The sequence below is a fragment of the Peromyscus maniculatus genome, chromosome 10 (assembly GCF_049852395.1).
Source record: "Peromyscus maniculatus bairdii isolate BWxNUB_F1_BW_parent chromosome 10, HU_Pman_BW_mat_3.1, whole genome shotgun sequence".
NCBI classification, from domain to species: domain Eukaryota; kingdom Metazoa; phylum Chordata; class Mammalia; order Rodentia; family Cricetidae; genus Peromyscus; species Peromyscus maniculatus.
In genome coordinates this window covers 85,820,595-85,892,683 of record NC_134861.1, presented here as the reverse complement: position 1 = coordinate 85,892,683, position 72,089 = coordinate 85,820,595, and the positions used below count along the sequence as shown (strand labels likewise).

General features: G+C 39.9%; 1 protein-coding gene across 1 annotated transcript; it reads right to left on the bottom strand.

Moving 5' to 3' along the window:
• Window positions 1-32,005: 32,005 nt before the first annotated feature.
• Ereg (epiregulin) lies at window positions 32,006-49,692 on the bottom strand. The gene is made up of 5 exons (XM_015987004.3): window positions 49,523-49,692; window positions 38,411-38,497; window positions 37,318-37,441; window positions 36,583-36,732; window positions 32,006-35,354 (listed from the first exon to the last, which is right to left on the bottom strand). Exons 1-5 carry the CDS (start codon window positions 49,569-49,571, stop codon window positions 35,273-35,275), a joined length of 492 nt encoding a protein of 163 aa, XP_015842490.1. The 5' UTR covers window positions 49,572-49,692; the 3' UTR covers window positions 32,006-35,272.
• Between the last annotated feature and the right edge of the window lie 22,397 nt (window positions 49,693-72,089).

Below are 72,089 nucleotides of genomic sequence, written 5' to 3'. Positions count from 1 at the left end.
CTGTGGCCAGAAAAAGTGATAGGACAGTGGAAAAGTCATCAGTTTTGTCTTATTAAATAAATAATAAGTACTGTCTAAGCAGCTTCCCCGATATCTGTGTTTATGACTGTGGGTTATTACAGTGTCTCATTGGAGATTTTCCTGTTTGACATTTTCTGTCTTTTCTTCTCTTGTGTCTATAACAGAGAAAATTCCACTGAGATGTACTACCAGCCATGTTCTAGAAACAGAAATAAATAAAGAGATGTGAATGTTTGGTTCTCTAGTAGAGTTTTTTTTTTTTTTCAAAATAATCATATTTATTTGTCTCCCCATTCAAGATACAGGAATAATGATTAAGAGAAGGTAGGAAGAATGTAAGAGCTGGAGAAAGGGGTGAAGTGCTGTGTAGCAATTTCCTCCAAGATAAAACCTTCCATCCTACTGGGTTCCACTATGTTATAAAGGGACATGAAACATTCCATTGTCCAAGGGAAGTTCCTTAAGACTCAGGACGTTCTAAAGGGAGGCTCCTTAAATCAATAGGTAAACAATTCCAAAGCTTCAGGAAGTTCCTGAAACTGACAAGATGCTTTAGGTCCCTCTTTCCCTGAGCTTAAGTAAGCAGTAAAGCCTGCCAAGAGGCATTCTTGGACCAACCAAGTTGCCTAGAAGAGGTAGATAAATCAGCCAAACTTCTTACAGAAGGCTCAGACCAGCTGAGCTGCCTGTTAAACGTGTTCCCACCTATTGAGGTGCCAGCAAGTAGCTTTGTGAGCTTCAGGATCACAACTTTTGTGAGTTGTTTTCCATGTTGGGGTGGGCTTTGGTGATGCAGCTGTATTTGAGTCATTCTGATCCGGTAAGTGACCCCAATAAACTCATTAGTTCACCAAGTAGGACCTTGGTGCTATCTCTACTTGGATCTGTCATGTATTTCCTATCTGAGATGGATAGACCTCTGTTCATGTCTCCCAGGAATAATGTCACACTTCAGTCATTCAATGTGGATCTGCTTTCTGGAAGTAAAAGAAGGTCAGTGTTGGAGATATGGTATCCCTGGCCTTTCTGTGGCCTTCCACTGTAAAATATGTTTTAATGATATATTCCTGCTACCTTCACAAATACTCAAAATGTTCAAAAAGTACATCCTGGGAAAAAATTCAAAATGTTTATAAATAAAGAGAAAAGAACTGTAATAAATATAGAATCAAAACAAATAAAAGGTTCATAGGCATGCACTTCCTTAAATTTGTTTGACCATTTATAACTGATGCAGCCTCCAGCTCTGGTGGGGCCAGACAGCATTATGAATTCAAGCCTCTGAAGAATCCAAAGAACAAGGAAATCTAACAAGAAGAAGAGAAGTAAAGGGATGATGAACATGGTCATGATTAAGCCATATCATGTGTATATTTGAATGTTGTAACAGAAGCCATTATTTGTACAATTCATATATTCTCTTGAATAAAAAGAAAATAATAAGCACTTGTGTGTTCAATCTTGAGTTTCAGTACAAATGATTGTGACCTGTTAGGACATCACTTGAGGTGGATTCCCTTCAGATGTAACAATTCTTTCCCTGAACGATTGTTATTTCCACCTCACCCATTGCACGTATTGTTTTCTCCTACATGTTTCTTAATTTGTTTTCATCACAGAGCTTCAACTGACTTCAAAAGGAGGAACTACGTGGGATTCAAAGAAGGAGCCAGCCTAGGATTTCTATAAACATGCCCTCTATTGTGTCTGAGTCATGGCCATGCTGTTGACTGTTTACTCTCTCTGTTGTCAGCACTATGGCACTAGAACCAATGACTGGGAAGTGAGCTGCCTGCTATTCTTAGTGTATTACAACCAGCTCTCCATGACTTGGGGACTCATTGTGCATTATGTGGTTTCTTTACCACAAGGTAGCCTAGGAAATGGTCTCATACTGGAGCATTAAGCCCTTTAAAACCCAAACTTTTATCATGGTATCAAAGCATGAATGCAGAGAATGAGGGAGAAAAAAAACATCATTGAGAGTGTAGGAGGGTTGTTTGCTGTGGTTAAAAGATTTGCACAGTCTTTGTGGACAGAATTCTGTAACCTCTGTGGTATCTTCTAACTGTTGAAGATATTGATGATATTACTAAGCGAGAAAGTTTAAACATGTATTGCATTTCTGTGGATGACGGTTTGAAAGTTTGTATTAAAGTTAGGGACATCTCTATTGAAGAACAAAACTCCTACTATTGTGTATTTTCCAAAGACCATACACAGGCTGTATATCATCTTCTTCCCCACAATGACCTTGAATTGAAAGAATCTCAAATATACATGAAACATCAAAATAATAAATTGTGTTACAGTTCTATAATTGAATTGTTTTCAGAAACAAGAATGATATACCCAATAACAGGTAGAATCTCACATGAAATGAAAACAACCAGGAAAATAATAAACACAATGTTTTCAAAAAATATGACATTGAAGAGCAGGCAAAGTGAATAGATAGTAGAAAAATTCACCAAGTGCCTATTATTACCGTAATGGTCTGAGTAAGTGGTGAACTGATTGAAGAAGAAGTCTGCAGAACTTTCTGATTCTAGAAGTATTTTATGTCTGTTTTTGAGTAGAGATAACACCGATGTACTGTCTATGTTGAAACTTTTCACACTGAGGCTGGAGTCCAATAGTAAGACTCTTGTGGAGAATACAGCCCCAAACAGGCTCGGGGTCTCAGTAGGAAGAACAGAGAAGTCACTATATGCTAGAACTCTGTGAGCTCATATTTACCAGATCGCAGAGGAATAGAAGGAAGCACCATTCAGAGAAGGGCCAGCCCCAGTCATGGGCTGATGTTGATCTACCACACAGGTGGCTGTTAACACTTTATTTAAAAGAAGAGTTTGAATATTTCCGTACACTTAATTATTTATTTGGGGGGTGGGGAGTACACACCAGACATGTCAGAGGACAACTTGAAGGAGTCAGTTTTCTCTTTCAATCATGTGAGTTCTGAGGATCGACTTAGGTTATCAGTCTTGGTGGCAAACCACCTTTACACAGGGAGTCTTCCTGTGGGCCCCTCAATCCCACTAGAAATGCAGCTAGTCTGGGAAGCAGGGTTATGGAGAGGGCAATGTGAGCCACAGCCAGCATTTAAGTACAGATCCAACCTCAAAATGGCCCATGTTACCCTAGAAGGCCCTGCCCAGCAACAGCTACAGGCTATCTTGCTTAGCACATTATCTTTCTGTGGACTGAGCTCATGAATGAACAGGATTACACCATCTACTACTTTAATGACTTCTGCTTATAATTAAGTTCCATGCCTTCTTTTCTCATCCCATCTCCATACCCCAGTTTGCATGCTGCCTACTTTCATGATGTATTTCCTATAAAAGGTATACTGGTTATTCAATAAATGACCCCATTTCCGTCCATGGTCGCAGCAACTTGGGTTGTCAGGCCATCATGTTTAAATGTGATATGAAATGTCCAATAAGGAGTGGAGGAAATGCCAGTGGAACTGGCTCTGCTTTCCCTTTGTCATTGATCACGTGGAACATCATCATGTACCAGAAAGCACTGAATCTGGAATAAAAATAAATTTCTATGTTTTATGATCTTAGGCTCATCAAAACCCATTCTCAGTATCATCATTGGGTATAATGGTGGCAAGGAGTGTCTAATAGGGTTCTGTTTTGCAGCAGCGATTACACTATATCCATGGTGGATACCATTGAAGCTTAGCTCCTTTCATACACTGTATTCTGAACTGAGTGTATCTATCAGTTCAACCACATATAACCATTGCTTTTCTCATCTTAAAGAAGGACAGAGGGGCTGTGGGGATGGATAAGATGATTAAGTGCTTTGCATGTAAACAAGAGGACTTGAGTGCAATCATACAGAAGAATCTGGTCATAGCTATACATACTTATCCTAGCATTGGGGACAAAGGGACAGAAATATTCTTTAAGCTTGACAAGCAGTCAGTCTAGCCAAATCAATAAGATCAGGTTTAGTGAGAAACTATGTCTTAAAAAAAATAAGATTGAGGGTGATTAAGGAAGATACTCCTTAATTGACTTCGGGACTCCAGATACACACATGTATTCATATCTGCACACACACACACACACACACACACACACACACACACACACACACACGAGAGAGAGAGGGGGGGGGGAATTAAGATAGTTCCTGGTGGTACAAGTAAAAATGTTTTCTCTAGAGAAGAGAAATGGGTAAGCAGCTAAAAGAGACACTCATCAGAGCTTACCCATCTTCTGAGTTATAGCTAATAAAGCCACCAGACTACTTTTACTCACCTCAAATTTTCTGCTTGCATTTGTGGCAGCCTTCAACTGGCTGGTTAGATAACTGCAACACCTTAAGCTTTATTTGTTGCTTCCAGTAAAATAATGTTATCAGCATAATATATAACTACTTTAACTGTAGCTTAGATCACATTTGCTTCACTGGTACATTAATGCAACAAACATCAGCTGAGTACCTACTATATGCAATGAACTTTTATAAATGAAGATGAGCTGTAGAATGGACAAATATGGTCCTTGTTCTCATTGTATGGACAATAAAAAAATTAAAGACAATAACTTCACTTGGTGATAAGACAAAAAGGTCAACTGACTTACAGGGCCAAGGAGATGATGGCCGTGCTTGCTGACAGGAAAAGGGGAGCTCGCATGGGCTGGGTGAATGGTGAGGAGACAGCTATGTGATGGTTTAGGAAGAGAACATTCAATGTGGAGAGAACAACAGGTACAAAGCTTTGAGCACGGAATTACTTCAGTGTGCATTGTGGTTTCCTAGGATTCCTTAAGAGCCTGAATGTATGGAATTAATAGACATGGGACTATACAATGAGTGGGAAATGTAGTGTTGTAAACATGTCTGGTCACCTGCACTAGATACACAGAATGAACCAGATCCCTTCAGAAGCTAGTGAACAGTTACCTTATATGTCCCCATAAGAAAGTCAGTAATTGAGTTCTCATAGTGAGTTTTAGTACATTGTGTCACATGGATTTCCCTATCACACAGGAAGGTACCACAGAAGCTGCAGGGATAAAGGGGTCCTGTGCAGACATCATCCTTTGTTCTCACACACTGACCTTCCTGTCTGACTGTCTGCTGAGGCAGCTGTGACATTCTGCATGAACACGGAAATGACGTCTTTCTTCTACACCCACTTGGGAATACTATGATGCCATTGGCTTCAGTTGTTTTTCTTGCATCCCTACTCTAGTCTCTGGTCCTGCCCACCCAGGATGAGAACATAGAAACTCATTTTGGAAAATGCGACCTTTGTGATCCCTAGAGCTAACTTTGCTCATCTCTGGGTGATTCCTGTTTTCTTCCCTGTGTTTTACTGTGCTCCTATTTTTGCAACCAATATGAAAATTTACAGTTTCTTATTAACGTGTGGCCTCACAGAAGTAGATAAATCAGAAAATAGTCATCATTTTCTCCCAGAGGTGAACCTCATTATTCGATGCTAAGAGAGCTTGGTATTTGAGGTGGCCCAGGAGTTTTGTCTTCTACAGGCATACTCATTTTAGCAAACAACATTAGTAAAAATCTTTACTTTGTACAACAGTGTTTCAGTAGGAATAATTCTTTACTTCATGTTCTTTATTGCACATCATTCTTCTGAGGACTATCATCATTACCAAGATGTCACAGTGCATTTAAAGTTAATTTGATTCAATGACAAAAGTTAATGGCTCCTCTCTCATACAAAGGGAATTAGACTTGCTAGATGCATCATGCATTAGGGATAAGATAAACAGTTTTAGAAAAGGATATGATATCACTCTTCTCTTTAGGAAAGCATTTCTCTGTCTTAGAGCTAGAGCTCCAGGCAGAGGAAATGGGAAGGTGGGAAAAAACATGGACCAGATCCAGAGGAGACAGTGGCTTCTGGAGAATGAATGAGTCAACTGGCATCAGAGAGCATGCCGCCCTCGATTGGGGCAGAGGGAGAAAAGCAAGCCATGGAGCTTTTAAACCCTCTCACACCCACACCCATGGATACACACCGGGCTTTGGGGGAGCAGAAACAGTCCTCAGTGTCCTGACAAAGTGGCTGTGTTCCCTGAGGACCAAATCATGGCTAGAAACAGGCTTGGTTCTGGAGGAGAGCCCAACATACCGAAGTCAGGGAGAAAAGAAAACACAAGACCTACTCAGGTTGAAGAGCTTTGTTCATTGTTGGAAGCTGGGTCATTAGAAAGGATGGGAAGGAAGAAGTTGCCACCGGCAGAAAAGAAATACAAAGCTAGTTAATTTAGCTGTAAGCCTAAAGTTGCTTCTTTGAACTAGCTATAGGATGCAATCTTAGTTGCTTTAGGAGATCCGAAGTTTCTGTATGTTGTACGAATTATTTTAATGTTTGCTAAGCAAATGCTGGAGAAGTTTTCCTGACAAGTCCCTTCTGCACATCATCATGCCTCTTCCACAGGCACCTGACATTTTCAGTAATCTTTTGTTGTGACTGAATTCAAAGTTACATCTTCGGTGTCAAAAATTCTTTGAAGTCATATTACAGTTTCTATACAAAGGACATTAAAAGTATCAAAGAACTTAAAAATCATTAGTGCATATTAATTATATGTAGCAGTGGTTTCGTTATGACATTCCATACATCTATCTAATGCACTTCAGTCTAACGCCCAACTACCTTCTCTAGTCATTCATCCCACGACTGCCCATCACTTCCTTTTCCCAACCTAGCCCCACTTCCCCTTTTCTGCCTCTTTTCATGTATGTGTGACCTAGTGAGCTCCCTTAGGGCTGACATCAGGGCCGGCATCTTAGCAGTTGCTACATCACTAAAGGAAATATCTCTCCCACCCCATTGACTATTATCTGTGTATGAATCCTCAAGGAGGGATAGGACCTTAAGAGGCCCTCTCCCTAAAGGATTTTTAAATGTAACGCTACATCCTCTCAATGAAAAGAAACAGCAACACAACATGAATTTGCATGCCATGTATAATAATTCAGTGGTGTGTGTCACATGAAATGAATAAATGAGCAAGGTAAGATATGGATTGAATCTTCCCCACTTTTAAAAATCAGCATGAAAAGTATTAGATATTATTGTGGCATTTCCAAACAAAGTGTGTTTTATAGATTCTCCTTCTTCTTCATCTCCCCCTCCTCCCTGCTACCTCTGCTCCCTTCTTGTATTCTCTCTCCCCGAGGTTCCTTTTCCTTTCTCAAGGCCCATGACCACCTCCTATCTTTCCTCACAATCTTACCCCTCCTTTGTCTATTTTTTAGTCTAGTTCTTAGGTTTGACTTACAATTAACACTGTTTACCCATATACAAATATAATTTATAGGCTTAGAGCATCATATAAAAGAGAACGTGTGTATCTTATCTTCCTGAGTTCAGTCACCTCATTTAATATATTTTCTGGATCTACTCATTCACAATAACAAGGAAATGGAACCAACTTAGATGCCCATTAATGGATGTGTGGATAATGAAATTATCATGTTAGACATAATAGAATTTTATTAAGTTGCAATGCTTTTCTTTTTTTTTTTAAATGCTTGTTCTAAAACAATTCAAAAGTACTTGGAAATAAAGAGAAAAAACCCTTTGTTTTCAAAATATACATCTATAACCTCCAGAATAATCTCTTATGCTATAATTGGGATAATGTTACTCTAGTAACTAGCAGATTTTTCTATTGGAAGAAACAATGACATTTTAACTGAAGATTTGATGTTTTTTGGCTTCTATCTGTCTGCAATAAAGAGGCGACCACACACCTTGGTGCTCCCTAAAAGTATTAGTAGAGGGCTGTCCCTCAATCCCAAACTCATCTTTCAGCCTCCTTCTTCTCTTTACACTATACTATAACTACACTGGCTACCTTCCATTTTCAGGGGGGAGTTACACCTTGCCATGTCTCTGATCTCTGCCAGAGACATCCCTTCTGCCAGAAAGTACATTTCTCCCCTCATCTAGTTAGCATGTGGGCCCCTTCAAATGCACAGCAACTCCCTTCTGTGTGCCTCATTGTAAATCTGTGAATATCCTCCCCGACACTGCAGATGCAATAATATTGAGTTCTGTAGCTACAGTCTGGTGTTGGTTTATTTGCTGTAGCTTAATGTGTTGGAACTTGGATCCTGGTTGAGGTGGTGGCACCTTTAAGTGTTGGTTCTGCCTATAATCCCAGCACCTGAGAGGTTTAGGGAGGAGGACTGCCATGAGGTCGGGGCCAGTCTGGACTATAGAGTAAGACTGTGTGTCAACAAGGGAGGGAGGGAGGGAGAGAAGGAGGGAGGGAAAAAGGAAAGGGAGGAAGGGAGGGAGGAAGAAAGAGAGAAACAGAAAGAGAAGGGGCCTAGTGCGAAGTTGTTCTATTATTGGGGCAATAGCCTTGAAGAGATTAATACTTATCTTTTGTAGTGCTTGTTTTTGTCATTAAATGAGAGTTCCATGTATTTGGCCCTTTATTCAAATGGCTATTCTGCTTTCTACCTTGCTGCCCATTGTGATACAGAGAGTGGAGGCAAACAGAGGCCAGATGGAGCTACATGACCTTAGATTCTAATCTCTAAAATGTTCTTTATAGAGTATTCAGCCTGAATATTTTGTTATAGAAACAGAACCTCTGTCACCCCCCCAGTTTCCTCAGTATCTGTCCTCAAACATTTGAGACAAGAACATGGCTGCTCTTCATCTGACTGCCAGTGAAGGGCTGTACAGGTTCTGACATGTCTTAATCATAACGAATATCTAGAATATAGCAGGTTCTTGATGCATCTTTTCAATAAATAAAAATTTCATTCAACTCAGCCTCTGCTGAACTCCTAGTCTCCGTAAGTCATAAGTGATTGGCTCACAGCTTGAAAAAGGGGCAAATGAATCTCAAGTCCAAAGCCACTGAATCAAAATGAGCTGCCTAACAAGATACACAGGAAGTTCCAATTATACTTCTAATTAAAGTCTAATTGCTCTAACTTAGTGCATATTTATCTAATGGGCCTGGAAAAATTAAAAACTAAATGACAACTCATGCTCTTCACTCCTGGGCAAGCTTCATGGCCAATTATTATTTTAGTAAAAACTGTTGGGAATTTTCAGTTATTCTAAACTTCAAACGCTATCCCTTTTCTTGAAGATCACGTAGAAAAACAGATAATTTCATTCTCATGGAGCTTCTGGTTTCCCATCTGGCATAGCTCTATAATCTAAGCAAGAAGAGTCAGAACTGGAGTCTAAATTAAACAGAGAAACAGAGTGCTAAAACTCCAGGATGATTTCAAAATAAACATAATTGTTCTATATAAATATATTAACCATCAGAGCTGGGGATGAAACTTCAGTTGGTATAGTGCTTGCCTATCTATCATTCAGGAAGCCTTGGGTTCTACTCTCAGTCTGCATAAACTGGTGTGGCGGCACACTCCCATAATAGTAGCATTTGGAGGGAAGACAAGAGATACAGAAGTTCAATGCCATCCTCAGCCACGTTGTTAGGTTCAAAGCCCACCTGGGCTACATAAGATCCTGTTTCAAAAAACAAAATTCACAATGGAAGGTAAAATTGTAGTGATCCATGAGGAACTCAGTCACATTGCTGACTCACTTTTTATGCATGTCTTCAAAGGTACAGTGGACTTTCACACAAAAAGAACTCTTGCCTTTCACTGACTTCAACCATTAGTTTCCTGTTAATCAAGACTATAAACGTCACCCATGGTTTACTTTACATTACACTAGCACAGCGCAGGAGAACCAAGGCCAATATCCGGAATGCCAGAGCAAGCAATGAACTTTGATTCAAAGCAAATAATGTCATAAATTCTGTTGCTGATCTGGCCTTCTCAGGGTTGCAAGCTGTCTTATCAGCCTGAAACCAGAAGAAGGGCAGAGACGGCAGATTCGGGGTACATGTCAAGGCATGTTGTAGTCTAGCGCTTCAGGTGGCAGGGCAGACGTGGCATGTTGAGGATATAAATGTGTGGCTGTCATAGCCATTTGTATTGTGGACTCAGAGAATTGGGAAAATAAACTAAGACAAAGTTTGTCCTCTAAGGTCCTAAAGCTGGGACCTGGTTGTGTGTGTGTGTGTGTGTGTGTGTGTGTGTGTGTGTGTTGGGGGGTTGCTTTTAAGTATTACTAAGTTGAATTTGCGCTATTTAGATAACTTAGCTTCTTTCCAAAGACCAATAAACAGACGACAACAGCAAACTCAGGAATCCCCCAGTAGAGATAGGAGCGCTCAGATCTTGAAGGGAAGGGAAATTTAAAGGGTTCTGACATGGAGAGCTGTCCAATGTGGAGGATTAGGCCTGGAAATCCACAGGACGCAGCACATGCCCTAATTCGTACAATGAGTAGTACACCCTATTCATGGATAAATAATAATAGTTATCGCAGGAAAGGATTAAACCAAATAAGCTGATCATGCTTGAGAGCTACAACTAACAACAAAATGAGAACAACTGAATTAATAAAAATCTTTTTAAAAGCATCAAGCATTCTAAGATTTCAAAACCACTCATAATTGTATATAGTAAATAATTTAACACCCTTTTTTTGCTAGGATTTCATTTGAGGCAGTTATTTCATTCAGACATTATGTCTTGATTGACTATATTGTGTAATTATTAGGGATATAAAAAGACACAAATGCCCTATAAAACAAAACTCAAGACTTTAGTTAAGTTGTTTAAAAAAATAATAATTGTACTGCAAAGCTAAATGAGTTTTGATAAATGATATGGACTCACATCTTAGAATGCTACTAAAGTGTTTCAACTAGAGCTGGTCTACATGTCAAAGTCAGGAAAGGTTCTGAGAAGACAGTGTTTAGTTTTGACTTGAAGATCAAGGAGGAGTCACCACACACGGCAGGGTCAAGGGAACAGGTCAGGAGAACGGCAGCATAGACGTGGCTTCTGTGTCTGGTAGAGTTTGCTCCACCGAAGAAGATGATCCAGCAAAGATCAAAGTGGCGAGAGTTCAGGTGGAGCCAAACCACGTGAAGGCCTGGGTATCTTTTATCTAGGATGCCAACGGCTGCAGTGAAGGGTTGGGAAGGGATGAGTAATATGATGTCATCACCAGGTTCAGTCAGGGTGATAAATGCTAATGTGTCCATAGTACAAGCACAGAGACCATGTGGTTTTTTTTTGGGGGGGGGTTCTTACAGTTTTGGGTCCATAATTACCCTTAGCACATTCTTTCTGGAAGTAACCTTGCCAGGGCATGAAAAGTATGAGTGAGTTGAGATTTTACAAGCTCATATTTCAGTTCCCATTCATATCACCTAAAATCATGTGTTGCTGAGGGATTGACCAACAGCTATGGATGTCAACTAATACACATTCAACAAGTACTTAAGATTTCTCACGTGTCTATTTCCATCCTTCAGTACCTGGAATACAAGGAACAAAACACATTGCTCTCATTGGTTCAGTAGCCTAGTGGATAAGGGACATTAACAAATATACAAGTATATAAAATGTAAGATATCCATGAAGAATATAAATCTAATCAAGAGAGAAAGGAAGGCGTACGGCCTTGGGGTGGCCATCACTGTCATCATTATCACCATCACCACCAGCAGCAGCATCACCACCACTAGTATCACCACCACCACCACCACCACCACCACCACCCCCACCCCCACCACCACCACCACCACCACCATCACCAGCAGCAACAGCACTACCACCACCACCACCACCACCACCACCACCACCACCACCACCACCACCAGCATCACCACCACATATCTGTGGAAATGTTTCTTAGTGATTCTGCTAGATATTTGTGACCATTTGAATTAATTGCCCCCATAAGCTCATAGGGAATGGCACTATGGAGAGGTATGGCCTTGTTGGAGTAGGTGTGGCCTTGTTGGAGGGAATGTGTCACTGTGGAGGCAGGCTCTGAGGTCTCATATATGCTCAAGCCATGCCCTGTATCTCAGTTCACTTCTTGTTGTCTGCCAATCAAGATGTAGGACTCTCAGCTCCAGTAGCATGTCTGCCATCATACCTCCATGTCCTACCATTATAATAATGGACTAAGCCTCTGAACCTGTAAGCCAGCCCCAATTAAATGTTTTTCTTTATAAGAATTGCCATGGTCATGGTGTCTCGTCACAGCAATAGAAACCTTCAGACAATATTCTATTGATATTTCTCTATAAGAGGCAATTATACTAGGTTCCACCCCCCATTCTAAACCTTCAAGTATGGGCTATTTTTTATCATGCTTGACATTAAAAGTTAAGAAAATTTAATCTTTAATATTATCAACAATCAAATGAAGTACTTATCAAAATTGCTCATTACTGTTTCAAAAGTTTGCCTTCTTGGACCTAAGGAGGACTTCAGGAACTTGCCTGTGCAACACCCTAACTGATTTTTTGGTTAATGAAAATGACCCAATCTCCTTTGAAAACAATGTCATTGGAATGCTTTTAATGATTTCTCTTAAAACTGACAGGTTCATATTCACTTTCACAACAGCATGTTTGTGCTTCAACCCAAAACAGCTCTAAATTAGCATTTTCTAAAATAGATAAACCACAGTCAAGGTAAGGAGAAGAAAATTTAGTGAGAAATCCTCTAATTCTGGGAAGTTTGTAGTGTGAGACCTGTGAATTGAAATCTATTACTATATAATGGCATAACATTTTGTCCAATAAAATTTACTTTTTTGTTTGGTCTCCAGGTTGACTCATTTTCTGTCTACTAATATAACTCAAGAGTATCTTTTCAAATACATGAATTCATGAGAAATCTGTCCTCTGGTACTTCTAAGAAATAACATGATGTCTATTAAGACATGCCATGTACAGCTTGAATAAATACTAATTTGGGTATTTGAGTATACAAATATGGCTAGCCTTAAAACTAATTATTGACCACATTTCAATATTGTAATATTACAGTAATAAAAGATGATTATCCTTGTTCTGGAAAACTTCACAAGTGCTATTTGATAAAGCACTCTGGTTAATAATATACAGGGCAATAGAAAACAGATAGATACTTCTGTCTTCAAATACTAATGCTGCCAATATAGATCTGTTGCTCTCTCGGTACACTCTCTCACACCTTTGTTTCAAGTATCAATTGGTATCTTTATCTTAATGACACAGCAGTAGCTACATTCATCTCTGTTTACATACCAAGATGATTAGGTCTTCTTAGTTTCCAGTCTCTTTTTTTTTAGTCAGTTTCCAGTCTTTTTTTTTTTTTTTTCCTGAGATAGAGTTTCTCTGTGTAACAGTCCTGGCTATCCTTGAACTCACTTTGTAGACCAGGCTGCAATTTCCAGTCTTTAAAAGTAGCTACTGGATCAGCATCTTGTTCTTCCTCAGAAAAGGAAAGTGATAACCAGTGTGTGCCAGTTGTTGATTATATAGAGATTTTTGTCTCCTGCCTCTGCAATCATCACTTTTTATTACTTCATTCTAAAGGACAATAGGGGATTGATGTGGCTGGACTTTGAGAAACATATAATCTAAGATAAGCATTTGTAGAACAGCAAAGAATATTAACAAACAAAATACTAATTTTAGATCAGACTTTGAGATTCTGACTGTAGTAATTTAGCTGGAGGATTTGCTGCAATGAATTTTTCAAGGCACCTTTTAAAGTAATTATGCTCATTATAATGAATAACTTGAGTTAGAAGTAGAACTTGAAAGTAAACTAATATTTTTTTCCGTTCTTATAAATGACTTTTAGTTTTGGACAAAAACTCAAACTAACCCCCCACCCCCACGCCCACCCCCACGCCCACCCCCACGCCCACCCCCACGCCCACCCCCACGCCCACCCCCACGCCCACCCCCACGCCCACCCCCACGCCCACCCCCACGCCCACCCCCACGCCCACCCCCACGCCCACCCCCACGCCCACCCCCACACACAATGGATCCCAGTATGGAGCTGGACCTGTCTTAGTCACTGTTCTATTGCTATGAAGAGACACCATGACCAAGGCAACTCTTATAAAGGAAAGCTTTTAACAGAAACTTGCTTACAGTTTCAGAAGTCTAGTTCATTATCATCATGGCAAGGAACGTGGTAGAATGCAGGCAGACATAGTGTTGGAGAAGTGAGAACTTCATCTTGATCTGTAGGGAGAGAGAGAGAGAGAGAGAGAGAGAGAGAGAGAGAGAGAGAGAGAGAGAGAGAGAGAGAGAGAGACTCATGGTTTGGCATTGGATTTTGAAACCTCAAAGCTCACCCCCAGTGACACACTTCCTCTAACAAGACCATGCCTCCTAATCCTTCTAATCCTTTCAAACAGAGTTACTCTCTCATGACTAAGCATTCAAATATATGAGCCTATGGGGGCCATTCTTATGCAAACCATCATACATGAATTCTTCAATCAGCCATTTTAAGGGAACATTATCTTAGTTCTACGCTAAGTACAACTATTTCTGCACATAATCTCCACCATTGCCCCAGTAACCTAGTTGGTATTCCTAAAGAATGTTTGATCACAAAACCAATAACATGAGATTGTAAAATCCAAAGAAGAATTGTCTTCTCTACAAGCAAATTTACTCTTGACTAAGCTGAGTCTACCCGACATGTAGGTAGTACACCAGAGTGCAACCTGAGTAAGCCAGGGGACTTGGGGGGGGGGTGTCTTCCTTATTTCTTTCACTTCTTTTCAAGGGTGGTCTTGCAATGAGAAGGGCAGTGAGGCTGTATCTCAGGTCTCCTGTCTTCAGACACAGCTATCATTGTCATGCACCCCCATGAGGTCTTATTTTCCCCAAAGATGGAGTGTAGACTCATTTGCTCTTTGCTTCAAGGCGGAGGTTCTCAACCTGTGTGTTGTGATTCCTTTGGGCATCAAATGGCCCTTGCACAGAGGTCGCTTAAGACCACCAGAAAACACAGATATTTACATTATGATTCATAACAGTAGCAAAGTTACTGGTATGAAGTAACAAGGAAAATAATTTTATGGTTGGGGTCACAACAACATGAGGAACTGTATTAAAGGGTCGCAGCATTAGAAAGGTGGAGAACTATTGGTTCAAAGGACAACATAAGATCAGACATCACATCAGTTTAGGAGAGGGCAGGAGTCGAAATTTTAAGGCTTTCCTTGATGTCTTCTTCCATTTCATATAACCTCAAGGAAAGCCATCTTTGTTTCCCTTAAAGATGCCAATGAGAGATCATCATCATCATCACAAACACACACAACACACACGCACACATACACACACAATTTTACTTTAATCAGTTTTTTTAAACTCCTCATATAGATATATCTTCATATATATATCTCCATTTTAAATATTGCAAATGAAAGGCAATTGTACACATATAATATCCATGCATAGTTCTTCTAATGGGGAAATTATTGATTTATGTGATGTTAACTACACCAAGGCATTTGTAGCATCTACTAAGATTATATATAAGAAATTTTGTATTGCTCATGCATTCCTGTGATTGTGACATTTCAGTTCCTTATAAGATAAAGCTCAAAGTCCTCAGAACTTGTTCATTTGAACTGACAGAAGGATTGCAACAACACCAGGCAGGCTGATTCTTGATTGCTCATTTGACAAGGCAAGGCTCCTGTATATTTTGGCTCATGGCAGTCCAGGAGCTCTGCTGAGGCACATTTATGCTTATGTGAGGTGTGGAGTCATCCTGGAAGCTGAGATCCAAGTGTCTAATTCATTTCCTGAAATATAAGCTACTTGCATTCAAGTTCACAGTTCCTACAGTTCCATGGCCAGAGAAGGCATGGAGGAATTACCCAGAGGAGTTCACTGAAGCAAACTGAATGATTCAAGAGGTGTTGATGGGACATTTCTCAGGTTACAGCTTTTATTGAACACATCTCGAAAGTATAAAGGCCAATAAGACACAAGAATTAACCTCAGGGAACTTTAGCTTTACTGGAGGAAAGTTAAAATCACTAGTAGATTCAAGGAAATGATAGAAGTACTTTTATTTTTCAAAATATTTCCATGCTAATTATTCAATCTGATATAAAGCCTTGGAACACAAAACATTGCAATCTACTGTATAATAAATAAATATAAAAGATTTATATGAATCAAAGAGAAAGCAAAGTATTACACTGAATATTTGTGACAGATTATTATAAAGAGTTCTGCTGTCCCTCAGGAGATCCAATGTCTCCCCTGCTCCCCTGGTTCCTACAGACCAGGAGTCAGTGAATCTGTGAGGCTATCTTTTCTGCCTGGCTCTGTAAACCATCAACAGCAGAGACTTTTTAAGGTCATTACATGCAGGCCAAGTTCCAGACCATGGCATCCATGCATCCTGTTCACTGGGTGTGGTCTCTGACTGTGTGGGTGAGGCCTCTGTTCTCAGCTTTTCTTATGATCCTCATGAGTAGTTTCTAATATGACTTTTATCCCAAGCAATTCCTGATTAGACCTCTTAAATTCAAGCAATGTATTAGGATTGCTCTGTACAAAGCTGAGGGACAAAGAATTTTTATACAATTATGTGAGAAATACATCAAGAAGAGTTGTGTATTTCTGTGATTGACTGCTGCTCCTCTATTTTGTGGTATGAAAGTGAAATTCACTTTAATAGGCTGTTGGGTTTAACTAATTCTTCCCAGTTGTGGATATTTATGAAGATGATAAGAGAAGGTTTTGATCCCTGAATTTCTGACATGTTGAGCCTGGACATGCAAGAAGACTATTCTGGAATTCTTGATCACATGAGCTGTTGTGGTCAATCTTAGTACAATTTCAACACATGTAACCATCCATACAGACCACCATCAGGGGAGGGGACTGCATTGCCTCATGCACATCTCACATGATTTAAACAAAATGCTGTTATTTCAACCATCCTTGATGTGTAAATATTCCTAAAGTGCCATCAGTAATATAATATGGAAATCCTTTGATGTGTTAGTTTCTCAGCACTTTGGAGGTAAATAGATCCTTCTGATAGACTTCTATCAGCTGTTGTCAAAAAAGTATGGAAAAACCTGCTCCCTCCCATCAAAATAGTAAGCTTCAATCTCAAAAAAAAAATCTAAGTGGTAATATACTGGTATTTATAATTTAAGAAAGTTTGTGTATACTTCATGTTCAGATAGAACAAAAACTTAGAAGAGTCCAAGTGTAAACAGAAAGGTAAAAAACCATTGCAGGTAGCCCAAAAAATGCTGGGTGACATCAGCAGAAATCCTGCTGTGTTTGGGAAGAACAGAATCACTTATGTCCTCTCCTCCTCTTTAGATCTTTCTGTAGAAAGCCCCTTATGCCCTCAAATAAGGTCAGGTTTCCTTTCAAATGAACCATGTGAACAGTAGCTGAGGGCATTTTTTTTTGGCCAGAATTTTGTTGTTTGTGTGGTTTAAGCTTAATTCCACCAGGCACAGCCAAACATGTGCTCACAGACTTATAAAAGAAAAGACCCCCATTATAAGAAATTATTTTGCATCCACTGGTCCATTGCCTAACATTGTTATGCAAGTTCTAATGTGTTACAGCCTAGAATACCAGCTCCACTGTTACCCTATCAGGGATAAATTCTAAATCTGATGGGAAGCAACAGGAGCTTGGGGTAGAATACTTGTTTGGCATGTAGAAGACCTGGGGTTCATCGCAGCAGCAAATATACAACAATTTGAAGACAATGAGAGAAACAGATAAATCTGCCCACTCTATCTGGCTTCTTCTAAGAACAGCCCCCTTTTTGGTAGAAAGAAAGATAACTCACATGTGCCAAATATCTATTGAATATATTATCATGTAATTCTCAAGACAGGTATAGATGTTAGGAAGAGGGGTGATAATAATTTCAAAAACTAGAAAACAAATGTTCTAAAAATATTATAAATAAAATGTTGTCACAAGAGTTGATTTTTTTTTTACAGAAACAAGAATAATTTGAGAAACTATATGTTTTTGACTACTTAAATGTATTCTAATGACCCAATAACAACTAAATTACTTGGAAAGAAAAGTGAATTATAGACAATGCCCAAACAACAAAAGAACAAACAATAATTGAATCATACAGAAAGGAAAAAACAAAACCTATGAAATATTAGACTCAAATTCAAATCTAAAATTTAATGTCAATGTACAGGCACAAAATCAGAACACCTTACATTCTGCTATCTAGAACTTTGGTAGCCAGTTTCCTTATGGATATTTGTTTGTCCACTCACCACCCCATCCTTCCTACCTCCTTTCTCCAAGTTCCACCAAAACTAGGCACAAATTAGAGCCTTGCAAAGACACAAAACTAAAACCCCAAACCCTTTCTCAAGTTTGTGAGAGTCAAGAGGGGAGTGATGAAATTTCAATCAAGTCCCTAATGTGGTTGCTCAGCAGTGGCCCCCATGAATGATGTTGGACAAGGGCAGAGAGAGCTATTGCTAGTGTGCTATATTCTCAAAACACGGTCCCAAACCCTGAATAGGGTCTTCAGGTTCCATGGAACCTGCCTGCTCACCTTCTGCTCCTTCAAATCTAGACAGAGCAAGCAGGAATTCTTCCAGAATTTCTAATTTTCTGACCTTTACCAGAAATATTCCCTTCTGACCACTCTCTACTGCATGGTTTTGCCCAACTCCAACTTTTCCTGGTGGCCTTTCATTGAAGGGAGGGGTCATTGACCAGATCAAATAGTGCTTGCTTAACAGTGGTACAAGCAAGTGAATCTAGCTGAGAACATTAGGCCTCCTACCCATTAGTGCTAATATTCTTATTAGTAGCTTATGTTTATTGTTCAGTCTTACTCAATTCTATTAGGCCTATGCGGGTCAATGAAATAGCACTAGATTTAGTTTATCATGTGAATATTGTCTACTTTTAATTGATTTATCTTGAGAATTGACCTAAAATACAACAAACCAAAAGATCTATTCCGGCTCATATTGCTCATATTGTTGTTGCCCTTGGAGAAAGCTATCCTGAGCTACTGGAGAGCAAACAAAAAAAATTATATGGCTGGATGGCTTGATAATTCCATAGCATGATTTACAGAATTGTCTAATATTTAGGAAAAATTACAAGCAAAGCAACAGCTGTGTGCTGATGTCTTCCCCATCTCCACAACATGCCCTGTTCTCTATGCACTACCTCCATACTGGCCTTCCAAACCTTTCCACGTCTCCACAGTATACACTCTAGCTTCCTAGCTGGGATGATCTTCAATAGTGTTTGGTCCATGGTCTGCATTTTCCAATCATTCTGTCCTCTCATAAAAGAAACCTTCTCCAGATAGAGCACCGTTCCTTTCACACGATTCACAGCTGTATGTTAATGGAGTATACAGTGCTAGTATATTGATAAGCTCCCCCTCATCAGTGAGACTGGCCTTTTAAAAGGAATCCGTTGTCTTCATCCAAAGATTTGTAAAAAGGAAATCCTTTTAGCTCTTTCCCGATGTGTAATGCCAACAGAATCTGTTAACTCGATGGGTCGATGCCCACACAATTACATTGCATTACAGAGGCATTGCTACTCAGGAAGTCTCATCTTGGAAACGTGCATGCACTTTACAGAAACAAAGGAAAAGTGTGATGCAAAAGAGAGTCAGCTTTACCTGCTGCCAGGTGGAATTAGACATCACAAGTCTTCACATGTGTCTTCGGGCAAGAGTTTCATTGTCTCTTTTGCTTTCCTTTTGAGGTACATTAGGAGCAGGGATTCAGTACAATAAGAGTGATTCATCAAAAATGTGCATAAAGCTGCTTATATACAATCCATGGTAATTAAAGATAAAGTGGCCAACCAAGATGGAAGAACTGTAGACTCTATAAGTTAAAGATAAGTATCAGGTACCTTTGGCTGGGCTGGAAGGCCTTTGCCAGCAATGGCAAGGCTGTGGTTGACCAACTCGGCTGCCATCCGGGCTCAGATCCAGCGCTTTGAGTAGGTCCACCCCAACATTTATTCCATCTGGAACACGTGAAGGAGCCCCTCCTGCAGAACCAGATGTCATTTTGAATGGGGCTTGGTCCTAGACCCACCTGCTGGACCCAGCATGAAGCCAATGCAGTTGCAGCCCAAGTTGCTAGCCCTTCTGAGAGACTAGGAGCATAAGGCAGGGGTGCTGCCTACAGGCTACAAGCACAAAGGCCAAGCATGACAGGGCAACCAACATCTAGTGCAGGGCAGGGAGGTGTCAAGCTACCTGGAGCTCTCCCAGAACTTGCCCAAGCCACCCTCCTAGCTGCAGGATAACTCTGACTCTGGGCAACAGCTGGATATCTGAAATGAGTCTCCATGATGGTCCAGTACGTATGGTATGTTGGAAATCAGAAACCTTGAACCAGACCAATGACTCCTTGCAATGCATATTTGCATGGAAAAAATATACTGTGTGACACACTGCAGTTTCCAAAGCCACTATGACAAACAAATTTGCAGTGAAGAGGTGGGACAGATGGAGGAACAGAGTACTGCATGCACAGTGGACAGAGGTGAAGCTAGAGGAACTAGAGACACTGTAGTGGCAACAGGTGTGAGAGGAGGCTGCAGTCAATGGGGGACCGTATAGCTGAGAGATAACAATAGGAGAATATTAAATATCTCATTTTCCTATAACTAAGCCATTATATTTATAAAGTTTGTGTATACGATGAAACATTGCATTTAGTAGTATATTGTAATCCAATCCAAGGTGTTTTATGTTGCAGTAATGGAACTGAGTGCTCTGATGGTTTGTGCGGTGCCAAACGAGCGTGTTGTGTGTTCAGAACCAAGGCTGCAGTGAAGTCACGTGATGTCATCTGGGCAGCCACTACCAGAAGCACTTTGGATTCCTTACAGGTGTGATTTTTGAATTGAATTTTTGCTGACCATGCCTTGAGAGCCTGCCACTGTGACCAGCTTTTTGAAACCCCACTTCTGTGAAGTGACCCTGTGTCACAACCCATGTGGTGGTAATCTAATTGTACTGAAATGTGATTTTGATTGTATGTTAATAAATAAAGTTGCCCGGGGGTCAGAGCTATTAGAGCCATAGACAGAGTGTGGCGGTGGTGGCACACGCCTTTAATCCCATAGATCTCTGTGTGTTCAGGGATACAGCCAGCATTGGAGACATACGCCTTTAAGACCTAGAGGGCTGTACATACAGACAGTGATGAGGCAGTCACGTGTTTGGGTTTACAACCAATGAGAAGGCAGAACAAAATACTATAAAAAGATGAACAGACATGATATAGCTCTCTTTCGGGAAGCTGGGACACCGCAGGAGGAAGGGTGAGATTTTAGCTCTGAGCTCTGACCTCTCGGCTTTCTCTTTTACATTGTTTCTGTATTTCTTATTTAATAAGATTGTTGGTTACATCTACAAACCCATGTTTAAAAAACCTGGGTGTTAGCCCATCATCTTCATCTATAGCCTCTGTCATCAGCTGTTCACATTCTCCAGGGGTCCCTCTAGCAGATGACTGAACAACAACCAATAGTACTTGGATTGCTCTGCCCAAACCAGGATTCTTTCCAGGCAATTCCTGTGCTAGCTCGCCTGTTAGCCAAGATTTTCTGAGAGCTGAACCACAAGCTGAGTCTCTTCTTGTCCAACCCTTTCCATGTTTAATTTACAAATGGTGGTAGGTAGAACAAGAGATTCCTAAGTCTATAGCAATCAAAATAAGTGAATGAATATCTAGGAAAAGTTACTTCTTAGAGAAGCATGCCAAGAACAAATGCAGAAGAAATGATGGATTAGAAGGAACCATAGGTGACTATTGAAAGTACAGGGTAACATGTCAATGAGAAAGTATTTGTGTAGTCTAGAAACAGCTCCCTACATGTTACCCATTAATTATAAGGAGAAAAGAAAGTAGTAAGTTTCCAACAGAGAAATCTATCAGGTGCCAAGTTCGTAATTAACTATACAGTCGAAGCTAAAACACAGCATTGAAATAAATTGACACTTTGTGGTTTCCAATATAATGTATATATGAGGCACATTATTAAGGTGAGAATATTCTTTGTAAAGGAAAATAGCTTGAATTTTACCATTCAACGCACTAGAGAAGCACCAAAGGTGGGGCATTTTAGAAATGAGCTGTATTTTAATTGTGGTGGTTTGGATGAAAATGGCCCCGACAGGTTCATACGGAATGGAATGGCACTTTTAAGAGGTGTGGCTTCACTGGAGTGGGTGTGGTCTTGCTGGAGGAAATGTGTCACTGGGGGGTGGCTTTGAGGTCTCAAATGCTCAAGCCAGGTTCAGCTTTGCATTTGTTGTCTCCTGACACAGATGTAGAACTCTCAGGTCCTTCTTCAGCACCATGTCTGATAACAATGGACTGAACCTCTGTAAGCCAGGTTCAGTTAAATGCTTTCCTTTATGAGAGTTGTCATGGTCATGGTATCTCTTCACAGCAATAGAAACCCTGACTACAACAGTGAAAAGAAATGCCGAGGTACTTTCCAGATAAAAGGAAATTAAAGACCCTTGACAATTGAATGGAATTTGTGAGCCAGGTTTGATTCTGTTTGAGTATTGATTTGTTGATAGTACTGGAGATTGAACCAAATGCCTTGAACATGCTAGGCAAACACTCAGTCACTGAGGTATATACCCAATAGAAGACTGAATTCTGGATGAAAAATAATAAGCAACATAAAGGACCCTTTTAGGAAAACTGATAATGTTTTAATGTGGAATAAACATCTGATTTTGATCTCGATTAGGTCTATATAATAGAATATTCTTATTTTTAAGAAATAATCACCAGAAGCTGGGGGGTGGTGTGGATCAGCAGTTAAGAGCACTGGTTGCGCTTCCGGAGGACCCAGGTTTGACTCATAGCATCCACATGGTGGCTCACAACTTTCAGTAGCTCCAATTCCAAGTTATCTGAGATGCCTTCTTCTAGCCTCAGTGTTTACCAGGCGTGTGTGTGGTGCACAGGCATATAGCCAGGCAAAATACTCATACATATAAAATTAAATGAAACAAACACCAAAGTACTTATAGACAGGGCTACACAATGTCTAAAATTTGTCTCAAGTTCTTTGTTGAGAAAGAATAGGAAATAATGAAAGAAGAAGAGTAAAGGCTTACAGAGAAAACTCTAGAATAAATCGCTTTCCAGTGTCTTCTGTTGATATTGACATGATTTTTTTCAGTTTTGTCATTCTGAATTTAAAAGAATTAAAAGAATTTGCTGAGAATTATATCAAAAACAAAATTTTACATTTTTCTAGCTCTGGACTAGTTATTCATTCTGAGGAAATAATCAGAGTTTTTGCTATAAGAGAATCCAACAAAACTTCCATAGAATTATGGAAAACCAGAAACAATCTATACACCCAGTATGGTTGTTGTTTGAGGAGTAAAGTTTCATTAAAATGCTACTAAATGATCTCTAATATCATGTGAAATGCTAACCAATATATCCAATGAAAGTATTCATGCTAATAAATAAAAAATATGGAAAAAGTCAAAATTAATCTACTGCCCAGACAAATTAATTAATTGTAGTTTGAGAGCTATGCTTTGTTGAGGGAGGATCTTTATTGCTGTGGATATTGCTCTATATAAATAAAACACTGATGGCCAGTGACCAGGCAGGAAGTAGGTTGCCAGGCAGGAAGTAGGTGGGACAAGGAGAGAGGAGAATTCTGGGAAGCAGAAGGCTGAGGGGGGAGACACTGCAGCCACCACCAGGACAAGCAGCATGGAAAGACGCCGGTAAGCCACCAGCCACGTGGCAAGGTATAGATTTATAAAAATGGGTTAATTTAAGATAAAAGAACAGTTAGCAAGAAGCCTGCCACGGCCATACAGTTTATAAGTGATATAAGCATCTGAGTGATTATTTTATAAGTGGATTGTGGGACTGCGGGGCTTGGGGAACCTGGAGAGAAGCCCTCCAGCAACACTTTATCTGTTGTTGATGATGGAAACAGAACGCAACGTGGTGCATATAGAATAACTAACTTCTGTGAAAACTAGGCATTTACATGAACCAACGACCACACAGAAAAGGCTGCAAAAGAACAGATCACTGTGTTAGTAGTGAGAATTTGAAGCTGTCAGAAAAAAAAGAGGCAACTTTTAAACTTATTTTTATTTAACGATATTTCAAAAATTTACTGAAACAAACCTTGAAGCAAGTAAAATTATAAAACAATAATTTTCTGGAGACTAACATTTATTTTCAAGGAGAGATGCCTAAGCAGCAATATATTTTATGAAACACTTCAGCTTCTTGTACACACACACACACACACACACACACACACACACACACGCACACACACACAGACACACACACACACACACACACACACACCATATGCCATAACTGTTCTACAATGGTACAAAGTCCTGCTGATATTGGCAAATAATGCTTACATTGTGACCCTCAATTTTTCCCACTGTGAAAACATGCACATGGGAAACCCTGTTGCAGCCTGCTGTGTGGCCTCTGGGATTTATCTTCTATGAAAGTATCTAAGTCCAAAGCCAAATGCTAAACGTTGTGGCAAAAATAAAGCAATGGTTTTGATCAGCATCCGTAGTAAAATCCTCTTTTTTTTTTTTTTACATTCCTACTACAGTTTCCCCTCCCTCCTCTCTTCCCAGTCCCTCCCCCTCACCTCCCTTTTGCCTCCCTTGCCATCCACTCTCCAACAGTTTCTATTCAGTAAAGGAAAGGCTACCCATGGATATCAACAAAACATGGCGTGTCAAGCTGCAGTAAGCCTAAGCACCTCCCCTTGTATTAAGTAAGCTGGGCAAGGCAACCCCCTATGAGGAATAGGGTCTCAAAAGAGTCAGAGACAGCCTGGTGCTCCCACTGTTAGTCCCACAAGAAGACCAAGCCACATAACTGTCACACATATGCAGAGGGCCTAGGTCAGTCCCATGCAGGCTCCCTGGTTTTCGGTTCAGTCTCTGTGAGCCCCTATGAGCCCAGGTTAGTTGATTCTCTGGGTTTTCTTGTGATCACCTTGACCCCTCTGCTCTCGTCTTTGGGATTTTTATTAACCTATTAACCTAGGTTGATAAAGTTATTATAATGTTGGTCATAGAGGGTAAATTCTTCTCCTATGTATCATAGGTGTCAAATGGCTAGAAGAGAAACCATATAGCTATAAAGTATTGGGGAGTAGGCCCCAAACTTATGGGATACTACATTAGAGAGTATAGAACTGTTGGTTGGGGAGTTGTAAATAACACAAATTTAAACAGCAGAAAATGTTGTAGAGAGACACTTTGTTAATAGGTCTTGTCTCAATAACAAAAGCCAGCTAAGATTTGTGTCCATTAATCCAAACTCTCCTCCTCATGGTCCAATGTGTGTGGCACTATTAATAAGCCCAAAGCCACCATGAACTCTGGAGGGGACCGAAGTTTCAATGTAGCTTCTGTGCGTGTTCTTCGGGTCAGCTTTCTGTTCCACTGCCCAGCCCATGTATACAGAGGCCCTGCCCACTGATAAGGGGTTTATTTGTATTCCCACAGCCAGATTCTCCCACTGTAATCTAGATGGCATCTTATGTACGCACATGACTCACAGGCATCAGTCCTTTTCCTGAAACTAAGGGAGAGAGCCAGCTCTCAGGTATCTGTGACATGTCTGTCAGAGACAAGCAGAAGGGAAATCCAATGGCTTTTCTCTCAACTGCAATCAATACATTTTATCTCTGATGTCAACTTCTTGCAAACAGGGTTTCTCTGTGTAGCCCCAGTTGTCCAGGAACTTGTTCTGTAGACCAGGCTGGCCTCAAACTCACAGTTATCCGCCTGCCTCTGTTTCCCAAGTGCTGGAGTCAAAGGCATGCACCACCACACCCTGCTTCTGATGTCAACTTTTCTTGACTATCAATTTTAATGAGCACAGAAAAGCCAGAGAAAAGCAGAGGGCCTGGTTCATGTCGATACTGGATAACCCGCAATGGAATTCTGAGAATCATCCATTGTTTTCTAGGGTTCTGGATAAGGAATACGAGTGTGTGTGTGTGTGTGTGTGTGTGTGTGTGTGTGTGTGTGTGTGTGTGTGTGTATGTGTATCCATTACCATGTCCCTTAATCTAATGCAATCTGGCCTCTTCCTTCCTCATCAACCAGAAATAGTCTCCCAGTCCTATCCTTATTACAACTTAAGGTGCAATTAAAATGCCCCGACTCATTTATCAGGTTGTAGTCTTACTCTAGTTGGTATGTGTTCCACAAAGCAAATAGACTAGTCTTTTTGAAATATAAATTATATTACTACTCTATCCATAACCCTTGATGACTTCAAAGTGCATTTTTAGTAAAAGACAAAGTGTGTTTTGAGGTTTGTATTCCCTAAATTTTCTTTTTGACTGGGCCTTTGATTCTTTTGTGCTAATGTTTCTAGAGCATTCTCTGGCCTACAAGTGATCTCATTTATCCTTGGACATTAGAGCTCTTACTATTCTGATAAGAGCAGTAGGAACGCTTGGCTCTTTAACTTGGTTTGGCCACATCTATCTCTTCTCTTGTGTCTGCTCATATGTTCTCTCCATTAGAGATGCTTCTCTGACCAGCTGAGATAAAAGAGTCCCAAGTCACAGCAAGCATGCCAAGTGTCACTACCTTATCATCACTATCCAGGAAAACCTGGGTAAGTTATGCTCTGTTTCCACTTCCTCATCTGAAAATAAATATATCTTATGGAAATAATCACCTTGTAAGATGGTTCAAAGGATTTAACATTATATTTTAAAAGCTTGGTAGTGACTAGTAAGTGTTTGCTGCTATTTTTGTTATGAGTATTTTTTTTCTCTGTTCTCTCCCTAGAATATAAATTCTAAGTTTATCTGTTATTGCTTATCCTTAAGATGTAGTATATACTATGTTTGTCCTTCTGAGTCTAGGTTACCTCACTCAGGATGATATTTTCTAGAGATCCATGGCCAGGCGCCAGGCTGAACTCTGGGAATCCAATCGATGAGAGAGAAGAGGGATTCTGCAGGCAGGGGACGTTGACATCATGATGGGAAGACGTGCAGAGATGACCAGTCACACTGGTGGAAACCCATGAACTGTGGACTGGTGGCTGTGGAGCCCCCATGGGACTGGACTAGGCCCTCTAGATATGGAAGACAGTTGTTTGGCCGAACTGTTTGGGGGGCACCCAGGCAGGGAGATCAGGATCCATCCCTGGTGCATGGGTAGGCTTTTGGGAATCCAGTGCCTGTGGTGTGACACCTTTCAGTATTAACTGTGATATTTCTACTTGGCCTTGCTCAGCCTTGGTGCAGTGGGGAGGGGCTTGGACCTGCCTAGGCTCAGTGTGCCGGGCTCTGCTGACTCCCCATGGGAGACCTTGATTTGGGGGATGTGGAAATTTGGGGTGGCTTGGGAGGAAGGGCTGGGGGCTGGGAGGAGGGAGGAGATGGGATCTGTGGGTGGTATGTAGAGTGAGTAGAAAATTTCTTAATGAAGAAAAATGAAAAAAAGGTTGTGGTATATATATGATGCATAAAAAATAGTATTTGAATGCTTGGATGAAGTGATGAATATTTGTTTCTTTCAGCTTCAAAGGCTCCTTTTCTATTTTTCATTTTCTTTCTTTCTTTTTTTCACTTTTTAAAACAGGGTTTCTCTGTGTATCCTTGGCTATCCTGGAACTAGCTCTGTAGACCAGGCTAGCCTGGAACTCACAGAGATCCGCCTGCCTTTGCCTCCTGAGTGCTGGAATTAAAGGTGTGTGCCACCAATAAAGGGCTCCTTTCTCTTATCAACTTCTTAAGGACTTCTCTTTGGACTCCAGGGATTATTTGCTAATTTTTGCACTCTTCTTCATTCCCTGGAAGTGTTTCTCTGGCTTCAACACTAGCCACTGTGATGGGGTTCTCCCCATGTAGCTTTACTCCACATTGTAGCCCTGAGGTGGGGTAAAACATAAACTCTTCTTTGCGAGGAGGTCTCAGGATCACTGGGACACTGGATGAGTTCATGACTTTGCAAATCACAACCTTCTGAAAGACTTTATCCCCCCTTTTTTGTTTTGTTTTGTTCTTGTGCTGGGCATTGAACCCAATACTGAGTGAGCGCTACCACCCTGGCCCAGTTCTCTTGTAGGTAGTAATTTCTCACCTCTGTCTGTCCTCTCAATGTGTGCATGTAAAGAAAGAGTTGGTACAAGTGAAAGTGGATTGCAAATCATAAAAACAGTATATAATTTTCAGGTACTGTCAAATACAGCAAGTATGCTGTTGTCACCTATGTGTCTTTCCTCCTCTTACTTTAGATTCAATACATTCAAATTAAATTAAATTAATTTCCTTCTTTTCTGAGCTGAATTTTCCCCAACTTGGTTTTTTCTTATTTTTATATCAAACCACTCTAAACACTTGAATTTCCCTCTGTGCCTTCTATAAAAATCCCCCTATTCTTTGTTCCCTCAGACAGTCCCTGTCTAAGTTTTGCAGCTGTCTCTACTGCAGTCCACCTTATTTTTGAGCAGGATCTCACAATGCACCAAGAGACCACCAATTCATCAAGACAAGCTGGGCAGAGAGCTTGAGGTATCCCACTCTATCTACCTCCCCAGCACCAGGACTGTGGGATGGTGCTGGGGGTCTGAACCCAGGTCCTCAAGATCCCACTATCTCTGCCTCCCCAGCACCAGGACTGTGGGATGGTGCTGGGGTCTGAATGCAGGTCCTCAAGATCCCACTGTCTCTACTTTCCCAGCACCAGGACTGTGGGATGGTTCTGGGGTCTGAACACAGGTCCTCAAGTCTGCTTGGGAAGCACTTTGCTAACGGTACACTCTCCCCAGCCCCCTAATCCAGAGTTCTGCAAACCTTATGCACATGTGTAAATGTACTAGATGCTTGTCATTTACTTTCTTAGTATTTATCCATTCTTTTCTAGAAATAGCACTGTACTTTTCCTTTGTTTTGTAGTAGATAAAAAGTTGTTCTTTTCTCAAGTAAAAATGCCCTTCCTTGGCAAAAGGATGAAACTATATTCCAAGTGGGCGATGATGTTCTGTCTTCCCAGACTCCTAGTACTGAAAGTATAAAATGGTTGGAGTTTATACTCTACTTTATGTCATGAGAACTGCCCTTTTCTTTGGCTACTTCTTCAAGTCTATTGAATTTCCTGCAGATTCTATCTATTCACAATAGACGCCTTCCTACAGACACCTTCTTGGTTAGGTCAGGCTGCTTCAGAAAAGTCATCCTACGAATCGAGGCGCTGAAGCTGCAGAGCTTTGCACTGACTTTAGTATCCCTGTAACTCTGAAGCCCTTTTCCAAGTGTATTTTATATGTTTGTAATTACTTCCAAGTCTATTAAAATTAATAGATAGATGAGGTTTGCAATTAGTATCGGTTGACTGATTCACATAGCATTTGATTTCAATGCTTTTTGTTTGTTCTTCAAGTCTTTAATATATGTGTATAAAGTGCTTTGATCATGTCTGCCCCATTGTTTCCACCTCCCCTCCTCATAGACCTCCCTCAACACATCCCTCTATCTTCATAACCTCTTCTGTTTATTTATTTTTTTAAAATACTGGATTTTTTATCATATTTTAAAAATGAATGGCTTCTGCTAGCAATGTTAAGATTATGACTTTTATTTCTTTGGTTTCAATCCTGCCATCCCTAGAAAAGGAGACCAAACACAAAGGATTATTGAAAACTATGGCTTCTTGCTGAGACTGATTAAACTTCATGTGTGTTTCCCTCGTCCTCCATGGGCACAGCGGAGGACTTATCTGAAGTTCTGTACCATCAGTATCACGACCTTCATCTTAGATCCATTTATAGACCTCATGCAATTAGACTGCACCGGCCTCATTTCCTTAGTGGCACATTTCACTGCAGGCTCATATGCAGTCCCCAAAACTCAAATGGAATGAATGGGGTACTGGAGTCTCTGCATTTGACTTTGTATGATGGGTAATAAACACGAGCTGGTGATCAGGTAGAGATGGATGCTTTGTACTTCTAAATGAATTCATGTTGCCCCTCAATAAATGAGATTTATGTTTTATAATGATTTGTGAGCACTGGAGAGAAATACGTTGAACTTTTGAATTCAGTTTTTGAGCTTATATGAATTCAGGGCATATATCATTATCTTTTGAAAATTGTGATATTTTAACTGTTTTCTTGGAAAATTTTCCCCTCTGCATAATCTCTTCAACATGACTATTTCTGTCATAACTGTAAAGAGCCATTCAGTACTTTCTACGGTCAATGGCAAGTTTCTAGCCTGTCATACAAGAAGGCTGGAGCTGGATTTTATTGAGGTATAAACTTTATAGAAAGAATATTTTTTGCCGGGCGGTGGTGGCGCACGCCTTTAATCCCAGCACTCGGGAGGCAGAGGCAGGCGGATCTCTGTGAGTTCGAGGCCAGCCTGGGCTACCAAGTGAGCTCCAGGAAAGGCGCAAAGCTACACAGAGAAACCCTGTCTCGAAAAACCAAAAAAAAAAAAAAAAAAAGAATATTTTTGTTACATTGTGTGTGTGTGTGTGTGTGTGTGTGTGTGTGTGTGTGTGTAGGGATATGTGTGTAGGTGTGAGTGTGTAGGTATGTGTGTATAGGTATGTGCAGGAATGTGTACAGGTGTGTGTAGGAGTATTGCAGGGGTGTGTGTAGGTGTAGAGGTGAGTGTGTGTAGGTGTAGGGGTGTGTGTGTAGGTATAGGTGTGTGTGGGTGTGGGTGTGAAGATAACTTCCAGAATGCTATTGATGGTATTGAACTCAGGTCCTTAGGTTTGCTGGCAAGAGCTTTTACTCACTGTGTCATTGTGCTAGCTCCCATAAAAGGAACATCTTTTTATCCAAAGCTAGCCCAGGGTACACAGAGAGCACCTGTCTCAAAGTTGAGGAAACAACAAAGATCTATTTTTATTTATTCTTCTGGGAAATGTCAACTATTAAACACATTCCCCTCACCTGCCTTAAGACAGTGGAAGGTGAAATGTGGGTAGATAGTAGAATATAATCAACTGGAACTTAGTAGAGGTACCTAGGCTGAAAAAGTCACTTCATAAAAAAAGACACAGGACCCCAGGGAGTGAAGTATAAAGTGGTTATATACAGAGAAATTTCCCAAGACCTGGGGCCCCTTGGGTGCTTTCATGTCCACTGTGAAGGATGAGGAGATACTGAACACCACACAGCTAGAGACAAAGTGAAGGTAATGTCCTGGGAGCCAAGAGGTAAGTGGCTCTAGTTTTTCCTTTTGCCCTGTAGAGTCCCGGACTTTGAGTCAGTCTGCTGGCTCTGTGGGGTCCCAAGAACTCTATAAGAATTTTTATTTCTTCCAAGAAAACTCTGAACTAGAATGAGATGAACTCCCCCTAGAGTCCTGTTGCCTCTGACGTGGTTCGAACTGCAGTAGCTTCAAGGTCATACATAAGACCTCATTTCTTAGGGCAACTCCACTTGGTTACTCCAGTTACTATGCAGCTGTAACAGGCCATGGCCTCCCTGTCCCCTGGCTAGCAGAGTCTCAGGGAGGTCAGAAATCGACAAAGACCACTATAGGGTGATCTGGCTTAGTGGTAAAGTATACATTTAGTACACACAAGGTTTGATGCCTAGCACTACAAAAACACAAACAAAAAGTGTCCTGCAGGTTATTGGATGAATATATAAAAAAGGTGATTTGGCCTAGCTACTGTTTTCTACTCTGAAAAACCAACAAAGCCTTGGGGCACATGCCAAGAAACAGGGAGACACAATTCTGGCTGATAAAACTCTTTCAAAGCCATTTCTCGTAGTACATATTAAAAAACCCCATAGCATAGTCTTTGAAAATATGGCAATACCTGGAATTTCATAATTATTATGACTCCTTTTATTTCAAAACCTCAATATATGAGCCCCTAAAGTGAGGTACATATACAGGATGTTCCCCACATAGAGTATTGTGTCTTTCTATTGCCACACTTTATAACTGCCCCACTGCTTTCAAGCCCCCTAATATTCAAGGACACAAATAGTGAAGGGAAGAAGGAAGAGAGACTTCAGGTTGTTTGTTCATTTGTACTTTTATTTTTTATAGTGATCTTTACCAATTCCTAACAAAAATAAATAAAAACTAACAATACCTTGTAAATTACAGTCTCCTTCACTATCCTAAGGTACATGACTATCAAAGCTGATATTACCTGCAAACAAATTGATACAATTCAGTACTCTGATAACATTCATAGTCAAACAGCTTTTAAGGTGGGCACAATGCAACTTTATGTTCCATTAGAATCTTTTATAGAAACTTTATACCAGAGTGGCTCTTTAAACTTACAAAGTGCAATTACAGAGTGCAAGAAGGAAAAAAGAAAAATACACTGTACTACATTCAACACTATCAGGTTGGAGTAGCAGAGACCTCTTAGATGTACATAGGTTTCAGTTAAAACATTAAAATTTACCCCAGAAATGCTCCCCTTCCCCCACAACATTAGGAAAATTAGAAAATATTGGGCAGCAAATAAAAACTTTTTTAAAAATTTCACAAAATGGAATTTGAAGCAGAAATGACAAATTTGGTCAAATAAAAAGATTTAAAGGCAACTTTACTATTTACTGACTAAATGAAACAAAAATTAGACACTCAGTCTTGTCACATATTTGCTGGGTAAATACTTGATACCTTTCAGCAGTTAAATTTATTTAGCTATCTTGTTAAGGACTCAAAACTAAACTATTTGGCTTTTTCCCATGGTTTGACTCTTGACAGAGAGGGGAGAGTGAAAATATGTAAGAAAGCAATAGAGTTGCAGTGTGAAGGCTTTATGTAGGAGAAGTCTCAATTTTAAGGATAAACTTCAGTGTTGAGTACAGAGCATGTCTTTGCTTACAGAGTACATCTACTGGGTTATTAGGTAGCCTTGTGGGAGACTGTAAGTTATTCAATTTTGCAACTGGAATTGCTTTGGTTCTCAATACAGGATATATATAGCCTTGTTGATGTCACTGTGTGTGTGTGTGTGTGTGTGTGTGTGTGTGTGTGTGTGTGTGTGTATGTGTGTGTGTGTGTACAATACAAGGAGAAATATGTATGATCCATGAGTTGATTGTAATCCTTTCATGCCTACTTAGCATAATCTTCACCAAAACAATGAGTTTTTAAAACTTATGTTCATCCACAACCTGCAATCTCCAATCATACTCTTTCATTATTAATATGTTTTTATGGGACTAAGGTATAGCCCAATGGTAGTGTTTTCCCAACATGTGTAAGACTCTGAGCTTTATTCCCAGCTTTGAGATCAAAACAAAACAATATATATAGATATAACTCTTTCCTGAGATCCTTTCAAAAGCATTTAAAAATATGTAAAGCTACCCCAAACTTCTTGCATCAAGTTATGTGGTATGACTGGAAATGCTCAAAGTGGAACAATATACGCATATCTAAAAGACTCATTTGGCTCCTGTAAATTAACTGGCAGTATTGTAGCTCAGTTCTTGATAAGCTTAAAACTGTTATCTGGAGAAGCCATGGTCACTTAATGTAGGCCAGCATTCTCTACATCCAGTTGGTATCAATGAGATTTAAAATGTATTCTTACACAGGACACTAGACTTTAGCTAAATAAAATGACAAAGAAATACACTTTTAAATCTCACTGGCTCTTATATCCCCTCGTCTTTTTAAAAGTAAGTATGTTGGTTAATACAGAAACAAATAGCTGGAATTCTGCAAAGTATGAAGCTTGTGTATGCACAAGCTTGTTGTGTACAGGAATGTGCATGTGCATTGCTTATTTTATCTCTTCCTTTCCCTCCTCTTAAGGCCAGGACTTGTGATGAGAGCTGTGTAATTCTTCCAGGGTTTTCTATCAATGGCTCCATAGGGCAGCAATGTTTTCTTCCCTGGCACTCTAGAGGTCAGAGGCAACTCATGATGTCTTTGTTGCCCTAGCAACATGCCAGGAAAAAGGTGGAGGAAGAATAGACCCTCCCTGACCCGGTATGTGCTCCAGAGAGATTCCACCTAAGACTGAGCATTCGGCGAGGCATACTCCCAGGAAAGGCAAAGGTGTGCCAGCAGGGACTCCTGAGGCAACTCCACAGAATAATCTAGTGACTCACTAAGACCTACAGACTGAGAACGGAGACCAACCCTTTCCACAAAGGCAAACAAGAGACAGGGAAAGAGTCTAGATTTCACCTTAGCTTCCATGGGAATGTGTAGTTAAGTCTAAAATTTTAAAACCTTTCAGATGAGTTTCTCCTTTAGAAAAATACATTGTGATTTATTTTTCCTGTATTTTCCTCACTTCCTTTATTCAGATATATGTTTTTTAAATGTAACTTTAAAATGTGGAATAAGATATTGACTCAACTATTTGTTAGCAAAAACTCTTTTGAAACTGAGCATGGTAATGTGGGCCTATTATCCCAGAATCTAGAGGCTAAGGCAGGAGAATTACCCTGAGCTTGGAGCCAGTCTGGACTAAAGAGTGAGATTCTGGGTTAAAAAGGAAAAAATAACAACAATAACAAAACAAAAAGCAAAAACAAACAAACAAAACCTCTTGAATATAAAATAAAAAAAGTACATTTCCATATTAAGTAAGATCTGGCTAGCATTCTGTTATATTTTAAAATTATGATTAATTTGATTTTGGATTCTGATTTAATTCTGTAATTCTTCTGTAAATTCCCTATAAAATAAATAATCTAAAATGGAGATCAAATTTTCTCCAAATGTGGATTTTCTGATTGATATTCAACAATGACTACACATAAATGACGTACTCGACATAAATGGGATGCCGATAGTTCAAGTGGATGAGTACAGGGCCTTTTCTTTTGTACCCTCTAGGCACGCCTGTGCCAAATAGCAGAAATGGTGAAAAGACATCCTCTCCAGGATGAGATGGCTCAAGTGTGTGGTGCCAACCACTGTGCCAAGCCATGATATAGTCAAGTCAATTATCACAGATCTGAGAAGTAGAAAATAAATTACTCACGCGATTGATTTGACTATATTATTTAGGCTTACAGGAATGTCACTTGCAACAGACTGGGCATTGCTCACTCTAAGCACTGCACCAGCTTAATGGGCTTTGACACTTTTCAGTAAAGCATTTCACTCAGGAAAGTCTTACAAAAATATCAATTTTCTTTAGATATTAAATATTTTACATATAATATATTATCAAATAGTCTGTCAAAAATAAAACACTTTCCAAGTGTATTAAAAATATACAGTCATTGACCTGACACATGACCCAACATAAATATTAAGAAAATGAAATATTAACATTATCCAGGTATGCTAGGCATTCCCTGTTCATAATTTGATGGTGATGTTCAGACTTGTGGCAACACTGGGTCTCCAGAGATCACTCTCTCATATTCCTTCTTTGCTTTCTTACTTTTTCGGTATTTGTACCTAGAAAAAAAACAGAAAGGAAACAGCGCTGTAATTAACAGATATAAAAACAAACTCTGAAACAAATACGTGAACTCCACAAGCACATTCAGAAAAAGCATCCAGCCAGGCAGTGGGGCTGCATGCCTTTAATCCCCTGCCCTCTGGAAGCAGAGGCTCCTGAGGTGGGTCTCTGAGTTCAAGATCATCCTGGTCTACAGAGTGAGATCTAGGGCAACCAGAGCTACACAGAGAAGCCCTGTCTCAAAACAAAACAAACAAACAAAAACAAACAAACAAAAACCCCCCAAAAGCCAAGCAAACAACAAAACCAAAAAGGAGTGTTTTCCAAAATGGGCAGAGTGACTACGCTTAGGTCAGGCGATGGAAAATCGAGAGAGAAGAGGGCAATGTCCTGCAGTCCATCAGATTTGGTAAGAAGTGGGCAAGGTTAAACAGTTAACACCATGAAAGGGTTTTTTCTAAGGTCTTTATACAAGCACAAAGCTGTGAAACGGCAGGAGGAATTCTCCAACATCTTTTTCCATCAGTTTTCCTCAGCAGTGTTCAGTTCTGTCGCATCTTGATTAGATGCCTAGAACCAGAAGGGGTCTCCTAGGATACCGTAGAGCATCTCCAGATTACAACTAAAGCTCAACACAAGGCAGATGCTACGTGATACCTGTCATGTTGTGTTGTGTAGGTTCAGTACAGGCACTATGTTCAAATTCTAATTAGGAAGTCATTATCATCAGATGCCTATTTAGAGCAAAGTCCAGACAATGTTTTTCAGGAAAAAAAATCTGGTAAATAATTTCTACCAACTTCAAACTAAGAAAAATAAACTGGAAAGATTTTTAAGGGTACTATTAACTGTGCATACTATTTCACAAGTCCAGTCAAATTAAAAAACCTTGACAATCTTTAGTTTCTTCTCAGGTATTGTTTTGTGGTAATATCACTGTAGGGGGGGCGCGCAGAATCCTAATTATTATAGAATGAAATTTTCAGTCTGTATTTTACAAGGAAATAGATATTTCTTGTTTTGACTTTTCCATGCACATAAGCAGGGAGTAAAGGTTAGTAATTTAATGAAGCCCAGGTGTAATGCAGCAAAGCGTTTTTTGTGAACAGCACAGAACTAAGATTCCATCTTATTCCTCTCATGCTATGTTTAGATTTCAAGCAGTTTATACATGTGTTATTGGATAATTTAAAAAATAATAGGCAATAAAACTAAGTGGCTTACCATCTGCAGAAATAGTATATGGACCCAGCGGTTATGATAAGGAACAAGAGAATGAGGATCACTGTCAGCGCAACGTATTCTTTGCTCAAGGGTTGGTGAACGGTTAGGAAGAAGTGTTCACACCGGAGACCAGTATAGCCCACTTCACATCTAAAAAAAATTGCAAAGACAATCAATTATTTTACAATGAAGTCATGTTATGAGTTAGTGTTATAGGAACTAAGTCTTCGCTGCAAAAAAAAAGAAACCAGCAAGATTTGTTTAAAGTTATCAAAATGAATTCAAAAATTGAACTCAGAGTTGGGTCAATGCTAACAAAATGGTTTCATACAGCTTCTAGGACTTAACTACAGAGGCAAAAGGACAGTCTGATGTGGCTGCTAAGGTACTGGTCATCATCTAGAATGGTTTAATTGTATAGATATAAGGGGGGGGGGTTGTTCTAATTAGTAGAATTGATTCTTAAAACAATGGCTTATAGAGAAATCCAATAAAGGTAGAGTTGCCATTGTAGTGAGAGGGGAGGCATCTGAAGTTCTCCTCATTATTATGCACCCCAAATTATCTGTGCAGATTGAAATATTATATCTTCTTTCTAATTTTCAAAGAAGTAATAACGTTTTTAATAGTGTAGATGAAGCACATTTCAACAGCCCATAGACATATAGTAACTCCATATAAAGGAAGGAAAGTGTAGGCTTCCGACTGTGGCATCTTCTCACTGTTGTCATTTACCTGCAGAAGTTCTCCTTCATGTCCACCAGGTAGATGCACTGTCCATGAAAGCAGTAGCTGTTCATGTCAGAGCTGCACTTTGTGATGGACACCTGAGCCACACGGGGACTGTCTTCCGTCTGAACTGCGAAGAGAATGGAAAGTTGAGTGACTTGTGTCATGGGACTCCGGGTGCATAATTATCCTTTTATAACAGTAACCTCTACGCAGCTTCAGCAGACAGGTCAGAGGTCAGCAGTGGAGAATTTTCAGGGTCCAGGTGTTACTCTAATTACCACATTTCCCCAACCAAAAACAAACAAACACCTGAACATAAGCAGGCCCCCCAAACAATAAACAAACACCTGAATACACAACAGACTAAACAAAATGACTTGAGGATTTAATTTTCAAAAGACAGAAAATTATCCAAAGAAAGCACACTGGTTGGAGTACTCTTTCATGCCCAAGTAACTAAAAGAAAAAGAAAAGAAAAAATAAGTGGTTGGGGGAGTTGGGGGAGGTTGACAAAATTCCTGAAAACTTGATGGTGATGGACAAGAAAGAACCCGTTCTGGCTTCTGTATTCAGCTCAGGCCAAAACATGGAGCATTCCCTTGGACCATGTTCCCCTTGGGGAAACAATGACTGTTCAGCATTCACCTTTGTATTTCTGCCTTGACGTGATGCTGATTCATACTGAGCACTCCATAAATGTCTCCTGAACACTATGACTGAAATGGAATAAGAACATTCGCTCCTCAGACATGTTACATCTATCCAGGAGAAATGTGCCATGTATGAAGTTCACAATTTCCTGTCCTTCAAGGGAATTGTCCCTTCAAATGTTCTCTGATAATGGCTTTATACTGAGTATGATTTTCCTTATTGTATGTCTTTCTAAAACTCAACTTTTTTTTTATCTATAACTACATCTTATCTTTCTCCCCATGTTACTTCTTCATGAAGTTTCTCCAGACCTCTAGTTAATTATAAAGTTAAACATCGATACAGCAAGTGTCCCTTCCTTTTGCTTTGTTAGCATGTATTTATATTTACATTTCATTTACAAATGCATCAAACTCTGATGCTATTTTCATGATGTCAGGCTTACCTAACGCTGTGCAATTGTCCTCAGATTCCCCTGGGATACATGATGGAATCACAGTTGTGCTGATAACTCCTTGTAGAAGGTGGAAACCTAGTTATGGAAGATAGAATACATAATTAATGCTTCAAGAAAAACAATTTTCACTAAATTTCTACATGTTTTCCATATATATTAAGAGGTTTTGTTTTAAGAAGTCAGTTCACCAAAGTGATAGCAATAATTTATAGAAACATTTGTATAATTGAAAATAAGTGATCCCTCCTGTAAATAGATCTTAATTTACAAAATATTATCTAGACAAAATAAGAATACCATTGCCCTTTATTGTTCATGGCAATAATTAGCTATAGCATCCCCACAGATACCTAAATTTTCAGATGTTCAAGTCCCTTTCATAAACTGGTATAGGATTTATATATAACCTGAGTGTGCCTCCTAGTGCACCTTAAATCATCTCGAGATCACATCTAAAACCCAATACAATGCAGATGCTATGTGATACCTGTTACATTGCATTGTTTAGGTTCAGTACAGACACCATTTTCAAATATTTTGAACCCATGGATACAGGCAGGCCATCTGTATGTCTTTTCTAATACAAGAAGAAACTGCTAAACCATGCCAAGCTGTGCATGCCCTACTGTCTAGGCTCTCAGCACAGTGAAATCGAAACAACTGTCTCATTAAGTAAAAAAGATAAATGTTGGAAATTAGGTATCAGAATGACTCAAGCCATTTCTGAATTGTATACGAAACATGATAAGAAGAGCCTTGTAATTATATAGCTGTTTATGCAAGAGCACTTTTCCTCTCCTGTTTCATCTTTGGGTATTTGCACTCCAACTCTCTTTCTGGCCTGTAGGAGTTACTATTATATAGTCAATGCCTAGGCTGGTGGTAGTAGTAAAGCATGAACTGTGTAGAAGCATTGTTCCATTCATTTTTTCCATGCTACCTCACTTCATGCTCTCAGTGATGCTAAAGAGGATATTATTACTTTTATCAGACATAAAAGAAAAACAAACAAACTACTGAGCTTAAAGAGCTTAAATAACTTCTCCCAATGACGCACATTAAATGGGCCACATGATAGAATTTGGAAATGGGTAATAATATTGACTCTGATGAACTTCACATGGAGTACTCTAGACTAACTAAAAAACAGTATTTTTTTTGCATCACAGATAGTCAAAAGAATGGTGAAATGATAATGGTGTGAGAAAACTTGATCTATGCTACTTGGACACAAAAATCACTTCCCCAACTCTCAATTTTTCTTGCAAAATTTTAGGGAGACTGAAATGGATTATTTTTTCCCCAGAAATACCTGGAGTATCAGAGAGTCCCATAAATACTCCCAGCAGTCAACTTCTAGCCTCTAATTTGAATAAACTATCCAGGTAGTGCCCTCTACTGGTTTACAGTAAGATGATGTGCAAATTAAACGTCTTCTACAACACCACTTATCAAGTGGCCACAGAAGACGAGACCTAAGGCATTAGCTTCATATTCTTTCCATGATTTGAAGCCACTGAAAGCTTTAGAAGCATCCGTTCTCCAGTCACATTTCTCCATGTAATATGAATTGCTATTATAAACCAAAAATTAATCTTCCTTAAATGACGAAGAAGAAGAAGGAGGAGGAGGAGGAGGAGGAGGAGGAAGAGGAGGAGGAGGAGGAGGAGAAGACCAGAGTCTGAATTGCACTGTCAGTTAAACAGGGATGCAGACTGTTTTCTGATAGCTGGGGCCAGAGATGTGTGGAGGAGGAGCTGGATTCCAGTCCACATCACTTTTGTTGTACTTCTCAGTATGATTTCATCATGCACTGTACTGAAGAATTAAACCCTTCAACCTAGACAGTCTTCTCAACACAAATTGGGCTTCTGGTTGCACATGATTTTATTCTTGATGCACACATCCCACCTCCAACCCCACACCCACACCTCCTGACTCCACCCAGTTATTCCCTGTGTTTTAGTCAATGAAAGCACTGCAGGAGACATTTCAAGTCTCTCTCTAGGAAAGCACCTTTGTGTGTGTGTGGGGGGGGCGCACACTAATTTCTCTGTCCAAGCCCATTATCCTTCATCCTTTATTTAGAAGTCACACGGGGAAGAAAAGGTGTTGACTTCAAAATGAGCATTTCTTGCTTAAAATTGCTTTCAGCTGCTCCCTGCCTGCCCCTGCTGTAGGCTGCAGCTGATTCCACCTGCTGCTGTTTAGTGTTTGGTTGTTGTTTGTTAAGGTTTTAGAAGTTGTTAGTTTTTCTTCTATTGTAAGCTCCTAGTTTCTCAGGCTGCAGGTGAAATATTTGTCTTTATAGATTACAGAATGTTCAGCCCATGGTGTGTCTCTGTGAACACTGGCCTCCCCTTTCCCGTGATGCTCGTGTGGAGACAGTTTCTTTGAGATTTGCTGTGTTCATCCACCAGCAGAATATTTTGCAGATGAAATCATAAATAATCATATTAAAGTGCAGGATCACACTCTATCATAGGCATGTATGACCAGTGAACACCAAAAACGGGTCTGAAGCATCTATCTCAGTACACAGTTGAACTGATTTAAAACAGGGGTCTTCACTGGTCCCTAGCTGTGCCTGCCACAAGACTTTGGAAATGGAACAGAGGAGTAAATGTGGTGATTAGAAGGTTGAAAAGCCCATCCACAGGAGACTGTGATATCTGCTCCTGCTGCTTTTGCAAAACTTTTTCCCAGTGAGAACTGGACCTAGAGTATTGCCATACTAGGCAGGCACTGTATCATTAAGCTACAACCCCAGCCTGATAGTTGTTATTTTAAAGTTATACAGGGAAGGAATGAGTCCTAGTGAAATAGCCACTCAGTTCCTTGGTCTTATTTTTTTTTTACAATTTTAATGGGTTTGTGTATAACAATCCATTGTTAAATTGCAAATATTTTACTTAAGTTTTTGGTCCCTTACAAGGATTCCTGCTATTAAAGTAATTAACTGGGTTAAATTTTTTTTTTTGATAATGTCTGTGTCAAAATCTGATGTGGTGATAACATTCATACTGGTTGCTAAGATCCTGAGGAAATCTGTGCAAGGTGACATAGGTATATGACCTATGACATTAGTGCTCAGAATTTCAACTTCACTATGAAAAACAAAGACCAAAGTCACTTCAGGGACTATTATCTGGGCCACAACTCCAAGTGGGTTTAGGAATGTGATGTTCCTTGTTCATCTCTCCGTTCACCTTTTGGTGGTTGCATTTCAGTGAAATCTCAAATATGCCAGCAGGAAGTGGAGCCACTGACTCACAGGATGCAATTCGCCTCTTCCCCATGAGTCAGGGCCCAACCTACACCCTTAAGCAATGATGGGGACCGTGCGTGTGCGTGGGAGAGTCTGAGTAGGATCACCTCACTGGAATGGGGATAACCCTGACTGCCGTGGGCCCTAGAGCGCTGGGACCTGATGCCCAACAGTCAAGCAGAATACCAGACATAGGAAGTGTCCTCACTGCCTACAGTTTCTTCTGACCTGTTTCCTAGTAACGACACTGGGGGAGCAGGGATGCAAGGGGTACTGGGGTGGGGGCCTCTTCTAGAAGACCAATAGAGAAGAAGCAGGGATTTCGTGACTGGAAGAGAAAACCACGTCAGCAAAACCTTCCCAAGCCTCGGGCAGAAAAATAGCTTCTTTAGAAAACAATCAAGCAAATAAAAACGGTCCAAAAATAAAGGATGTTAATGAATGAGAGGTGTTCACCTTCTTTTCCCAATGAAATCTTTCAGGATATTTAGACCAGAACAGCAAACTCACTATGAATCATGGTATTTTGCCTGGCCCAAACAGGTAGACGAATCCGCTATGAATCCCTTTCCCATGGTCACACTAGCTTGGTGACTATAGGCAAAATCATTTAAATGCACTTTAATGTTGTTTTAAAAGACAAGTTCTCTCTATGTAGCTCAGGCTGGCCTCAAACTTTCAAACCCCTAACCCAACTCTATGGAGTTCTGGGAATACAGACAAGGTCTACTGTATCTAGTCATGAATGGGCCCTTTAAAAAGTCATTTTCACCCAGAGAACCTACATAACATAAGTACATATTAGAAGATTCTCAAGGCTCCTCCTTTATAAAGATGTAGTTCGTGAATATACGGACTAGGTTCATATTGGAGTCGTCCGATCGCATCATGAGCACTCAGAAGACATGAAGGAAGCAAAAGTGCATTTCTTTTTGTTTCAATTTCACGATTTGATAATGTCTTGCCTTTTCTTGGTTAAAATAGCAAAAATCTGTCAAATCAGGTCGTGAAAATATATCTACTTTCTATACTTCCAAGTAACAATCTGTATTTCAGACAATATGTGTGTATATACCTATGTATACACCTATGTGTATATATGTATATACACACATATATATGCTAATCTTGTTTTATACAATCACTCTATTCCTATAATTTTTAATTATTAACCTTATATTGAAGCATCATTTAAAGCTAAATGTAAGAAAAAAAATCTATATTTGAGATAAAACAGCACAAGAGATTGCTATAATACAGATATCCAAATATTTCCTTTAATTTTGAGTTTTAAAAGATCCAAGAAATTTTTCTTGGTAAGTGACAAGGAAAGATTTAATATGCCATTTTCCAACTGTATGCATTAATTTTTATTCCATAATTTCAGTAGGAACTTCTAAACCATACTTTAAAGTGCTAATGTGTTTGAGTTATCGAATGATACAATAAAGTGATTCAAGCTAAGAATGAGTTTAATTGTAAAGGAAAAATGTGTTTTACATGGTACATGATGGATATCTTATTAATAATAGAAGTGCTTCCATTAGGAAAGAAAATGAGAGGAACTGTTGGATAAGGGGTAAAACATTAATCTTGGTGTTTGGGAATTTTATGCATTAGAATTCTAAAGATGAGACATGGTTTTTCTACAAGCTGGAAATGAATCTGTAGAGTGTTATTTGAATTCTATTGGAATTTTTTTGCTTGAGATAATCTAACATGGGCAGACTTTTTACAGCCTTTTGCAAATGTGCTTCCTTCCACCTTGCTTCTACTCTCATTGATTCAAATCAGAGACGTAAATCTTTAATTTTGAAAGAGAAGCCTCATACAGGATCAACAGTTGGGTTCTGGTGTTTCTCACTTGGTGTCTTTTCATTGTAGTCACAGTGATGGCTGAAGCTTAGAATATTTCATGATGTTTCTAGAAGCATGCTAACTAGTTTGCTTTTTCTGTCGATTCTGGATGCCACCATGAATCTTTTCATAAGGATAAAGTTTTAATTAGTGAACACATACACAAACACACCCAGATACATACACACATGTGTATGCACATGCACAGGAGAGAGAAGGGGAGAAAGAGAGCATGCACACACACACACACACACACACACACACACACACATGCACACAAAGTCATTTAAAAACACTTCAATGGTATTTTAAAAGGCAAGTTCTCTCTGTGTATCTCAGGCTGGCCTCAAATTTTCAAACACCCTACCCAACTCTATGGAGTCCTGGGAATACAGACATGTATCTAGTCATGAATGGGTCCTTTAAAAAGTCTTGAAGGTAATTCATTTTCTCCCAGAGAACCTACATAACGTAGGTACATATTGGAAAATTCTCAAGACTCCTCCTTCATAAAGATGTATTTTGTGAATATATAGACTAGGTTCACATTGGAGAAGACTTTAGTGAGAGGCACATACATAAGAAAGGTTTAGCTATAAGAGGAAAAAGGCAACTTGCCCCATGCTGCTTTCTACTTGATTACATTTATGAAATGTTATTTAATTAATACATGTCTATTGAGCACTTTCTATTTGCGAGACTGAACAAGATGGGGAAAGAAAGAGACATATAGTTCTTGTCCTTTATATATTCAACAGTGTTCCATATCTAGGGTGATGATAAAGAAATAGGAGAGTACATAAGAATGCTAAGTATCCAGTTAGACCGTACCAAGTTTACAGTACCTTTACATGTACAGAAAGCAGTCAGGACAGTCGATTTGTGGCAATCATGAGTGAAGGTATGAAGGAAGGACTTGGAGAGTGATTGGATTCGAGTCTAAAGGTGTGTATATGGGGTCATTGAGAATACAGACCCAGCCAGAGTAAAGGAGTATGGAAGGTTCTGGCAACATCTATTTCAAAGTCAAATGAGATATTATTGTATGTGTGGAAGCCTTTTACATATTCCAAGGAAACAGCATGGAATGAAAAAAATGGAAAATTGGGGAATTGTTATTAGAGACAGACAGTAATGGTCAAGAAAAGAGAAAAATAAATTGGAGGAAAGGGGTAAGTTTAGTATTGTGAATGCGCAGGGGTAGAACGGGAGGAGCAGGGGTGGAACGGGAGGAGCAGGGGGCCAGCTATGCAATGACTGAAGAAAGCTCTCATGACCCCTGTGTGAACAGGATTCAAGTGCTGCTAAAACCAGCAATAGACTTTACTAAGCTGGTGGGGTTTGTGGTGTCACCATCAGACAGGGCTCTGCTCATGCTAGACAAGCACTCTATCACGGAACCCCCAAAGGTGATTTTTAAAACACTAAAATTGATATCTAGATTACCACTAACATGAATGTTCTTTGTCTTGGTAATTCAACCTGTGAATTACGGGTGACAGTAGAGGAATATATTGGATTTGTGGGTTCTCGACCAGGGGCGATTTTATCAGCCAAAGATGTTTGACAAGGTCTAGAGGGGTTTAGGATTGTCAAGGTAGGAGGTGCTACGGACATCTAGTAGGTAGAACCCTGGTTTGCTGCTGAACCCCCTTCTCAGGATGGCCCACCACGAACTCGCCCGTCCATATCTGTAGCATCAATGTTAGAAATCCTTCACCACACTGCCACAACATGGGCTCCAGTTCTAACTCAGTTTATTTTATTCCCCCTCCTAAGAAATTCCTTATCTCTAGAAACAGAGAGCAGTGAGTGAGGTCAGGTGGAGGGAAGTGCAATGTTTGGATTAGATTACTCCTCACTCTCCCGCTGGCTACCATCATCAAGTCTTATCACTGTTCAATATTCCCCTGTCTTCCCTGTCTTATTTCCCTTCTTCCCATCCTCTCTTCATCTCTCTCTCTCTCCTCCCTCTCTCCCTCTCCATGCACATATACTCACAGCATAGACGTAATGAGAAGTTGGGTAGTCATATTATCAGTAATATAGTCTATAACAGAGAAACAGGGATACAAGGGGTGGGAGATTATATCAAAGCATAGGATTTTCAGAAACTATCCATCAGTCTCAAGACATCTTCTGTCTCAGGTGCATATCACTGGTTAAATCAAAATGTAGTGGTGAGAAATAGATAAGGCTTCAATCTAATTACAAAGCCAGCCAACGCTGATATTTAGCATAACCTGTTACTTCCATTATGTCCCCACTAACCCTGTTTAGATACAGACTTGCTATGAGATATAATGAGAGCAGCACCAGAGGAACAGGTGGGCAGGGTGGCAGCATGCGTGCTTCATCACTGAGCCTTTTAATTAGAAACTACAAAGTTCTCATACACAATCAACACATATGTACACACAAGCTTGTGTGTCCATAACTTTTGTATCTCATTTGTAACTCCCAATTTTGACCTAAGAGACTAAGCAATAACATTGTTTTTCAGGAACAAATGTCAGATGAGCTTGAATATTAGAAATAGTATGCTAGTTAATTAAATCATTACTTTAACCTAGAATGCAACTGAGCCTTTAACTACTTTGTAACTAGACACCCAGACTTACACAAACTGTTTTGCCAGAGGACACTGAGTCTGTTGCATTACCTCATTTTTTTTTTTTTCAAATGTCTCAGGATTGCATTTCTATACCAAGGTGATGGCTGTCAGGGAGCCTTCCTATTGTCTTCCAGGGCAATGTTCCTAACAGCAGTTACAGCCATATTTATAGACAATTTGCATACGCCTATATTTAGAGTGCAAATGAGGAAGCCACACCTTCATTTCAATCTCCTTAGAGAGGACTCCTCACACCTGCATCTCAGCTCAGGAAATGGGAAATTCACAAAACTGGACAGAAAAATCCACAATTACACAAAGACTCGAGGAATAGAAATGTAAGATAATCTCTTCCTGCCTACCTTAGTTAGGATATGCTTTGGAAAATAAGAGACAAAAGACCAGTCGGCTTCGATGACTATTTCATAATGAAGCTCATATCTAAGAACTATGTGGATAAAATATGGATATTACGTAAAAAAAAAAAAAACAGCTTTCTTAGCCCAGGTTAAAAGGATAGATACGTGTTTCCTCTGCTTGATTCTGCATAAGGAGCCAGCAAGCCTACTTAGATGTAGGAGCTGCACTCAGTACAAGTTCTAAGCCTTGGGGCAGCCCTAGGTAACACTGGAGTTTCTCTGTTAGAGCCTGCTATTTTGATTAATTCCCACTAGCCTTTGAACCTACTGAATGCTTACCCCTGCTAAAGAGTGACCTTAAATTTTGTTGTTTGCCCCCAGTACCTAAGTCTTTGTGAGGTATTTGACTTCTCTGAGTCTTAGTGTCTGCTTTTGTCAAAAAATGCACCACCATATTTGGCCTTATTCAATGATTTTTAGGGTAAAGTGAAGTGATTAGGGTTTAAGATGCCTAACACAAAACCTGGCTGACCCACAGCAGGCATTTGGGAATAGCTAGTTCTTGTCCTGCCTCCTGGATTTGGATTCCAGAGCTGAACCAGACACTAAGGTGCTCACATGGCAAGACAATGCAGAAGACACCTGGGGTACCTGGGTCAAAATTCAGACAGGGGAGCACTGTCAGCATGATTTCTGCCCAGGTGTGTCTTCTTGAATTATGCCAAAAGTCAGGTAGATCATAAACTCTCCAGGTCAACAGAAGGCAAGCCCATTGCCTCACTGAGATTATGCTTCTCATCTTTTTGAGAAAGACCATTTGCTCTGCTTAATTCTCTCACCATGTAGTGAAGCCAGACCAAATCATCTTCACTCATGAATGAAAATGTTTGACTTCAGATCAAGCATCCCTATACATAACTGCAGAACTCAAATTAAAAATAAAATGTCTCTCCCTCTCTCTAGAACAATCGCAAGGTCAGAAGGGTAATTCAGCTGTGAAATTACAGATTGTTCAGAAAACCATCCCTAACTGGGCTGTTTCTTTTACTTAATGTTCATTAAACTAAAAATGCTAGTCAACTTAGACCTGACCTCTCTCAGCTTATCATCTATTTTGTAAGGGAACTTGGGTCAGTTTCCTCGTGCATAAAACAAGAGCACTGATATCAAGGGGTTATAAAATGCAATAGCAGTGAAATGACTATATGTAGCTACTTGAAACTGCTTGCATTGGGGATAGATGAGAGAACTTTACTCTCATAATCATAAAGGCACAGACATTCCACAAAAGCAATAAAAGTACACTTAAATCCAAAATTTCACTTTCCTTTGAGGGACAAAGTCTGAGATTTCAAAACCCACCTTTTCTTTGGGAGGGGCACAAATTCCGATACTGTAGGTGACCTTGCTTTTTATTTCCTATGTGGCTTTGGAATCATACAATAACCCCTGCATACCAGGCTAGAGTGATAGGGCATAGAACTTCAAACAGGAACTTTTCTAGTGGCAAGAAGTATCTCAACAGACTGGGAAAACAGAAACTGACCTAGCTCATTTGGAAATGGGCTTGGCAGCTGATGAAATGGGTGAACTATAATTAAGTACTGCAATAAAGGAGCTAAGCACTTTCATGACAACAAACACACACACACAACACACACGCACTAGGTGGGTAGCAACCAGGTTATTCATAGGCTCTTGCCATCTCACGTTGTTAAAATATTCACTGAGATGCGCAGGACAGACACTTGCATTGTTCTGATCCACCTTGCAAGTGGAAAAGAAAACAACAACAACAACAACACTACACCACTGTGACCTTTAGGTTCATTTCTAACTCCAGGAAGAAGACTGCCACCCTGCTGAGTTTATCCTTTTCACAGAGACCTCAAAGCAAAGGCGGCAAAGCCACATTGTTTACAGTGACTTTTCTGGCAAGACGTTCTTAGCTCTGCTTTGGCAGAAACCACAGATCCAGTTTCTACTTGGGCTCTTGCATTTAGACGGGTAAGTTCCAACTATGCATAGTATGCATTTCATTAGGGCTCCCAACCCCTAGAAGGCGTGTCAAAATGATAATTTAACTGTCACATCCTGCACGGGCAGTGTGTCTTGGGAGAATCTGTCTCATGGCAAGTTCAGGAAGGTGAAACTGGTGCCTTTTATTTCCTTATTAAAATGGTCATAGATTGGGGAAGTTCATATATAATTCTAAAATCATCTGACGTTTCAGAAATTAGGGGAAAGGGATTAAAGAAGATAAAGAAAAAAAGAGAGACAGAATTTTACAGTGGGATCTCCCTGACTCTCTCGCCCTTGTCCACAGGAGCTAACTCATCTCAAAACAAGAAAACTAATAATAATAATAATAATAATAATAATAATAATAATAATAATAATAATAATAAAAACACCTTCCTAAATTACAGGCTTCCGGCAGGTAGTGTCAAGCATTGCTTGCCTGACTCCCTGACGGTACTGCTGGGGGGATCTGCCCGTGACAAATCACTGATCTGTTGGCAGCTTCCTTCTGGACCTGCTGCGGTCTCCTGGGCCCCAGCAGTCCTGCAGACACATGCCTGGTTGTAAGCAAGGTCCTTTGCACAAATGTGTCTAGTGGGCTGGGGCTGATTCGATCTCTACCTGCCCCACCTGGAGAAAGTAAATCATTATCAGAGGTGCTTTCCATACCTTCGGTGTTCTAGAACTGCCGCATTTTCAAAAGGAGTGAAAAAAAAAAAACCTTTTCAACTTTTTTTCCCAGTAAAAGCGAGTTTATTTCCCGCAGAACATTTGCCAGTAATGAATTTATCGATTAAATGCAATTTTAACACCAATCTGTCCCGCCCCTCTCCAATTCCGCCAACAGGAGAGACAGACCCGCAGAAGACATCCTCTTAACACACAGTGCTAAGTTGAACCTGGTGGACAACTCCGTACTTGTCCTATGACAAATGCACGGGGGCCGTTCCCTTCTCCTCTTTAGGGAGGCGAGGGCTTACCCAGGCAGAGCAGCGCCAGGACCCGAGCGGCGGCAGGGAGAGTCTCCATCCTTCTCTCTCTGTGCAGCTTGCAGAGTGCAGGGCGGCGGGCGGGAGCCAGGAGCCTGAGGCTGAGCTGGAGCTGGGCTGACCCAGGGACTGGAGCTGACCAAGTCGCTGTGACTCTGCGACTCTGCGCGGTGCCGCCAGGCAAGTGAGCTCAATCGCCCAGCACAGCGACCTTTATAAGTCTGGGGAGGCGCGCGAGGACTTACTAGCGGGTTGTCCAGTGTTTCCTAATTCCGGCTCCCGGGGGAGGAGTGGTGAGTGGTGGCCGGCTGAAGACTGGTCACATGTCATCCTCCCTCTCAGGAACACCTGAGAGGAGGGTTTGAGGAATGAATGTCCTTCTAGTGAGCCTGGGACTACTCCCCAAATTTTTCCATCCTCCCAGGCTTCGGACTCAAGCTTGAGGAGGTGGGGAGCTTGGACCAGATGGGTTGGTTTGCTTCATGGGGTCATCTGCCGGGTAGTGGGTGGCTTTAGTTGCTGTGGGTGACTGTTGCAGTCAGGGCTGGTGTTTCCAGCACATACTTTGGGAGAGCTGAGTGTGTGACTTGCCCATTTAGGGCCGGAATAGCTCCCTGTTTGGGAACATACTTGAAGCTTGTCGCTGGCTACAGTGATCTGCTCCTATTCAAATGCCCGGAAATGCCTCTCACATTCACGCCTGTCTTCTTTCACAGTCCCCTCAGCTTCCGACATGATTCAGACATTTATCACTTCAAAGTCTAGTAATTATGAAGAAAGCCCTATATTGTTTTTCGTTCTGTCCTATTTGCTATCTATCAGCAAATTTTGGAGGTGACAACTCCAAACATCACTTTAATCCAGAATTCCTTTACACAACACCTTCCAATGACTTCTCCGGTGCCTTTGGGAGATCTGTCTCAAATGTGAACTGAAACAGTCCTTACCTCAGCTCTCACCGGTTTGCCAGACAAATGGGCTCACCTACTCAGGCTGGACAACTCAGCATGTGTCTGCTTCTTGTCAGTTTCTTCCCATTGTTGATGGAGTCAGACTTGGGGGAATGGTCGCCCTTTATAGGGAACTAGTCAGATTTAGTCCATTTATCAAGGTTCTCACGTCCTGGAATGCTTAAGTTCATAGGGATATTTCCTTTAGATTCATAGAATTCAAGGTTGGGACCTGCCCTTCTGATAAATCAACTTTGTACACTTTGACTTTTATTTGTAGGTCTTATTTTCACATCTGCACAGACATACAGTTTTTTGCTCTGTTGTTTTTACTTTTTGTTCTAATCCTCCGAAGGGCTTAAGAGCAGTCAACTTTGCACACAAACAGATTGGGATGGAAAATGGAACCTGAATTTTCTAGCTCAAATTAGAAAAAAAAATACTGTTTTTAAATTCCTTTTCTTGTTATTCTCTCTCCCTTCACTCAAGGCCTTCAATGTCCACAAACTTTATTGTTAGAAAGAAATATTGCATTCTTTTAGTGGTTAAGATTGAGAACATTTGAATGGAAATCCTTGAATAACCTGCTCAGTCTCTCTAGCTTGGCTCATAAGTAGAGAATTAATAGTAACTAATTCAAACAGAAGATAAACAGTGTGTTTAGCACAGTGCCTAGAACAAGTTAATGCTCCCTGAAAGTACCCACTCCTGTATGCAAGCACCCCTTCTTAGGAGGTGGTTTTTGGTAGTTGATCATGATTTATGGCTTCAGAGGAAGGGCAAGATTTCTCTGCTGATCTGAGTCAGTCAAAAAGGCAAATGGCGACAGGCTTGCAGGGATTTCTCTTGGACACAGCAATGGCTCCAGCTGAGAAAAATGACATCGGTAATGGGCTGTGGTTTTGTGGGCCCTTGACAGGAGTCACACATCTGATAAACCAGAATTAGGAAAAGAGACTTGGCTCCACAGCGGCATTGGTCTACAGATTAGAGCTAAAAATAAAAATAGCACAAATGCCTGAGGAATAAAAGCAAAACTCAAAAGAATGGGTCATCACTGGGATCATCGGCTTCTCCTGGCGACTCTGGCAGGTACTTGCAAGGACTGCTTTCTTCCATCAAATAGAGTGCTGTGCCTTCTGTTCAAAAGAAGAATGGGGTGGAGAGGAATGGGGTCATGCTGGCGGCCCTTTAGCACAGGGCAGCTCTGTGGCATCCTCTATGGAAGGAGGTTTTCCACTCTGTGGCTGGTGCCTGCATGAGGGGAAAAAATCCTCACAGGTCTCTCAAAATTTTCCACAGCACGTGCGCTCTAGCTGGCTGGCTTCTAACATGGTGTGAGGAAATCTTTTCTTTATTGGTTCTATGTTTACTCAATTTTGTAGCCATTACTTTTCGAGAATGACTCCACCATGACACATCGGGCGAGATTTACCACTGCCTCCGCAAAACAGTATTCAGTTTTTTTAAAAAATAATTAGGAACAATTTTCATTAATCGTTCATTTAAATATATATGTACATAGTATAAAGTACAATCATATTTCCTCTTAAAGACACAAAACATATTTGAATGTGTGCAGAATAGTTGGAGAATAAAATAAAGTTATAATTTTCCACCTAACAAATGATTCTAAAACAGCAGTCAAATCAGTAATTCCCAGTTTGATGCGGATGTAGAATTATTTCTAAGAGTTTAGTAGACTTAATATAATTTACAGATTACATATACATAGTTAATATTGCTTAAATATATTGAATTTGTAATGTGATCAGTAAATATATTGATTTTTAAAAGATACTGAATTCATCATGGCATCATAGCATGCACTTTTATTAATGCAGTTTGTTCATAGTTTCATACATGTACTATCGTCTCTCATCTTCTCTTACCTCTTTCCTAGCCCCTGTAACTAGTCTTCTTTTCTATAAATCTTTTTCTCACACTTCTAAGTGTTTTGTTTTATGACCCACTGGGCCTGTGTGACCTTAGTCAATGTAACTTTTCCGCAGGTCTAGCCATTTGCCTGCAGATTTAAAATTCCATAGTGCATAGATGCCATAATCAGAAACCATCCATCAGTGGATAAGTTATCTATGCTGTTTCCATTTCCTAGCTCCTGTGAGTACAGCAGCAATGAATGGGTATCTCTGTAGCGTGTGTGTATGTGTGCGTGTGCGTGTGCGTGTGTGTGTGTGTGTGTGTGTGTGTGTGTGTATGTGCATGTGTGTGTGTGTGTATGTGTGCGTGTGCGTGTGTGTGTGTGTGTGTGTGTGTGTGTGTGTGTGTGTATTATGCCCAAATTGGCATAGTTGCTTCATCAATTAGTTTTATTTCTGATATTTTTCTTTTGAGAAACCTCCAGACTGATTTCTCAAGCAACCGCACTAGTTTCTGTCCCCACCAGCAGTGTATAAAGATCCCTTTCCCATCCATGTTGGTTGTCATTTGATTTCTTGATAGTGGCCATTCTGACAGGGATGAGGTACAATCTTAAAATAGCTTTAATCTGCATTTCCCTCATAGCTGACAATGTTGACAACTGTGTTTTCGAGTCATTTGTATTTATTGTCTTGAAACCTCTTTGTCCAGTCACATAGCCCATTTTTTTCTAGAGTTCCTGGTTCTCTTAATGTTTAAATTCTTGTTGTACTCTAACCATTAATCCTCAGTCTAGGACACAGCTGTTGAAGACTCCTTTCCCCCCTGTGGCTGCTTCTTCACACGACTTTACAACCTGCTATACAGAAGCTTCTTGTTTTTAAAGAGATTGTTTGTCAGTTGTTGGTCTTACTTCCAGAGTAAAATTTCTCCAAACTGAGGTTGGGGGAGCCCAAGGACCAGATGGATTCACCCAAATTCTACCAGAAATTCAAAAAATATTACCACCAATACTGCTCAACTATTACATAAAGTAGAAAAAAGTAAGAAGGTTTCAATACTCCTTTAACGAAGGCAGCATCACACTGATACCAAAGTTAGATAAAGACAAAAAAAAATATAAAGGAAAGAAAAGATAAAATTACACCATGATTTTCCTGCTGAATGCAGATGTCCAGATAGAGAATTTTTCAACAAAATGCTTGCAAACCTAGTTCAAGATCAAAAAGATTGTTCATCATGGAAAAGTTGGCTTCAATCATTATCATAAAGCATAGAGCAATAAACATGATTTACCACATAAATGGACTCAAAGACAAAAATCACATGGTCATCACAATAATCACACACACACAAATTACTTTGATAGAATTCAATATTCCTTCATAATAAAAGTCATGGAGAAACTGAATGGAAGGAATATTCCTCAACATAATAAAGGATGTGTGTGTGTGTGTGTGTGTGTGTGTGTGTGTGTGTGTGAATGTATCAAAGCTATCACCAGCATTGTGTTAAATGGAAAATAATCCAAAGCATTGCCACCAAAATCAGTAACAAGACAAGTGTGTCCACTCTCTTCACTTATTCAATATAGTGCTTGAGATCTTAGTTAGGTAAGAAATAAATAGAAGGAATGAATAAATATAAATGGAGCATGATAGAAGGACCACATATAAGTCCATAAAGCTACAGCTGCCTACCTTTTGACAAAGATGCTAAAAAATGAATGTGGGAAAGAGGATGGCATCTTAACCAAATGCTGCTGGGAATTCTGGATATCAACACACATGAGATGAGGATCTATGGAACTGGATCCTCATCTCATTCTTGGTACAAGATTTAACTCTAAAGCTAGAACTACTACTACTACTACAAAAAAAGAAAGAAAGAAAGAAATGTGGCTGAGTTCGAAGTGGTGGCTTCTTTGGCTGTTGGTGGGTTCTGCTCTAATGACAAAAGGTCTCCTTGGTGCAAATCCTCAGTGGTGATTGCATGAGTGGTGATGGAGAGTTGGGGATGCAGCTGTGGTTCTTGCACAGGTAGTGATGGAGAGTTGGGGATGCAGCTGTGGTGTTTGACAGGTAGTGATAGAGAGTTGGGGATGCAGCTGTGGTTCTTGCACAGGTAGTGATGGAGAGTTGGGGATGCAGCTGTGGTGTTTGACAGGTAGTGATAGAGAGTTGGGGATGCAGCTGTGGTTCTTGCACAGGTAGTGATGGAGAGTTGGGGATGCAGCTGTGGTGTTTGCACAGGTAGTGATGGAGAGTTGGGGATGCAGCTGTGGCGTTTGACAGGTAGTGATGGAGAAGTGAGGATGCAGCTGTGGTGTTTGCACAGGTAGTGATGGAGAGTTGGGGATGCAGCTGTGGTGTTTGACAGGTAGTGATGGAGAAGTGAGGATGCAGCTGTGGTTCTTGCACAGGTAGTGATGGAGAGTTGGGGATGCAGCTGTGGTGTTTGACAGGTAGTGATGGAGAGTTGGGGATGCAGCTGTGGTGCTTGCACAGGTAGTGATGGAGAGTTGGGGATGCAGCTGTGGTGCTTGCACAGGTAGTGATGGAGAAGTGAAGATGCAGCTGTTCTTGCTCACAAGATTCCTGGCCTCATTGCCTACCCTGATCCTGCTGCTCCCAGAGCAATATGTTGCAGTTCAAATGAGTTTTCATAAAGGCATTCAAAGTACCTTTTAACCTTTACTTTCAGCAAACATTCTGTATCTCATGCAACCGACATCAACTGTTCAAATGAGCATATTTAACATGTGAAAATCTGATTTTTTTCTGATAAATTACTCACACAGCTTTTTATGATTACATCTGGATCTATGTTAGTTTAGAAGTATTTAATGTTAATGTCCTTCTTGGGTGTGGAAAGCATCCATGATGGAGAGTTAGGCATAAACTCGATTGCCTTTTAATCTCCTCTAGGATACACGAATTGTTCTTTATGGGCAAATACCAATTAAATGGTGATCGCTCTCTTAATTTTATGGGCACCTTGTAGGTAAAACATGTAAGAAAGAAGTGGACTGTCACAAAGATTTATTTATTTATTTGCTTGTTTGTTTGTTTATTTATGTACTTGTATGTTAGGTGCTGAAGATGGAGCTCTGCCTAGCCCATGCGAAACAAGTGCTGGACCACTGAACTACGTCCCCAGCACGGAGTTGTCTGTTTGTTTGCTTGTTTTTACTGCTTAACTATGTTGCTAACAGCAAGTCAGGTATTGCTAGTGAAGACAATACAATATCTATAGAAGTCCTTATTACTGGCATTGTGTGTTTGACTCAGAAAACATCTCCCAGTTAGATTATGCTTCAATAAGATGTCATGGTAGAGTGTGTCTCTTACTTGGTGAGGAGTGTTTGTGTAAGTGGTTAACTTGCATTGGGTGACTGGGGATATGCTTGTTCTCACCTATGGCTGTATTTAAAGTCATGTGATCATTTTTTTGGGGAAAAAATAAATGCTTGGCCCTCACCTTTGAGATAATCTGATTCATTTAGATCTACAAAGGTCATTGAACTATATATTTTAGATCCAAATTTTAGTTCTTCATTTGAAAATAATCTGTTACATGCTGATCATAAAAGGTCCTTTGCTGGCTCTTGGCCAAGGTCCTCTCATCTTGAAAATGTAAGCCTGAGCTCTGTGCTCTCCTATACCACCTGTGTCTGAGTCCTGTGTTAGCAAGATGGGTCCATGCAGATGTGATTTTAAGCATTGAACAAGATTAGCCTGTGCTTAGAGGTACTGACTAGAATATTCTGATGAAATAGCACAGGTCCTACCCACCTCAGGACATGCAAACATAGTCCACTTTATGAGCAGGCAACTCCAGGCTTCTAAAAGACTTCATCTCACCAAGGATATTTGCTTTCTCATTTTTCCTCTTTGTTTACAGCTTGTGAAGCATGATCTCTTCAAGAAACTTTGTAAATTAGAAACTAGAAAAACCGATCCTTCTGTGTACTGAGACATAACTGTCGTAAATGTATGACCTAGACCATATTCATGAAAAATCTCCTTTGTCTACTGAGGGAAAGTAGGCATACTTAATGTTAGAAGATGTCTTAGTTAAGGTATCTATTGCTGTGATGAAATTACATAGCCAAAAGCAACTTGGGGTGGAAAGGATTTATTCCATCTTACAGCTTGTAGTTCAGTATCCAGGGAAGTTAGGGCAGGAACATGGAGGAGAGGAATTCTGCTTACTGGCTTGCTCAGCCTGCTTTCTTATAGCATCCAGAATCACTAGCTCAACGATGGCATCACCCACAGCTAGGTAGGTCCTCCTACACCAATCGCCAATCAAGAAAGTATTTCACAGGCTTGCCCACAAGCCAGACTGGTGGGGGCATTTTATTAGTTGAGGTTCCCTCTTCCCAAACGACTCTGGCTTGTATTAAGTTGACATAAAACGAGCCTGCACACAAGGGAAATTTCAGAATTGAAACACAGGTGTTATGCACTTTCTATTTCTGCTATATTTAAGTTAAGCATATTCCACACTACTTTAGCTCCAGCTTTTGATACTTCTGCTTACTGATTGTCTAAGTCAACTTTCTTCTTCCTCTTCTCCTTCTTCTCCTTCTTCTTCTCCTCCTTCTCCTTCTTCTTCTCCTTCTTCTCCTTCTCCTCTTGCTCCTTCTCCTTCTCCTTCTCCTTCTCCTTCTCCTTCAACTCCTCCCAGATCCTCCCAATCTCTCCACTCACCCAACTCCAAGCCCTTTTTTTCTCTCTTTAGAAAACAAATAGGCAAACAAACAAACCAAACTATATTAAATCAAACAAATAATATTTCACAAACTACTAGACTTCCTAATCATAATAAAAATAATACTTATCTACTATATTCTTTATTGGCCTCCATATTTTGCTTCTTCTTTTCCTCTTGTGTACAATCCTGTTTTTATATACTGAAACCTCAATATAGTGAAGTTTTGCTTCCAAAACTAGCTCATTTAAAAGTCTTAATGTTGCAGGTTTGTATGGTTTTTATTCCATCTTTGAATAATCCATTACTTAGAGGGATTTGTATTGGAGAGGCTGCATGACACACTGACAATAATTGTGGGTTCTTATCTACCAACACTTGCTATAGACTTACTACAACTGGAGAGCATGTCTCATCTAGAAGGTGAGATTTACAAAAACAACAACAAAGGAGTTGTCGGGACTAAAGTACAAGGAAAAAGAAGTGTCAGGCCATGGACTGACAAACAAAAGATATTCAGTAATTATCAGCTGTTGTTCATATTAGTGCTGACTTTCAAGGCGCTGTTGTGGGCTGTGATATCTCAATGATAGAGCACTTGTGTGTGTCCAGTGTTTAAGTTCTATGAACCCCCTACACAACACACTGATTTTCCTTAATGAGAGATTCTAATATTGTTAAAAAATGATCCTTATGGTGTCTGGATATCCTGTTGTCTCTAGTTGGTTGTCTAACATATAGAAAGCAGTTAGCACATGGTTAGAGATTACTAAAGCTGAATTCCAAACATTGCAAGCATCTTTCAGGTTTCAGTATTACTTTTGCATTATTTTTCATGTTTTGCCCATCAAATGTGACTAGACCTTTTCTGTGATGCACTTGGCTCTCAGCTCCTGATTGCTGAGTTACCAATGGAAGTAGTGTGGATTTCTCATCTCCTCTGGCTGTGCAGTGTCTTCTCAAAAGGATTCATCTAATCTCTGACCACTTCTCTAAGCATGCTTCAGAATGTTGTGGAGTCTTCAATAGTACAATATTTTGAGGAATGTCTAAAGTACTCAATACGTTTTTGGTCCTTGGGACCAAACCCATTAATAACATTGTGACTTCTGGGCAATACTGACAGATGTTAAGAAGTAGTGTTAAGTGGAATGGTTAATGGGGCATTCTTCTCTACCATTGTGTCTAAATTTGCATCACAGGTGTCTAACAAAACTGGTCCAGGAGCTAGTTGAGATAATGAGCACATGGTTAATGCAATAGGAATTACAGTTGCAATAATTATTAACATTCTGATGTCTGATCACCATCAGATATAGGACAACCTCGTCATGTGAGTTCCAAGAGGAAAAACCATGATCAGAATATATTGTACAAGATAGCTCAACTGTGCAAGCCCCATCTTCTTAACTCCTGGAACTCACATGAAGGTTCAAAGAGGAAACTGACCCCAGAGACTTGTCCTCTGACCTCTACATGCATGCTGTGACACCAAGACACTACAGACACATACTTACACCCCAGACACACACACACACACACACACACACACACACACACACACTGAATGATACAAGCTTGCCTCTACCATCCTACAAAAAATATTTCACCAAAATGTAATGTTTTTTATGTTTTTTAAGCATTTTGTGGCAAGCACTTACTGACTGACTGAGGCATCTTCCCAGCTCTAGCTATTTTATGATTTATTTATTGCATTTATTCATTTTATATAGGGCAAGGAGCCATGTGTACACTAGCATGCATATAGAAGTCAGAGGACAACATATAGAAGTTGGTTTTTTCCTTCTACCACTTGGGTCATAAGTTGTCAGACTTGGCAGCAAGCACCTTCACCCACTGAGCCATATGGCTGGGGTGTGTGTGTGTGTGTGTGTGTGTGTGTGTGTGTGTGTGTAAAATTTCTAATTATGGTATATATGCAAGGTCAGTGTTTTTCCTGGAGAGTGTATCAAAAATATGCAAATATTACCACCAATGTTAGGCACTTCTTTGGGTTCTGTATTCATTGTTTATTTTCCTAACAAGAACTATGAGAAGAATTAGAACTATCATGGCTGCATGACTTCCAGAGCCTAACAATAGAAGGCTCAAAGCCATGGTGTATTTACTAGGTGCCAGCTACTGTGCCGAGACCTTAAGTTGACAGCATAAATCAGTGTCTCATTTTATTGGGGTAAATTATTGTTTTAAAAGGGTCACTTTGTTATCTCCATGTCAATGTATGAAAGACATCTTACTAACTCTTCATTCTGGCTTGAGCCTTAAGACGGCCTGGGCCAATGGGATGTAAGCAGAACTTGAGACTCTGTGATGGAGTTCCTTTTTTTGCCCCTCTGCTATCACCATGAAAATAATGCCTGGACCAGCAACTGTCCCAGAGAAGGGGTGAGAGACATGTAAAGCAGAGCTGAGAACCTCAGTAAGCCCACCTTCATCGGAATTCCTGTTCGTGAGTAAGCCCATGAAAATCCCCCCCTGCCCCTTCGCCCCACCCCCCAGCCCCCTCAACACCCCGAAACACTCTGCTCTGTCTGGATCCTACCAATTTGCAGTAAAATTTTTATTTTCATTTAGTTCAAAGTATTTTAAGATTTCATTTAATTCTTCCTTGGTTCGTGTGTTGCTTGGAAATGTACTCATTATAAAATAGTTGAGGATTTTCCAGTTATCTTCTTGTGGTTAATTTCAAGGTTAATTTCTATACCCATTTTAAGTATTTTAAAGCTGTAATAAATTCTGATCATGCTTTCCCCCTAGAATTTATTTTGATGGACCTTTAATACTCATTTCTACAGTTTTTGGGTATAGTCTAAAAATGTCAATAAGATCACATTGATTGATAGAGCTCTTCAGATAATTATGTCCTTACTGATTTTTATGAGTGAACTCTCAGAAACACAAATAGATATGTTTTTGTCTTTCCAGGGTTTCTAGATTCACTGCCTAATATTAAATACACAAGGTAATTTGATTTTGTTGGTGGCAACTTGCGGAATAGTGCTGATTTCCCTTGATGATGGGCATCAAGGCAAAACTGTCTATCAAATGACTGATGATAAATATAGTTTTTTATTTTTATTCTAAACTTAACTACTAATATTAACTCTCATCTTAGATTGTAACTCACACACACACATACACACACGTACACACAACACACACACAGAATCACTTTTACAACTGCTTTCACTGTATCTCATCAGTTTTGATAACTCTTCATTTGATTCTAGGAATTGTTTCATTTCCTTCTTGATTTCTTTAATAACCAATGCACCATTTTTCCTAGTTTTCTTTCTACTGCTGTGATAAAACAACATGCTAAAAAGTAGCTTGGGGAGGAAAGGGTTTATTTCAGCTTCCAGCAAATAGTCCTATAGTTTATATGAAACCAGAGCTTTGAGTTTCTACTCAAAATAGGAACCTGAAGCCAGGAATTGAGGCAGAAGCTATGGAGGAATGCTGCTTTCCAACTCACTCCCCATGACTTGTTTGCTTGTTTGCCTATACAACCCAAGACCACCTGCTATCAGCTACAGTGAGCTGCCCCCCTCTATCAATCATTACTCAAGACAATGCCCCCACAGACTTACCTACAGGCCAATCTGAGGAAGGCATTTTCTCAATTGAGGCTCCCTCTCCCCAAGATTGTGTAAAGCTGACAACAAACTAAATAGTACACCACCCAATGAATGGTGTATATTCAGTCTCTGTCAAAATGTGCATGTTCTGCTCTTGCTGTTTATTTCTGGTTTCCTATCATTGTGCTCAGATAAATACATGATATTACTCAGTTCCCCCTGTTTGTTGAAACTTGCTTTGGGTCCTATCATATGACCTCTTTTAAATACAATTCCAAGAAGTCCTGGGAATGGGCAATCTGCAGTGCTTAGACAAAATGAGAATGACCTATAGATACCTATTAGATCAATTTTATCTACTATGCCACTTAGCTCCAATGTTTCTCTGTTTTGCTATTGTTCTTGGAGTAACATATCTGTTGGTGACAACTGGATACTGAAGACAACAACTGTTATTATATTGGGATTAATCTGTGTCTTTACATCCAGTAGTTCTGGTTATATGAAATTGGATAATCCATGGTCTATGTGTACATATTTAGAATTGTTGATGAATTGTTCTTTTAATGAGTATGTAATGACCTTCTTTACTTCTGACTAATCTCAATTGGGATAGATCTTGTCAGATATTTAAACTACAACACTTACTTGCTTTCTAGTTCCATTTGTTTAGAAGTCCCATTTCCAACCTTTCACTCTGAGGGCGTATTTTTCATTGATTGTTAGGTGCATTTCTTACAGGTAACAAATAGATTAATTTGTTTTTAAGTATAATCTATTAGCCTGTGTGTTTTGATTGAGGGAATTAAGAACAATATTATTCAACATTATGAATGAAAGGTATATATTAATTCCCATCATTGCGTTGATTGTGTAGAGTTTGATGTTTTTCTGTTCTTTTTTGGTTTTTCTTCGAGACAGGTTTCTCTGTGTAGCTTTGGTGCCTGTCCTGGATCTTGCTGTGTAGAACAGGCTGGCCTTAAACTCACAGAGATCCATCTGCCTCTGCCTCCCGAGTGCTAGGTTTAAAGCACCACTGCCGCCCGGCCTCCTGTTCCTTATTTTTTAAATAGTGTTCTAACATGGTAGGAGAGTGAGAGGTTCTTTGGGACTGAATTCTTGGGAGCCCCTCCCTTTAAAATGGATTTTCTCTAGACAATTCATGTTGTTCTCATGACTAGGACTAAGAAAGAACATGCATTCAAGAACTCTAACTAGAGTGATATAAATGTCCTTCCCCCAAGCAGAATAAGCTCTGATAAAATCTTTCCTATGGACTTTGTTTAGGGAAAATCTCTGCACCCATTACAAAGGAATATGCCCCATCATTCTGTTGGACTTTCCCAAGACTTTCCAGGAGCACCGTGGGTATATTCATCTTTCTCTACAGAGAGAAATATTCTTTCAAGTATTTTCAGTAGTTCTTGCTTCTCAATTATGCTTTCCTTTTATCTGTGTTCATAATGGACAGTTTATCCTTCTCCTTCAGCTATTGATAGTTTTGCTACATATAGTAATATGGGTTGGCAGTTAATGTATTAATACATCATCCTGTGGTATCCTAGCTTGTAGGATGTCTATTGAGAAGCCGGCTGCCATTCTGATGGGTTTGTCTTCATATGTGACTTTGTGCTCCTACTTTGTAGTTTCCTCCATTTTCCCTTGTTCTCTCTGTCTAGAATGTTAACTGTAATATGGTGTGAAGATGATCTTTCTGGCCCTGGATATTCTCAGTATGTCTTCTGATTTTGTATGGCAATTTCTCTAGATTGAGGAATGATAAAGGCAGCCAACTATTCCTTCTGTGCCCCTGTGTGAGTGGAAGACATTTCCCTAGTGACTTCCACCAGCACAGGCTGGGGTTTAGACTGTATTTGGCACCAGTTCATGGCTGTTTCTGCCTGTTCCCCTACATAAATCTCACCTGGCTTAATAAATGCTATTTTAGTTATTTTCTCTTAAACAAATATAGCCCATTATTTACAATCCTGGCTGTTTTCTTTAACCATACCATAATGGGATTCTAATCTTCCACCTTACTTGGAAGTGCCCATCATAATTACTTAACGCCTCATCTTTTCTAAGTTCTTGTTAGCTAGTAGGTAGGAAAGGTAGTGCCTCTTTCAAAGATTGGTGATAGCCTTGAAATCAATTTTTTTTAAATTCATCTTAGGATCTTTGAGAGACTTACAAGAAAATAGCCAAAAATCACAAAGTCATCCTGGCTCCTTCTTAAAATGACCCAAAGAAAGCTTTAATGATGATTATGCTAAATTCTTGTCCAAAAATGATTATGCCAGCCATCTCCTCTCTTGAACATGTGATTATGGCCTGGGACTGAGCATGCTCAGGCATGGGTCTGCCTCTTAGTGATGTCTTCCCTGTTATGGCCCTGTTTTCTCTGAGGAAAAGACCGCTTTACAGAGTGAGTGCGTGCGCTCCTAAATGCACTAAGCTCTTCTGCATTTCTCTCTCTCAAGCCTGAACTGACTGGCTTCTCTTGCCTACAGGTGAGCTCCTGAGTGCCTTCAAGATGTCACGTTTGTGGTTTCTCTTGGCCATCAGGCATTCTTCACAGATGTGTATCTTTGTTGATACAGGATGCGCCAGATAACAGAAGCAGTGGTAAGGGCCTTTTAGTGGCAAATTCGTATAAATAAAGGGTTGGACAGCGTCTAGTGTTTTCTCCAGTTGTTGATGTCAATGCCTTAAAATTATCCCAGTTTGTTTTTGTTGTTTGGTTTGGTTTCCCATCCTGACATTGAGCCTCTCTAAGAATTCTTCCTCTGAGAGCATCCATACACCTTTTCTTTCTTTCTTTCTTTTTAAACAGATCTTCTGGCTATCATCTACTATTATAAAACCACTAACGTGATGATAAAAGTATAAAAAAAAAAGGAAAGTGCTTGCTAGGTGGTGGTGGTGCACGCCTTTAATCCACTTGGGAGGCAGAGGCAGGCAGATCTCTGTGCGTTGGAGGCAGCCTGATCTACAGAGTGAGTTCCAGGATAGCCAGAACTGTTAAGCAGAGAAACTCTGTCTCAAAAAACCAAAATAAACAAATAGATAAATGAAATAAATAAATTTTAAAATAGGAAAGTACAATCTTAAGACTGTGTCTTTTAGTGAATTTGTATTCCCAGGCTAGGCGTAGCACAAGTGCTTCTTAGCTTGCTTGCTTTTCCTATTTCAGATGGAGTGGCGTCGATGGGGTAGGACAGAAGGAGTGGCCTGGATCAAACGGCATAGATCACATGGCATCGATGAAATGTCATAGGTAGAGCATCATAGATGGAGTGTCATAGAGGGGGTGACGTGGGCAGAGTGGCATAGACAGCAGCAGAGATAGCCTTCCACATCTGGAATAAAAAGTAGGCTGAAGTTCTGAGAAATTCTTTCCTGTGGACTTTGGTTAGGGACTGTGCCTGCTGCAGTGGGATGGATGTCTTTCCACTGCTCTTCCTTAGTTCCTAGTCACAAGAGCACCAGGAGTTTTCCAGAGATAAAACCCATTAAAGGGTGGGGCCCTTAAAAATTCAGATCTGGAGAAGAATGTCTCACTCTCATCTTAATCTTTACAGCCTCCAGCAACATACCGAAATCACAGGAGTTCTTGTTTCGGCAGCTACTGCCTCAGGTTAGAATAGTTCACCACCAACTCCCCGAATTTACCAATTTCTCTAGTTTGAATGGTGGCAGTATTTGCCTGGTGGCTACAGTTCTCCGAAGTTTTTTTGCTCTAAGGTAGGGAGTGAGAACTTCTAAGCACTTTACATGTCAGGGTTGAAAACTGCTGTCCCTCAAGCAGGAAAGATGACAGTAAATTATGTGCCTCATTGGAGTCGGTCAATCTCATTCTTAGCAGCATTCTCCAATGAGCTTAATTCGTGTAATTTTCAATGTTCAAAATACTCCACTAAAAAGTCTTATAAGAAGCCATACATTCTGCCTATAAAACCATCATTTATGAAGGTATGGCAGGATGATTGATTTGAGATCAAGGACACTCTGGTCTACATAGTAATTTCCAGAGTAGCCTTGACTTTATAGTAAGACCTGAAGCAAGAAATAAATTCCTTATGAGGTGGAATAAACATGCCATTGAAAACCAGAGGACTATCATTGTTCAATCTTTGCCTATGAATGTATTTTCTCCTTGGACTCTCTGTCTCTGTCTCTATCTCTGTCTCTTTGTCTCTGTCTGTCTGTCTGTCTGTCTCTCTCTCTCTCTCTCTCTCTCTCTCTCTCTCTCTCTCTCTCTCACACACACACACACACACACACACACACACACAATCTAAGAATGTAACCTGCTGTGAAATGATGCAGAATTGACTTGTGAGGGGAAAAAAACACCTTGAGAAGTACCTACAACTCTAACATGTATTACTAGAAACACAGGTATCACTTGAACAAAGAGCCTATGAAATATCACTTGTTACTATCACTTGAGAATTCAGGAGTGGAAGCTGGAGAGATGACTCAGCAATTAAGAACACTTGTTACTCTTGCAGAGGATGCAGGGTTTGATTCCCAGCACCCACGTGTCAACTCACAATCATTTGTAACTCTAGTTTTAGGGAATCCAATACCTTCTTCTGAACTCCATGGACATCAGATGTGTTCAATGGCCCAAAGACCTATATGCAGGATGAACACTCATAACTAAATAAAGCAAAGTACACATTTTAGAGGAATTCAAGTGTGAACACTAATTATAACAGAGAAATGTTCATAGAAATGTCTGATAAAATATGTTCAGTACCCACTGGATTTTTTTTAACCCTGTATGTATTGTTTTACAGAAGTTCATATGATTTCTTTTGTTTATTTACTTTAAAGACTTGGTGGCCTTTGAACATACTCATCTGTTCCTTCTCATCTCTTTGCAGCATTTCCTGTCATGTAGATATAAGGTGGCCTTCAAGACACAGTCCACTGCCAAAGTATTTCCATTTGAAATAAAAGCACAGAAACACTGCATTATTGTTATACTCACAAAAATACCACATGGACTCCAAGAGTGAACATGGGTGGGCTGATTCAGTGTCAGCTTCGTACTGAAGCCAGAGCAGAGTAATGGTGTTGTGTTTGCTGGAAGCTATCGTAGATCAGGTGATTGGGAACAAACACAGGAATGGGGCATGCTGAGCTGGACATCTTCAGCTATGGGTGGTGGTGGGCAGACTCTGACAGCTGAGATGGGGCGCAACCATCAGGAGGCTTTGAGGAGGTTTTCCAGCAGTTGATGAGATCAGGGACTGATCACAATGGATAGGTGTCTTCTCATTCTTGAAGATTTTATGTAGAAAAATCGACAGACTGCCATGATGAAGAAATGAAGAGACTCTTTTCTGCTAAAGTGATTTTCTTTGATGCCACACCATAACTAACACAGATGATTTATGTGGCCTCAAAAGGTGTGGGGGTTTCTCCCCATCAACAACCAAGCAATTAATTCTGTAGCAGCCACCTGCTGGGGACCTCCAATCCAACTAAGTTCTGACACTACTGAGAAATAGTATCAAATTCCACAGGTTGTCAACTGGGTCTCTTCTTTGTTCATTCATCTAGTCAAAAGTTTCTGGTTTGTCTTTTCATGGGGCCTCTATTACACACTACCATTAACAGACTTGGTATAAAACCGTAACAAGGGCTATCAGCATCAGCATTCTGGGTAGTCTTTCTGTGCAGCATCCTCCCATCAGGTGCCAGAGAAGACTCCTTTCAGAGAGGGTCTCAATTAGAGAGCTGGTCAGGGGATTTCTTTATTGTCAGCTCCAAGAAAGAAAAGTGACACAAGGCTAGACTTTATCTGAGCCACTGGGTTTTTTTGGGGGAAGAAGTTATAAGCCAGGAACTGTGTCTGTCCAATCGTGTGTGTGTGTGTGTGTGTGTGTGTGTGTGTGTGTGTGTGTGTGTGTGTGAGAGAGAGAGAGAGAGAGAGAGAGAGGGAGGGAGAGAGAGAGAGAGAGAAAGTCACAACTGTAACCCATGCTTTAAGTATAGTTTTGTGTTAGGACCACACTTTCTTAGAGTCCTGACTATGTTAATGATGGTTTTATCATTGAACTCTATTATCTTTTTTAAAAGTTTTATTTATTATTATTTTATGTGCATAGGTGTCTTGACTTCATGCATGTATGTCTGTGTACTGCCACATGTGTGGCTGGTAGCCATAGAGGCCAGAAGTCATTAGATATACCTGGAACTGGAAATAGAACAGCTACTAGCCAGCATGTGAGTGCTGGGAATGAGACAGTGCTCTAAACTGCTGAGCCATCTCTCCAATCCCTAGAACTCCATTATTGAGTCTAAGCTCTCATACTTTTGCCTTGGAGCTTACAAAGTTTAAATTGTCGTTCAATCTGCATAGTGATAGCAGAATACACACCATACGAGACTCCTGAGGTCAAAGAACCTCATGAAGGCAAAGTGCTGAAGAGAATTCCTGGTGTGAAAAGGGCATCTGAGAAATGATACATCAATTATCCCCAAGATTGCACATTCATTTGTGATGTGCACCCCCCAGATACCCTTGTCAACTAAGAAATGACCTTTGTTCATGACGAAGATTAGAGATAAGCAGCATGTGACTTGGCGTCAGAGAGAGCCTCTCACACTATGACAAAATAAATAAAATACACACGACAAAAATGTCCTCATTTGTGGGGAATGTTGCAATGTTGTGATGATTTTAACGATGTTTTCACATGGGCAGTTGTTGGATTATTGGTAGTCCATTTGATTATGGACATCAACTCTTTAAAACTAACAATGGCAGCATCTCCATCTTTTACAAAATAGATTCTGTAACAGAGTGAAGTATTTTTAAATGTCTATACTTCTGTCTTTGCGTGTCTAAGGAATGCAGAATATCGAGGGGGGATACTTAACATTATGAAATACCACTAGGTTCAATGCAGTTATAAATTTTGCTTTCAACTATTTATATTATGCTACTTAGCCAAACATGAGGGAGAAGAAGAGTGATGTAATGACTTCACTGTTTGTTTATTCGTAAGCACGACAGCGGTCTTCATTTGACTGCCTGAACTGACGTCAATTATGTATTATAAATGCTATAAGATAAACTTCACAAGCTGGAGTTTGTTTCAGAATTTTTTTTTTAGAATGTATAAACATTACAACATTTGTGGACAGCTGCATACTTGAAGTCCCATTTTGTTCAAGGGCATAGCCAAGTTATCAAACAAGATTAAAGTCCCAAGTAGAGACAAAGTACACACACATAGTCACAGCTTGGATAACCTCAAAGGTTAAATAATGGGTAAATTCTGTAGCTGTCTGTAAAGTACAGGCACATACATCATATTTGAAATGAATACAAAATTGTAATTGTCCACTTAAACTTATTGATCAACTGACTTTACTGCTGGCATTTGAATATAATAAATTTTACTAACAATTATTTGTACAGTAATCACTCCATATCTGTGGTTACACTTCCAGTTAACAATGGGCAGTACCATGGCCCCCAATTATTAAATGGAAAATACCAGAAGTAATTCATATGTTTTAAAATGTGTGCCATCCTGAGAAGCAGGATGAACTCTCCCACCATCCCATTCCACACTGCCCGCAAGGTGAGTCACCACTTTTCCATGTATCCATGCAGTAGGCTTGACCCCTGTTACTCACTGAGCCATGTGGGTGGTCAGCGTTATGTTTAAGTAACCTTTATGTCGTGGTTGAACCCTGAACCACAATACTTTCAGCATACAGTTCACTCCAGTTCATCACAGAGAGACTGTATTGTTCTATAGGGTCCCAAGAAGAAGGGGCAAGGGCAGTAGAAAGGGGTATTTTGAGAGAAAACCTTTTCTACAAAACTTTTTTGATAGTATGTGTGTTTGTATCTTTGTTTTTGATTTTTGAGAAAGGATTCCTTCCTCTGAGCAGTTCAGATCCCAGGCTGACCTTGAGCCTTGAATCCTCCTAACTCCAGCACTGTTAGCATGCCAACATACTCAGCTATAATTATTCTATTTCATTATCATTTATTATTGTTATGTCCTTAGAGTTTCCAATTTATTACTTAAAATTTACCATAGGTACTCATGTAGAAACATAGAAAATTTATATTTTAGTACATTCAGTGGAATCAAACATGTCTGGGGATTCTTGGGATGTATTTCCTTTGGATGGGGGTGGGGGATAATGTTAACTATTCAACTAGTTTTTATATTATTTTTTTTCTTTCTTTTACATCCCCCTAGAGTTGAGCTAATTATGTTGAGTCTATGGTTTAAGAAAGATGGTTTACAGTTCCATAATACAATCAATATTATTTCAAACGCAATAAACAGTGATTCTGTTGTGTTCCACCAAATTTCAAATGTTGATGTAGATCCAATGCCTCTGAATGTGACTATTCTCAGAGCAAAAGCCCTTAATGCAGTGGTTCTCAACCTGTGGGTCTTGACCCCTCAGGAGGTCGACTGGCCCTTTCACAGGGGTCACCTAAGACCATTGGAAAACAAAGCCATTTACATTACCATTCATAACACTATCAAAATTACAGTGATGAAATAGCAACAAAATAATTTTAAGGCATTGGTGGAGGGGTCACCACAACATGAGGCATTGTATTAAAGGGTCGCCACATTAGGAAGGTTAGGAACCACTGCTTTCAAGAGATTAAGTTAAGATGAAGCCTCTAAGGGTGGGACCGAATTGAATCTGTGTCATGAGAAAGTGAATTACGGACGCACAAAGAGGCTCCAGGAAGATCTGACTACAGAAAGCAAAGACCACAGAGAGCGGCTGACTCCAAGGCAAAAAGAAAGATGTCAGAAGCAGGGGTCTGCTTTGGGACTTGAGATGCAACGTTGAGGAGCAACGGCCCTGCTGTGTGGAGTAGAGGGGACACTGTGTGTCTGTTAGACACGGTCTGATACTAGGTCTGCTCCTCCTACCATGGAAAGGCAGCAATATGGCCAGGGGACTCTGGCTATCCGAGAGTCTTCAGAGAGCAACGTCTCCTTCCATTGCTTAGTGGACTTAGGCCTCCTTGACATTATGCCTCAGGAAAAAGTCACTATAAAAGAAAGGACAGGTAAATCCTATGTCACAAAAATGCATCCAATAAACACAACAAATAATTCAAAAGACTAAGAAAATACGTTCAAGTCACCTCCAAAATAAAAGATTTTTTTTTCTCCAGGTGAATTGTGCTTTATTTCTATCTAAAGGAGTCGATCTTCAACTAATAATGAAATAGAAACACTAGCATATTTAAAGCACAGGAAATGTTATTTTGAAACCAGCAGCCCCACTTTTAGATACTCCATTTTCAAGATGCTCCTGTATCTGCACTATGAGGTACATGTGAAAATACTGCCTGTAACTTCTTTTCTTGCAATGAGACTGGAGGCTATGGAGACTGGAGGGGGTGAACATACCCATATTACTGCACCATTAAAACATAGTTGATGTTTACGTGAGGTACTGAGCAAGGCAAAGCTCCTAGCTCTAGAACCAATAGCACAACCATGGTTGGTTTTACATAAAACTCCAAAGCGCTAGACTAAAAAAATAGAAAAAAACAAAAAACAAAAAGAGACAAACAGAAAGTGGTGTGTAGAGTTTAGCAATGCTTTTGGGGAAGCAAGTTTATAAATGATTATACTAGTTTATGGAAAGAATTCATCTGAAATAACACGAAACAAACGCTATCCCTGGAAAACAGGAGTAGTGACCAGGAACAAAAGGTAGGAGAAAAATCTGCTGTTCTCAGAATCCCCTCCTCACACTTTTATGTAAATGATCAACCGATTAAAAATACATAATTTATTTTCAAAAGCTTCATTTGGAACAGTCGATAAGAACAGCCAGTGCAATTTTGAAAATTAAACTCAATAATGAAGTTCTAACTTTACCTGAATTTTAAGTACATTGCAGAGCTACAGTTATTAAATACATGTGTTTATTAGGAGAGAAATATGAAAACTGAAAAGTAAAGCAGAAATAAAATTTGGAATATGGGTATAAAATAGAATAAGTTTTTGAATCATATATTATAAATTGCTGCTGCTGAATGAACCATGATTTTTAAAAAGGAATAACTAAATTTTTGGTTTGCTATCTGCAAAAGAAACATTAAAATCCAAAAATATGCTGACTATATGTTTTGTGGATAAAAAAAATCTAAAAAAAAAACTTTATTTGTAGCAACACTATTTAGCTATGAAAACATCACTTTTATACTTCGTGTGCAATGAGAAATATGCACACCAAAAGTGGGAAACATGGCCCTGCAAGGTGGTTGGGTGGGTAGAGACTCCTGTTACGCAAGCCTGGAAACCTGAGTTCAATCCCTGCAACTTCCACAAAGGTGGCAGGAGAGGGCCGACTCCACGAAGTTGTCCTCAGACTTCCACACACCCTAACATGTGTCCTCCAACACATACACCACATACAGACACACCATAAGAAAGATAAATACAAAGTTAAAAAGGGAAAACATTGTGGAAAAAGCATTTGCAACGTAAACGGTAGGGGACTATGATACCTGAAGTATTGAAATTTCTTACATGTAAACGGGACACTGTTGAAGTGCCACTTGAAAGAGAAGCAGTCTCAGGAAATGCATAGGAAGCTCGTAAAATAGAATCAAAAGGGTCAATAAATACGTAAAAGCACTCAATCTACCATTTAATCAAAGTTCTTTTTGTTTCCACCTGAGATGACTATTTAATTTTCTTAATTTAGTATATAATCCTGAATATGAAGAAGGAAGTCTTACAAATATTTCAATTTCCCATCAAGTGTTTTTCAGGTTTAAATGAAATTAATGGGAGAAGGAGCAGGCAGCTGTAACCAGTTGCCCCTGGAATGGTCTACATTTTGTAATACTGTCCTTATGGAACAGCAACGTCCTTAACATGTTTGGTTATGTGGCTATGGTTCTGATTGATCCAAGGACGCCCTGAATTTCATTAGGTCTCAACAACTTTTGGGGAACAGTAACATGAACATCTCATGTCTTTTGCTGTCTTCTTCCAGGACAACCAGATTTCTTTGTAGGTGGATTTTTCTTTGGGCGACCAGCTCAAAAAAAAAAAAAAAAAAAAAAAAAAAGGGAGATTTATTATTAATTATGAAAGCTTTGTCTTAGCTTAGGCTTGTTCTTATCTAGCTCTTATAACTTAAATTAACCCATATCTTTTAATCTACATTCTTTTATGTAGCTCAGTTACCTTTATTTAACTCTGTACTGCCCATCCTGCTTCCTCTCCATCTGGCTGGTGGCTCCCCCTTCTTCCCAGCATTCTCTCTCTGCATGGAAGTTCTGCCTATCTCTCCTGCCTAGCTATTGGCCATTCAGCTTTTTATTATATCATTCATAACAATACATCTTAACAGTGTACAGATATCCCACAACAGTTC

Excerpts from the sequence above, each read along its gene's own strand:
- Ereg (XM_015987004.3), bottom strand. The coding sequence starts at position 49,571 with ATGGAGACTCTCCCTGCCGCCGCTCGGGTCCTGGCGCTGCTCTGCCTG. Across the intron at positions 37,442-38,410 it reads GGACAATTGCACAGCGTTAG|TTCAGACGGAAGACAGTCCC; the intron begins GTAAGCCTGACA and ends TTCTCTTCGCAG. Across the intron at positions 36,733-37,317 it reads ATGAAGGAGAACTTCTGCAG|ATGTGAAGTGGGCTATACTG; the intron begins GTAAATGACAAC and ends AATTTTTTTTAG.